The sequence below is a fragment of the Dipteris shenzhenensis genome, chromosome 31, assembly GCF_047967505.1.
Source record: "Dipteris shenzhenensis isolate YYH24624 ecotype China chromosome 31, Dip_SZ_1.0, whole genome shotgun sequence".
NCBI classification, from domain to species: Eukaryota; Viridiplantae; Streptophyta; class Polypodiopsida; order Gleicheniales; family Dipteridaceae; genus Dipteris; species Dipteris shenzhenensis.
The window spans coordinates 27,171,692-27,243,780 of NC_141626.1; the positions used below are offsets into that span (position 1 = coordinate 27,171,692).

Genomic DNA, 72,089 nt, shown 5'->3' on the forward strand with positions numbered 1-72,089 from the left:
TTCTCTTGAGTGAAAGGTTGGAACTGTGTATGAGAGGCTCTCTCTTAAGCTTCGAATCTATGGAACTACTAATAAAGAAGGAAGGAAGCCGCTCGCGAAGTTTAAGTAATGAAAAGAAAAGCAAAGCGAGCGGCGCGCCGAAAAGCATGTTTAAAAAGTCGCGTCTATTAGCGCGTCTATAGTCGCGTCTATTAGTGTGTCTATAGTCGCGTCTGAATACACAGACTAGACGCGTGTTTAGATGCGCTGTTAGACGCGATGATAGACGCGACTATAGACGCGGCGATAGATGCAACACAGAGTTTAAATTAAGCATTCGAAGAAGAGCAAATTTGGTGGGTTGTTTGTTTGTAGGATGTCTCCATCTTCAACAAGTAGCTCCAGTGAGGATGAATCCCTCCGTATCCACCATCGCGAAATGTGGTTGGAGCAAAAAATCAAATGTCTGTGTGATCGATGTCGAGGAAACATGTATCGTGCACGCAGGATTATGCTCAATCATATCTCAAAGTATGGAGAATGGGATGTGACCGTAAACAGGGTAAGGGTTTGTAAGTTAAGGTTGATTGAGATACCTATGGGTGTTCATATGTTTGAGTTATGATCCCGTTTTAATTTTGATACAGGATGCAGTGCCACACCCGCACATGTTACCCTATGCCCGTCGTGAGAAGGCGAAGCGTCGGCGATATGAGGTGGGATCTTCAAGAGGGACCGTTACGGATGCATGGAGTGATGGTGATAGTAGCCCTCCGCCATTACCTCATGAAGCCGTGGAGGAGGAGGTGTTTGATGATATGGTGCGGGATTTATATGTCCATCAAGGGAGGGATAATAGCATGGAGCAGGATGATCTTTTTACCGCAGCATCGACTCCACTGTTTGAGGGGTGCACATTCTCTGTTCTATGTGCCTCCCTTGAGTTACTAAACTTGCAAACCATCTATGGATGGAGCAATGCAACTTTGAAAGCATTACTCAAGTAAGCTTTAAAGTCGATTTTGCAAACATGGTGAATTATGTGCGTGGGTCAATTACTCGAATGCTTTTCCTCATTTATGGTCTTTACGTGCAGGCTATTGTGTAAAATGCTTCCAAGGGAGAATAAACTACCGACCTCAAGAGATATGGCAAGGCAACATGTGACCTCTCTTGGAGGATTAGATTACAAGCGCATCCATGCATGTGTCAACGATTGCGTTTTGTTTCGTGGACTACATAAGGATGCAAGAGAGTGTCCTACTTGTGGAGAGGCAAGATATAGAGCAGATCTCAAAACCTTGGACATGCCTCATAAGGTATTACGACATTTTCCCATAATCCCTCGCATCCAACATATGTTCAAGTGCAAATCTATTGCAGAGCTCATGTCATGGCATTCTTCCCATCGATCAACCGATGGCAAGTGGAGAACTCCCGCGGACTCTCCTGCGTGGAAGCATATTGAAGACACATGGCCAAGCTTCAAGGAAGAACCTAGGAGCTTGAGACTTGGATTGGGTATGGACGGTGTGAACCCATTTGGTCTCAAAAGCACGTCTTATAGTGTATGGCCAATGGTATTGGTGAATTACAATCTTCCACCCTCTATGGCTATTAAGAAAGGACATGTCATGCTGTCCCTTCTAATTCCAGGGAAACATAAAGTCAAAAACCCTGATGTTTATTTGGAGCCTTTGATTGATGAGCTAGAGATACTTTGGAGAGGTATCGAGGTGCATGATGTGAGCAGGCCTCCCTCGTCACGAGACTTCAACTGCAAAGCAGTCTTGATGTGGACGATGCATGACTTCCCAGGCTATGGCGAGTGTTCAGATAAGCATTGCATTTTTTTATTATGAATAGGCAAAGGACGTGGCACCCTAAACCCACCTTCCACTCTTAATTGCATCTATTGTTTCAGGTCTCACTACATCGGGTTACCATGCATGTCCTGTTTGTGGTCCTTCGCTAGTTGCCTCACGGGCAGACGCATTGAATAAGGTCATCTATGAGAATCACCATCGATTTCTCCCACCTGATCATCCTAGATGTGTTGCCCCTTGGAATGAAGTCCTCCCACAATCACTCACCGCGGGAGATTGGATGAGAATGGAAGAATGGGAGTATGCTAGGGGATGCATGAGCAAGGTCGGTATATAGAATGTTATGCATAAGTTAGGAGCTTTTTATAATTTAAATTGCTTATTTAATTGATTTTTTCTTGGTGTAGTGCACTATGTTCAATGCTATATGGTGTGAGGGCAAGCATTTTCGAACACAACGGATTGATGATAAGAGAAACACACAAGATTGCGGCGTCATTGCTAGCTTTGAGGGAGCCAATGGAGCCATGGATGATTATTGTGGCATAATCCAAGATATCATTATGCTTGACTTTCGACGCTTCTTTGTGTATGTTTTGGATGTAAAGTGGTTTAAGGACGTGGTGGAAAGAGGCCCTAATGCAACAATCAAACGTCATGCAAGTGGCTTTGTAACTATTGACTCCACAAAGTTTTGGCAAAGTAGGAAGGACACACTAGTACTACCGCAACAATGTGAACAGGTACTGTGCACACACATAAAAATACTCGCTTTTAAATATTAGAAAAGTAACATGATTGTATTTGTGTTTGAATTAGGTTGTCTATCAACCAATGGTGGATAATAATAGATGGTGGCATGTCATACCTATTATGCCACGTTCCAAAGTGATGTATAGTACATTTACTAATATGGAGCATATGGAGGATGATCATGGCCATGGACGTGATGATGACCGTGATACAAGAGAGGAGGATGATCATGAGATAGGAGATATAGATATTGAGGCCGACATTACCCGTGAGGACGAGCCTACCATTGGAGATGTTGATTTCGATGAGCACATGAGTGGCACAAGTAGTAGTGGGTTGAATGTATTTGTAGATCTAAACACTTGTTTGGATTTTGAAGTAGATAGTTTGGCAAGGGTTGATCTCATTGAGGATGAGATTGAACCGTAGCCCCACAATTGATATTGGCAAAACTATTTTACATATTGTTTCATTCTCCTCATTTCACTTAATTCTTGTATATGTGGGCTTGCAAAAAATTATGTGCTTTGGTAATCATGGGCAATGTTTGGAAAGCAATGATGTACACCAAAATCTCACTTTCTGTATTCTCTGGAGCGCGTCTATTTATGCGTCTAAATGCGCGTCTGGTTCTCAGTGTAAACGCGCAAATAAACGCGCAAATAGACGCGCTAATAAATGGGATGTTAGACGGGCCCGTATTTTCTCAAGTCAAACGCGCAAATAGACGCGGTGATTTACGTGCAAATAAATGAGCGTTTAGCCGCGCCTATAGACGCGCCCATAATTTCTCTACTAAAGCAACGCCTATAGACGCGCTCGCTATTTTGCGTGTCTACCAAGCGCGTCTATAGTTGCTTTGTGTTGTTGTGTGGATATGGAATTGGAGTTGTACTTATGCAAGATGGACATCCAGTAGCATATGAGAGCCAAAAATTAAAACTAGTAGAATGCAATTATAGTACATATGATAAAGAATTAACCGATGTTGTGCATGCTTTACGAATGTTGAAACATTATTTGATGGGAGCTGAGTTTCTTATCAAAACCAATCAGCAAAGCATCAAGCATTTGTTGACTCAGCCACTAATATCTGATAGGCACATCAAGTGGGCATCATTTATACAAAGTTTTCAGCCCATGATTCAGCATCAACCTGGAAAGCCAAGTATTAATCACATCACTGCTGTAGAGACCTAGCCTTTCGAAAGTATGAAGAATTCCTATCAAGGGGATCCATAATTTTTCGATACATGGAACAAATTAGAGAATAACAATTGGAATCCTATGTTGGACTATTCATACAATGATGGATACCTCTTTTATCAAAAGAAATTATGCATCACTCGACCCTTTAGACAAATTGTAATGGAGGAAATGCACCAACCACCATATATGGGACATAGGGGAGTGACTGCCACTTTACAAGTGATAGCAAGGGAATTTCATTAGCCTCCTATAAGAAAAGATGTGGCTAAATTTGTAGCCGAATGCATCACTTGTAAGAAGATCAAGAGTCACAAAGGCAAGACCCCAGGATTGCTAATGCCTTTGCCTATTCCTTTGCAGCCTTGGGAACAAATATCCATGGATTTCATAATAGGTTTTCCTACTACATCGAATCAAAATGATATGATTTGGACGATAGTAGATCACTTTAGTAAGCAAGCTTATTTCATCCCATGTAAGAAGACTTTAATAGCTCAGCAAGCTGCACATTTATTCATCAAGCATATCTTTGTTCATTATGGCTTGCCAAAGATTATAGTGTCTGATCGAGATTCGAAGTTTTGTAGTAATTTCTGGACTGCATTATTTCATAATCTAGGCACTAAGTTAGATTTCTCATCAGCTTTTCATCCATAATCGAATGGACAAACTGAAGTTACCAACAATACTATTCTAGATATGATAAGAGCTTATGTGGGAAGTTAACCAAAGACTTGGGACAAATACATTCATCTCTTACAGTTTGCTTATAATAATACTCCTCATTCTGCAACTAGAAGAGCACCCTTTGAGATTATATATGGGAAGGTTTTACCTATTCCTATCACACGATTGACCCATAGAGTGGAAGTAGCAGATGCATTTACCCATGACTACCAAAAAATTCTCAAAGAGGTTCAAGAAGCCATTGTAATCGCTCAAGAGAAGTACACAAAACAAGCTAATAAGAAATGGAAACACATGCTTTTTAAAGAAGGTGATTATGTACTTCTTTGGATTGAGAAAAGAAGATTGAAGAGTGTTGAGAAATGGCCAGTAATCAAGATGTCACCACATTTTTATGGACCATTCAAGGTGATTCATAAAATCAATGATCTAGCTTATAGGCTTGAATTACCTGATAACTGGAAAATACATAATGCTTTCCATATCAGCCTCTTGAAGCCCTTCAAGGGACCTTTACCTATTCATCATGTCTATGAAGAGGCTCCATTGATTGTTGATGAAGAAGAAATTTTAAAACCTGAATGCATTATTGATCATCAACAAACCTCGACGTGAAAACGAAATGTCTATAATACTTGCTCAAATTTAAGAATCATCCGAGAGATGATACTCAGTGGATGCCTGAGTGGTTCTTTCAAACTTTTCTAGACCTCCTTAGTTCCTATAATCAAACACGCAATTGAGGTCAGTTGCAATCCAAGCAAGAGGGATGTTACGAAAATTATATTTCTGATATATCTTGCTTTGGACATTATTATTTTTAGTCGAGTGTGACTATGGCAAAGTACTCCATAGGAACGCCCTAGACGTGGCGGGGGTCCTAGTGGATACTTTGTGTGGTTAGTTGGAGACACCTGACTAGCTTGTGTTTTGCCATGCTATATGGTCGGTATTGTGGATGATTCCATGTTAATACTGATGTCGCTAGTGTTATTAGTGTTGTGCTTGATTATTGTGCTTTGAGCGCGGTTATGTTGGGATCGGTTGATTATGATTAATTCGATCGATTGTTAATAACTAATGCAATTGGCGGCTTGAGTACAGGTGATGGAACTCGTAGCGAGGATTGGAGTTAGTGCAAGGGTACCGATCGAGGTGTCGCACAACGCATTATAAATGGCCATGGGCCAATTTTGTATTTGTTTTATTATTGCAAGTGTGAGCAGTATATTTTGTGGAGGGCATAATTCATTTTGGGCCTAAGATGGCTATGTAAAGCAAATCCATCATTTTTGGATGAGAGGGATAATTTTGGCTCCCTGGTGCTTTTATGAAATATCATAAATACTCTAGATGAGGAAGCGTGAGCCACTCATCTAGGGGGGGAGATTGTACCCATTCTGCTGTTGCTTTCATGGTGTGATTGTGTTCTTCTTCTCCAATTGATTAAGTGGTGAATTTGTGTGAAAAGAATTATCTCCTGGTTTCAATGCTATCTTCTTATGTCTAGATAAAGGAATTGATAACGTTTTGATGTCTTTAAAATATATATATTTGAAAAATGAATATATCAATTGCCTAAATGCTTCAATCAACTTACAAAATTCAAAGAAAACATATACACCGACGTCAATAGGGTTATCTATCTGAATCTAGTTTTATTTAATAAAATGCCCCTAAGAGAGGGGATGCCTCTTTTGTGAGCTCGCCTTTTTTTTTTGGGCCTTTGTTAGCACATTGTTGGAACACCCAACTAGATTGCTTGGCCAGCTGGGCTCTTGATGAATACTTCTCTCTTTTGCTATCTTGTTGAGGTTCAGATGAGTCACGTTGTCAGAAATGATGCAGAAGATTGATGTTCAATTGCATGCAACCTTTTGTAGAGATTTCATTATCATCCAGTCCTGCTTGCACTTGATGTTGTTCATATCGACAGTAAAACGTAGTTTTTCTTTTTTTCGTAGGAAGAAAAATTCCTATTCTTTGCACTGTAAGCAAATCTATTGTCATTCCACTTCGAGCGAACGACGAGGAGATGTATTTCAAAATTGTATAAATAATAAATCAAAACCAAATTGAGATAGAAGCATGCAACCGTGACAGGAATAATCCAAACCCAAAGCTGCATTGCATGTACGACAAAAGTTCTAGCACCATTTGCAACTTCATTGGATCCCTTTTTTCGAAGGCACAAATGTTTATTTTTTGGGTCAAATTATGTTCCTGCGGTTTAGGAAATAGTACTTCCACGCTCTAGCCGGATGGCCCTCGAGCGTGTTGTAACCTAATGGACCTACTGTGTTGTGGCTCCTTATGTAGTACTGCTCTAAAGTTCGTGCTTTGTCTACAGTGTCTGTTGTTTCCAAAACTTTGATTTCGAAATTTTCTTTGAAGGGCTTGTAACGCTGCAAGTCCTCTTTCATTTTCACCGGTGGTTTTCTATTGTGCTGTTTGATCCTCCACGGCAGGTCCGTCGTGCTCCCTATGTATTTTTTGTTGTTGGGCTTGCACGTGATGCAGTAGACGACGAGGCTCGCACGATTCCCTTGCGCGGGCGCTTCAGTGGAGGCTCCTCCTTCATCTGAAGGCTCGCGTCTTTCAATGTCGTACCTGCGTAAACATTGACAATTACGTTAGTCATCGGGGTTTTCGGTCTTTTTTTTTTCGTTTGACGTCCATAATAGAATGCATTTATTTACTTGCCCTGGTTTTTCTCTGTTGGCATTAGAGGATCGTTTCCAATACCGAAGCGCTCCTCGTATAAGTCCCTGTCGAAAATATACGTAAGCTTCTCCATTGTCGTCACCGGGTGCATCGCATCGTGCGTCCCTCCAAATTGTTCCATGAATTGTTCGAGTATAGCCGTTCCTTGATCGCGCGTCGTGTCCCTCAGCAACTCCAAGGATACGTTGTACCCGTAATGCAGCAGCTCGCATGCATATGCTGTGATCTCTTTCGTCTTAGTGTCTAGTAGCTTCTGCCCCTCCAAACTTTCCATCATCCTATCGGTCTCATCGAACTCAATGTCAAGCTCGACAAGGATCTCTTTGAGGAGTCCTGCAGGAGAAGTGCAATCCATGATGAGTTTGTTGTTCTTGCAACTCGTTAATTCTTTTTCTCAATTGTTGCGGTTTTTTTTAATTTTCGGAAGCATTACGTACCATTTGCGAATCTCAAGCCTCCTGGCTCTCTTTTAGCTGGCAAACGCCTATTGCAGTTGTCAATGAAGTCGCGTAGTTCCGCATACGTGTTGAAGCCGTTGATGTAAGCTCCCGGACGTTCTCCTGCATTGTTTGCTAGCCGGAATTGCTTTGTGGTTAGGAAGAACCTCCTCTTTGCTGGTGGAGGTTTTGTTGCCTTCGCGTTGCTTTTGTATAGCTCAAATAGCTGCTTGCAGGCACGACTTATTACACCGTCTTTTCAAATGAGCTGTCTTTTTAAATCTTCAAGAAAAAAAGATTCTTTCATGCTAATGGAATTTACCTTGTCTGTGTCCATGTCTTATGCTGCAATGTCCCGAGCTTTCTGATTCTCTGCACCTGTTCTCGACAACAGACAAGATATTAAAACCATTTTCCTTGCACGCATGTTTGACGTAACATATTCATGACTTGTCTCTGCCTTTTTCAATCTCTGGTAGTGAATACCTTTATGCGCGTGGTTGTGTTGTCGGCTGTGAGAACTCTCGTGGAATTGGTCTGAATATGTCTGGATGTGGGCAATGTAGTATGCACAGCCTCGTTCTCTCAGTCACTCTGGACAACATCACGTATGCTAGGCCAGGGGAAAACACTCCTCGAAATATGAGCAGCGCTTTGTTGGATATGGTTGCGCCTTGGGATTTGTGTCCCGTGATAGCGTATGCTAGGGTTAGTGGAAATGTGGACTTGTGGAACCATTTTCCACTTATTGCCTTTCGCTGATGCTTCGAGCGTCGTAATGTGAGCACGGCCGCTGTTGTGTCCACGACGACAGTGATACCGTTGATTTCTCCCCTGCTAGTTGCATTGATGCTCTTGATTTTGCACATTGCTCCATTTGCGGCACCTATTGCGAGGTCGATGTTTTCCGTTATCATTGCCTTCGCCCCCACGCAAATTTTTCCTATCTCGTTGAAGCTTTTGTCCTCCAACCATTCTTTGAGAGCTGGTTCGCTCGCGGCGTTACTGTGTATTTGAACATGCACAATCATGTCGGGAGTGTTGAATTTCTCCACAAGCTCATCGTTGAAGGTAGCGACATCGACTCTGTGCGTGCAAATGATGGTTGTTTCGGCATCGATGAAGTGGCATGCACCTTCCTTGTCGACAATGCACTGCCCCAAACAATCGGAAATCTCATCAGTTGTGGGCGTCCTGAGTCTTATGGTATGCAAGAATTCCAGGAACGGCATGTCTCGTGCATGTCGCACCGAGAATTGCATGTGGTACATTTTCGCTTGAGCCCAGTGCGCGGAGGACGTGATGTGGCACGGCTCGTAGAGATCCTCGCGGTGTTTGCAGACTGGCGGTAATTGTGCCAGGTCACCAAAAATTATGAGCATTTTGTGTCTGAATGGCTCATGCAATCTGCCATTAGTCACATTGACGATTTGTCTTACCACGAGATCGAAAGTCATCCTTGTTAGCATGGACATCTCGTCAATGATGATCGCGTTGGCTTCCTTGATCGCGAGGTGTCGCTCATCTGTCTCATGGATGTTCAGTGGGTACTGACTGCTACGCACAGGGATCTTGAATTGGTAGTGTACAGTGGTTGCAATCCCGCTCAGCCGCGTTGCAGCCACCCCTGTTGATGCACAGAGTATTGCCGTTTTGTTTTGCGCTACCAGATGCAAAACATAGTACCGTATCAAGAAGCTTTTGCCACTACCTGGTGTTCCACAAACAACGTGCAGCCCCGAGCTTGTTGAAGCTAGGCTTTCGAAGACTCTTTGTTGTTCTACTATCAATGCGGCATTGGCGACGGTGTGAAACTCGGCCATTTTTTCCAACATCCTCGCGCGTGTTGGCCCTTCGACGGTTTGCTGGTCGATGTTAGGCGCTTCCATCAGGCAGTCTCGGATGATCGCAACCTTCTGTAATATCATATTGATCAACTGGTCCGTGTGGTGAGGACTCAAGATGCACATACCCATCTTGATGTCCGCACGCTCTGCTAAAGAATTTTACTTGTGGAATATTGGATTGTTCTCGATGTTGTATGCGAGCACACCTGACCACTCGTTTGTCATGATTTCTTGAGCCGAGCTTAGTGGGACGTTTCGTCAAGATATCAGAGGATTGTCTAGAAGTGACCTTCGATGTGCCACGAGCAATCGCATTTGCAGTCGTGGTAACTGAAATGGATATATCTATGATGCTTAGCAGTTGCGTGTGGAGGTGGTTTGTTTTAAGCAACTGCCGAGAGTACTGTGGCATCAACCGCACAATGTATCTGCTCCGCTGGGCATCTCGTGTGCAGCTTTGGCATTTCCAGTAAGTCACTTGCATGCCCATATTCTCGCAGGCATCCAAAAGTATCATGTTTCCGAGTGCGGCGCTGTGGCTCGAGATGCCTATGCCTTGCGAAGAAACGATCCTTTGGTTTGCAGACAGTAGCGTGGTTATGCCACAAGCACCGCAGATTTGAAGGCTAGAGAAAATAGCCGCGCAATTACTAACCCATTGCTTGTATCTATCTGCGATGGTCAACCACGATGATGTAGCTGGCCTCAAGGACATCTTTCTTGATGTTATATCAAGTTGAATAGCTCGACCTCTGGCTGCTCTGAGCGTTGACGAATGGTCATGTTCGAAGGAGTTTCCGGTGGTCATTTCTACATCGTGACATGAATCGATGTCTTATGTTCGGGTTTAAACACCTACAGGGATTAATAATAAAAACCATCCGAAACTTTTCTACAATTTCACTCACGTGGTCTTGTCTAAACGCAACAGGAAAAACAAAATGGACTGAACCTCTATCTTTAGAAGGTGAAAGAATTGATAAAATAACTTGAATCAAGCAAATACATTTTGTTGTGTGTACCTTTAGGAGAAGACACTCGCTTGGAGGCTGCAAACATCTCGAAAACAGAAGTGTTGCAGACATGATTAGTATGTTGGTCGAACCAAGCAAATGTAATGTTCCCTTGCGGAAACAGAATGTGCGAAGAAGTGTGCGTGCTCAAGATGAGGTGTAAAAAAAAAAAACCATACGTAATGTATGGTGGAGAGCCGGCACATGTCTCTCCAAAAATTATATATCATAGGGGAACGTGCCATCCCCCCGTTTCGAATAGTCACCTCCAATGTTGGAGGTGTAGCGCATTAATGCGGACCAGAGCAACAGACGGTGCAGAAACATTTCAGAATTGAAATGACTGTACATTCTACTTACGTGGAGTATCCTTTGTGACATCCACAGCTCGACGAGAAGTTGCCTATTTCTTTGCTGGAATGTTGGAATCTGAAAAACAATCATGATTAGTCAATATGCATTCCTCATGTTCTGCATGTTTGGATATGTTGGTTAGCATATGTGCAATTTCCTAAAGATGATAAATTAAAGCACAAAAGCTACACACAATCCAACGATGACACAGAAAGCATAACGAAGGAGATTCATGGGCAAACCTGATGGTGACGGCACGTGAATATTCGAAAGCCAATACGTGAGGGTCTCTTCACAAACCAATAGCCTTCATAAAGCAATCTACGTTGTTTTTGGCTTACGTTCGTCCGTTTCGCATTTCAATCATCAGATCAGTCCACAAGTCATGAGGAAGCGCATGTGTGTGTCAAGTTGGAGATCTCGTTTCAGTCATCAGATCATTCCACAAGTCGTGAGGAAGCACATGTGTGTGTAAATATATGTGTGTGTGTGTGAATATCTCAAACACCACGACTAAAGATTTGTGGTTGCCAAACTCAGGTCCGAGCAAGCACATGACAAGCTGGAGATCTCGTTTCAGTCATCAGATCAGTCCACAAGTCATGAGGAATAGTTGCAAATGCTTATAGGGCAGAAATCAACGAAAAAGGCACAGGACAATGTTGGCTTCAAATGAAAAATGTGTACACCAGCATTACTTACTTTGTGCTCTCCATATTTCAAAAGGAAAAAGCTCTCACGCTTTAACTTCTCTACCGCTTTGTTGCTGCTAAATTTTGAATTCTATGTGATTCCTTACAAAACCAATTTGTCAAACCTCATCCATCAAGGGCCACACTAACCAGTAAATATTTTGATCTATAGATATCGAAAACTCTACAACAGTAGTCACACAAATTGTTTATTGTTAGATGGAAAGTCAATTAGGTCTTGTTTAATTACCTAAGCCAAAAAAGAGGGGACATAAAAAGATGACTTCTTCATGTTGAAATCCCGCACAGAGTAGAATTGGTATCATGCATGCTGTGAACACGATCTCCTCAGTCAATGGTGCCTGTATAAGCAACATAGAAAGAGAATCATAAGCACTTTGCAACTATCCCCACTAGATAGACAGAGACAAAACAAAAGTTTGTAATAGGCCAAGAAAGAATAATAGAGTTTCCGTATAAAGGTGGTTACATTCGTATCTAAGTGTTACAATCCATTGCAAGTATTTCTTAAGTACAGGTCATGGCGGCACAATCATACAATTCAACTCTGACCATGAGCATACTTCTGCATAATTCAATGCGGGCTAGGATTCAAAGTTTTGGAAAAATGGGTACATGTGTATGTCGACAAATTAGTATCAGAAGAGATTGCTGTTTCCTACGATGCAAAAAGCAAGGGTGCAGTACTAAGGCTTCGCACAAGTTACCTGCTTCCGACATAATTGAGTTGAATTCCGTTGAAAAGAAGACGCGAGAAAAATCATACAAGAGATGCACTGACCACAACAAAGTTCCTCCAAGCAAGAATATCGGAAGCAAACGACTTTATAGTCTTCAATAGATTCCAACACGCATGTTTGGAGCACCCCACGCCATTCGGATTCTCGCCTGGAGCAAGTCTTTTGTGCCATTCGTTTAACTGCTCGAGAGCTGCCGCCATCAAAGTTCCCAAATAGAGCAGGGCAGTCGAGAGAAATGGGAAAACAACCGCTTGCCACTGTTTCCTAGACACCACATTGCATTTCACGCCTCGCATCAGGCAAGAATCCTGGCCTTCCCTTCCGCTACCCCTACAAAAAGACATGATGAGATCATTGACACAGCTCTACACCCGAGCAAGGAAAGAAACTCGACGATCGGGTGGTTCTCGTTCATAATGCCAAGGTGATGGGCACACTCTAAAAGACTTAGAAATTACTGCCATAAAAGACCGAAGAAGGAGATGGACCGAGCAACAAGTACCCAATCGAGATTCAATGCATATGAGCGAAAAGGCATGACTTAACAAAGCAAGAACGTACCCAATGATGCGAGGACGTCTTTTCAATTTGGCAACGACAACTCCTTCCCTGCGACAACGTTGTGGTAGTGCCTGATTGTTGAGACGTTTGAGTTCTTTCAATTATAGCACTACCTGTTCTCTACACCATTAACTGGTAATTTCTCTCGCAACGCTATGACTCCACCCGCTTGATATTCTTGGAAGCTCCATTTGGGCCAGTTGTAAATCATGTTCTGGAACGCAATGCTAGTAAGCTAAAATTTGCGAGGCTATTATTTTGTGATTTTGTGAGCTTACTTCCAGTCGCATAGAATCAGAACGGACGCAGCGCTGAGCTGCATTTTGGCGAGATTGCAAGTAGAGTTTCAGCTAGAATTTGAGACGTTGTGAAATGCTTCTGCAGCAATGTAATCATTTTCCGGATCTGTCGGCTGTTCACATCATCATTTTTGGCGATTTTTGCAACAGCAGCTCGTCATGCAATCTTCGCTTTTGTTGCGGCACTTCGGCTTTGATTACGGCTTGCTGTAGCAACCCGGATAAGAAACTTAATCGTCGTCGACATGGAAGGCTGTGTGGACTGTCCATTGCTCCAGCATAACCTTCCCACAACAATCAAGGCTGCTTCCACTGGCGATTGCACCGTTCTCCACACAGTCGCAAATTGCGTTGCCTTGCTCATCAGTACCTTTCAGCCACCTTGATTGTGCATTGCTTTTACCAACCACTGCAATCATTTACCCTTTTTGCTCCGTCGCAGGTCTCGGAGTGCTGTCCTCCCCATTTGCCATCGCCACTGGTGGCTGGGCAAGCTTGTTCCTCAATTTCTTCTTCGCCCTCGCCTACTACTACACCACCATCCTGCTCGTTCGCTGTTTGGAAGCTCATCCGGATCTCTCCGACTACCAGGATATCAGCACCAAGGCGTTTGGAAAAAAGGGCCGTCTCATTGTCACTGTTCTCTTCTTAGGTGACCTTCTCAGTGCCCTTGCGGGCTATGGCATCTCTCTTAGCGACAATCTCGTTTCTTTCTTCACAGAAACCCAACTTGGTTTTCTGGGGCTTCATGGACGCGATTTTCTGACCTTTGATGCGATTTTCCTCCTAGCGCTGACGATGCGTTCGCTGCTGGTCATAGCACTGATTCTTGTGGCTCTAATCTGGCCATTCTTTGGCTACGTCGTCTCACTGGTGGGCTCGTCGATCACAGTGATGATTTGCCTGATTCTACCGTGCTGGTTTTATTGGAAAATCTTTCAGGGTAATATGAAGAGGAGAGAGATAGCAATCTGCGTGTGCCTGACGGTGGTGGGAATAGAAGCAGGTGCCGTTGGAACAGTGTATTCGATTCTGGGAATAGGTGAGAGCACATCAATCACCATCGTTAAACTTGCCGGTAGTCGTAATATGGAAGCCTGAAGCCGAGAAGAAGGCTGGAAAAACAGCCTTCTAGTCAGCTCAAGCTTAACACTGAAGGTTCTTATAATCCTTAACCAATAGCATTCATAAAGCAATCTACCTTGTTTTTGGCTTAAGTTCGTCCGTTTCACCTATATTTAAAGGTTTTGCCTTGGCTTTTTACGCAGCTTTTCAAAAGCTTTCAAAGCTTTTGGGCTTTCAGAATTTAAAAAATCTAAGGGTGTATATTGTGCCATGTGGAAGCACAGGATTTCCGAATTTGGAAAAACGTCCTAGTGCTGGCCAAGTAAAGAGAAGATGCACACAAGAAAGTACAAAAGCTATATTTTTTAGCCTTGCTATGTATCCTATTGCACTTGTAAGTGTTTTTATTTGGTGAAGCTGCTTGAAGAAACTTGCACTACATTCAAGCATTGTTTCCACCTCAAACTCTTTTTTTTTTTCGTTGTACAAGGGGTGAAGAAGATAGAATCCCGAGGTGGCGGTCTTGAGTTGAAGCCCGAGGGGAACTTTTATTTATTATTTATATCTTGTTTATTATTTATGACACTAAATAGAACTCCATGCCTTGAGGAGTTCTATGGATATTTGGTTCCAGGATTGGAGCAATTGTCAAGAAGCCAATTCATGAGACATTGCATGTTAGCGTAGGAGGAACCTCCTGTGGCTATGGCCCTGAGAGCTGCATCCCGCAGCTTGCATGCATTCTCCCTCACTCGACGTCCTTTCTCGCCTTTCATCAGCTCCTTCACTTTCTTCTCCACCTCCTCCCTCGCTACCCATCCCTTCTCATCCGCCTCCAAATCCATCCCTATCTCCCATTCGTCCGTAATGCACCTTGCATTCAGCCCTTGATCCACGAACTTCGGCCACCCCAGCATCGGTACCCCTCTGCTCACCCCCTCCAGCGTCGAATTCCACCCGCAGTGCGTCAGGAAGCCCCCTGTCGCCGGGTGCGACAAAACTTCCAGCTGTGGCGCCCAAGGTACCACCATCGCTCTTTGATCCTTCGTCAGGCGCAGCAGGAGGCTCTCCAGCTGAGAGTTTGCCGGACTCTCAGAAGATATCATATCCGGGCGAATCACCCAAAGGAACGGCTCTCCGCTTGCTTCCAAGCCGAGGGCTAACTCGCCAATTTGTTCAGCGGAGCGATCAACCAATGTTCCGAAAGAGACATACAGGACCGAGCAGGGAGCCTGTTTGTCTAGCCACCGCAAGCAAGAGGCATCATTCAGCTCTGGCCCGCAGGAAGGCTCGCGACTTGCTATCTGATCAGTGTTTAATGAGAACTGGAAGAAAGGAGACGGCAACAAAGGACCCATGGTGAGGGTCCCGCGGAGCTTCCGAATTAGAGATGCCATTGCAGATTCCTCCAGTTCGTCGAAGGTGTTGAGGAGAACCAAAGCAGTTTCTCCCATTCGTTGGAAGGGGCGGGTTCCGTAACCGAAGAGGATATGATCAGAAGGATCAACTGTAAAGAGGAAGGACATCTCCGAGCGTTTATGGGGGGGAGCGCCAGGAATGGAGGTGATGAGGGTGGAGTCGTCTACAGGAAGCAGGAACATTCAGATTTCATTAGCTGCAGGGATCTGCGGCTGATTGAAACAGCAAAACTGTTTGAGCTCATTGGAAAATGCGAATCAAACAACATAATTTCTACCTGGGGGAGGCGTGTAACCGTTGGCGACCATGAGATTGGATGCAAAGCTCGCTGCGGACTGAGGCCAGAAGGCGATTCTGGGGACGCCATAGTCGTTGGCCAAGTCCTGCGTATAGTCGAGTCGCATATCCGAGATGAGGCAAGTCACAGGAGGGTCGCCCTCCTGCAAAAGTCTGGCAAACACTCGTCGCAGAGACGCTTGCTTATTCGGAGAAATCCAGTTTGGGATGACGTTGCGAGGTAGATCGCTCCTTCCATTCTCCTCCTCTCGGAGGCCATCGCCAAGGCTGACTAGCCGGATGTCGAGGCCCTCGTGCTGGAAGATGGGCACGAAGGCCTGCTGCTGCGCATGAAGGTCTCTTGCAGGAGGAGGCGGGCGGATGTTTTGGGACGTCAGTATGCGCAGGTGATTGAGGTGGGTGTTGATGAAGGTGACTGCGCATCCGCGAGCTGCAAGCTGCTTGGAGAGCTCCATGAGGGGGTTGATGTGGCCTTGAACGGGAAGAGGAACGGCGACGACGTGAGGATGGGAAAAAAGTAGACGATCTGATGGTTTGGGTTGCTGCTCATGAGCAAGCGCCATAGCCATCCTACAAGGCTCAATGCTTCTGCACACGGACAATGAATAATGAAGAAGCAGCATGAGAGGAACGGACTACTTATAACCTGATGAGGACGTGGGAAGTTGCGGTCTCTGCACGCGATATATGCAATATGCAGTGAAAGCGTTTCAGCCCTATGGCCACACGATATATTCAGTCAAAGCTTCTCTTAACATGATATATGCTTTTCTACACAACTGCAAGGTTCGCGTTTTTTGTTTTATTTTCAATATAAGGAGTGCCACGTGGAGACTTGCTCTTCCTTTTTTGAATTTCCAATTTGAATTCATGTGATAACAATTGATTTTCAGGCGGGGAGGTGATAGTTTGAACTAGTGAGAGTTCTTCATTTCGAGCTTTGAGAAGGTGCTTTGTTTGAAGAAGAAGGCCATCCAAGGAAGCTTGAAAGATAAATAATTTGAAAGAAGACCTCACTACAGCACTGATAGCAACTCGAACAGTAGCTTCCATCTAAAAAAAGATCTTGAAGGCAATGAATAAACAATCCTACATACATGGAAATGACCTGCGAGCAAACATAGCCTGAAGAGCTGCCCAAACATCTCGCACACTATGTGAAAAGCTGCTTAGCTACACCCCTTCATGAAAGTCGAGTGGGAGCTAGAAGCATTTGAGGAATAGCTGCAAGTGAAGCAACTTGGGCTACCAAAATGCCTAATGTGGGAGCAGCTCCACAACTATGAAGCAAGATGATTCAATAGGAGCCTCAGCTGCATGTGAAGAAAAGCATGCAATAGCTACTATTCTTGAAGAAGACCCACGAGAAGTCTACAGAAGCCGCCATCAACGACTATGAGTATGAAGCCTCCCTCAAGCTCCAAGAGTAGTTGCAAGAATGAAGATGGCAATGGAGTATGCCAGACGAGCAGCTCGAACGGTGTAATGACACCAGCAACTTGTGAAGAAGCCACAATAGCCAGAAGCTTCAGCCAAGCAAGGAAGAAAGGCTGCATAAGAGCTCAATAGCTCGACAAAGATAGACCAACAGCTTGGATGGCCAACCATTCTAAGAAGGAGCTACCTGCATTCAAGAAGGTGGCTGAGTAGGCTTGAAGGAGAGAACTAGCAAAAAGCTTTGAACCTCGTCTTGGAACACAAGAAGGAAAGAAAAATGCAACAACAAGAGCTTGGAGAGGTGACTAGAGGAGAAGAAGCTTGTAGTGGCAAAAAGAAGGACGAGCTCGAGCGGCGATGCAAGGAATAGACAGAGAGGCAGAAACATTTCCTTGTTTTTTAGATAATGGTTCTCCAACAAGGATTAGAATATACACAAGTGTGTGGCTTGTAACCTATAGCCTCTATTAAAAGGACCTAAGAGAGTCTTATCACATGGATTGAAATACAAGGACTGAATCTTTGTATAGATTAAGTCTCATGAGGTGTTCTCTCTCTCTCTCTCTCTCTCTCTCTCTCTCTCTCTCTCCATTATCTCTCTTATGCAAGCAGCCTTATTCAAGGTAGCTTCTCCTAGAATTTTGTCTCATGCAAATTTTAACTTCCACTTTCTACATTCCCTCATTCTCTCTCTTGTGATCATAGATTCTAGTATGTTGATAGAATGCATGTAACTATAAAATTTCTTAGTATTGCACCCCCCGAGGACTTTGCTAATGACCAAGGTGATAGAGAAAGGAATTCACCAAAATGAGGACCAAGGATAAGGGTGAAGTTCCAAAACTTCAACGGGGCCAAGGGAGAGAATCCCCAATCTAGAAAACAATTGCAATCTTGTGAATTTTATGTTAGTAAGAGCACGTAGTATACTTCTCTTAGGACACCACATCTGCTAAGAAGGCCATCAAATGGTATGACTAGTATCCTGATGAGTACGCACCCATTTGAGAAGAAAAGAGTAAGGAAGATAAAAAAGGAGAATAAGAAAAGGCATGAAACAAGGATGCCACAAAGGAGGAGATCGAGAAGCTCTTAAAAGAAATTGGCATCTGAGACAACCTAGAGGAGGGAGAAGTCTGGGGTTAAAAATGCAAGACAAATAGCCACACAACAAACTAGCTTTGAGCTTATATCAGTTCTACACAATGTGCAATAGTTTAGGACACAACATTAGTAAGTTTTGAAAGAACAAGAGCAAGAGGGCCCCTGAAGTCAATCAAGAAATCATGGATAGAAATCACTCTATGGATAGAAATCATAGCACATATGTAAAGCACTCAATGGACATACTGAGAACTTGTGAAGCAGTCACAAAGCACATAGAGAGAACTTGTAAATTTCATGCAAAGCACATTACAAGTAGAGAGTAGTGGAAAAGTACTCATAAAGCAATCAAGAAAAGCCCAAGCAACTGCCAAAGCAGTAACAAGCACATGCAAAGCACTACCAAAGCAAATGTAAAGGAATTGGGCTAAAATATTTTTATATGATGATTGTTTTCAAGTACTTCAAAAGCAAATCCCTAGTAGTTGAAAAGAACCACTAAAGCATTGTTATAGCACTGAAAAGCACATGTAAAGCACTCCTCAAATAGAAAGCTGTCAACAAGAAACCACAAATCAATGTTAAAGCACTTATAAAGCAGTCAAGAAAAGGAAAAGCAATCATGAAGCACAACCAAAGCACTAACAAGCACATGCAAAGCACATGTAAAGTACATGTGAAGCACTGCCAAAGCACATGTAAAGCTATAGAATAGAAGATAAGACTACATTTAATTAAGATTTAGGAGAATATTTAAAAGATGACCATTGCAATAGGACAAAATACATGAATATTCAACTATATTTTCAAAGTATAGTGCATCAAAGGATACGTGAAGTGCACTGCAAAAGTGTAGGAGTGATGAGCGATTTTGTAGAAGCATATGGTTTAAATTGTTTTGACATGACATATGTGATTATTTTTTCTCATTATAACACCCATTCACAATTAAAATCATATATCGAATGTGTTCCCTTGCATTTAGACATCAACTATATTAGGGAGTGTTGAAGCATGTTTTGTCTCCATTAAACAAGAATTTGTCACGCTAGAGGTAAGTTCATTTTAATTGATTATATTATCTGATTCATGTACATGGAAGAATATAGAAGTAAAGGCCTTCAATTAATCAAATTCACACTAGAAATGACAACAAGATATTCAATGCATTCTTATCTTAATATATATGCCAAATGCTCAAGTGATTATGTACTGAGTAGCTAAACAATTGGTTTACATCTTATTAAACATTGAATCGGCATTGATTGAATCATTATGTCTTATGTAGATGCTTTTATTACAAGAAAGTGGTGTAGTCATGATTCTTATTATATTTTATTAAGAGAGTCAACATGATCACATTGAAGAAAAATAGTACAAGTTCTAAATTTGAATCAGTTCATCCAGAAACACATGAAATATTGTAAACTACATGTTTAATTCATGCTATAATCCTTGTTTTAAAATATTTTCCATTCTAGGTCTTATAATTATATATTATGATGATTATAATGTTCTTGTCTTAAGAGAGTCATTATTCTCATCTCGAGAAAGCGTGAGGTGTAGTACAACTTTGAGGTCTTGATTATGCCATACAATGATGTGATGCAATTCATAACATGTTTGATTTATTCTAAGTTATTAAAGTAATATCTTTTATTTCTTAAATAAGTTAGATTTAAAATTAATGTGCTACATGAAAGTTATCTAAGTTGGAGAGAACATATACGTATTAAATCTAGATAAATTGATCATAGCATGAGGCATGTAGCATTGTAATCTAATATATGAATCCTTGTTATGTAGCTAGACTATGGCTAGAACTTTGAACTCTTCTAAGGCATGTGCATGGCCTAAATCTAAAATTCCCAACAATTTTCCTTGTAAAAGGAACAAATCCGATGTACTTTTTCTGTTTGGTACTATATACAAATTTTATGTGAAAGCCTTGATGTCTATGAATAAATCAAGATGTTGGCTTTAGAAGAAAAGACTGCAAAATATATTTGATTTTCATATTTTCATGTAGTTACCAATAAATTTGAAAACGTGACCATATTCAGTGCATGATGGTGATTATTATATCTTTCTTCATTGGGGTTATAATTTAGTATTGTCATTTAGACTTTTGGAAATATAATTATTCATTCAATGCGTGATGATTGGAAATATAATTATATTCAATGTATGATGATGATGATCCTTGAGAATATAATAATTATATTCACCCTCTATCCAAGCACTCTAAATATTTCAATTGACAAAGCTCAAGTGCTAGTACGTATCCCTCTAATATCCAAGCACTTTAAATAGATTTCAATTGGCAAAGCTCAAGTACCTTATGTATCCCTAAAGTAAAATGGGGTTGATAACATTCACATCTCCTCAGATAATTTGAAATTACTTTAGTTCCTTGCTTCATTTTCTTATTTCGTTTCTTTGGACTCAGAGTCTAATCATCCTTTTCAAAGCATTCTCATCTCTTTACAGTTGATGCTGCTTTCATATCTTCTTATAGCTATGCGTTTCTTTAATTGATGGAAAATTCCTTTTTATTCTCATATTTTTATAGTTTCTTTCTTTTAATATTACCTTGTAATCATCCATTTCCAATGCATCCATACGCTTGTTCAATTATGATTGTCAGCTTCTTCTCTACACGGATCTAAAATGGATGTTTTGGTCATGATATCTCATATGGAGCAAGGATGTATCACTAGCATATTGGAGTGGAGTTTTGACTAAAAAGACCTAAATAGCACAAGAAAAGACTTGATGCATTGACACAATAGGATAAAGATGGGATTTCTACCCCCAAAAGTGGAGAAGGGGGGGATCTAGAGAATGAAAGGTTTCATGAAATAACTAAACATCTTGGCTACAAATATTAAGTGTAATTTCAGCTTACTAACACTCATTTCGTGCCTTGTATGCAAGAGGAAGTAGAATCCTTGTAGAATCCAGTATATGATGATAAAGATATTTACAAAGAAGGATCTATAGACCATCGTTCCTTGGAAATCTTTACTAATTTGGGCTTATTGATGACGATGATAATTAAAGTAAATAGTAAAATAAGTGTCTTTTGATCTAAAGCATATGAATTAAAAACCTATCTGAAACTCTTACAGAGGATACAAATCAGAGTGCCTTTTGAAACTTTGTATGGTGTATGTTGAAATAATTTATCTTAGAGATTTTACCATTGTTGCTTGTAAAACTATTGTAAAATGTCATTTGACACCATTATTAAGTCTGAGAGATTTTACTAGTTTTGTATCTTTACATCTATTAAAGGACCACTTAATTGCATTTATTACAAGAGAACTCTCATGGTACATTTGTCTCCTTCAATCTCTTCTTGAGGGGTGCACTACTAAGAAACCATATGTATCACATGCGTTCAAAGGGTATTAAAAAAAACCCTTTATTAAAATTTCCTCCCCAATAAAAATACCTCTCTTTACTTATGGACTAAGTGATTTTTTTCTAAAATTGATTAAAAAAAACCCTCCAGTTATTGTAATTCTGTTAAATTTTTTTGAAAGTCAAATTAAAATACCCCTTCTTTTGAATGCACGTGGTACACTAAAGTTGTATGAGCTGAACCCCCCGATAATCTCTTGTAATATCATCAATTTGTTTTATAATTTCACATGTATTTGCTACAATTGTAATATCATCAATTTGTTTTATAATTTCACATGTATTTGCTACAAAAATTTTGTGGAAATTCTCTTAGTTTTTGTAGAGAAAATTTCCAATTTTATATTTGGAGGTTTCTATTAGTTTTTATTCACATGAGTTTAAAATGAGTCATCAAATTTGTTTTAGACTTCCCATTGTTGGTTTAAGAGAGAATATCAATCCAAAATTAATGAAACACATGTTTATTGTTATAAAAATTACTAATACATTTATAAAATCTTGAAATTGTGATTACTTATGTGTTTGTAGGTCATTTGATATCCATTTGAGTCTCAATAGGTCAATATTCCTCTTACAATCTTCCCCTGTTCTGTGAATCTTGTCCAAGTAAATCCATTTAAATTTTAGTCTCATAGGACCAGATTGCCTAACCAGGTTGCAATATCTGATTGCTAACAATGCAATTTATATGAAATACCTCATTCAAATATCAGTGTAGCAAGCTAGTTTATTATCCAATAATAACATGTGGAGGGATCCTTAAATATTGCAATTGTCTTCAATATTGCAATTGTCTTCTACATTAACTAGATAATTAAAATCTTATTGAATAAAGTATGTAGTAGACTATAGAATGCATTATTTATGAGCCACTAAGTAGTAATGTACAACTTTAGCAATTTACAAATAAAAAAGTATAAGGTTTAACCATCAAGTTCATGCTATTAATAGACAATAAGTAATGATGGAGGATACCTAACCTTGGCCGTTAGATTTTTATTGATTGGGACTCGACCATTCACCATAATTATAATATAAGCACCTTTCAAAGGCTTGCCAAGTTCATCTATGAGTTAAAGCAATGTTGATAGGTTTTGCACTTACCCCTAAAAGGCACTGAAAGGCTAGAATGACATTGATATTAACCACCTCATTTTGCATCATTGATGTTTGCACCACAATAACTTTTCAAGGTTTAGGATGACAACAAGTTTAATGTTACCTATCCTTCTTAGAGTTGATCTTGCATTGTATGTATAACTATGGGTTGAGGGAACACGACCTTATGGTATCAAACAATGCTAGCATGAGCTCCAACCATTATCAGTTAGGTTAAATTGCATCAAATCCCATGAGTGAAGGCTACATCCATAAGGCTTAAGCTTAAGGGTCCTTGAGCTTGTAGTAGTTGAAGTGGCTAGAAGTCGTACCTCTCTTCAGGGACCTTAGGTTAAATTGGATCGAATTCCTTGAGTGACAGGTACATTCATAAGGCCTTAAAGGGTCTCTGATCTTGTAGTGCTAGCAACAACTAATACTCTTTCCTCTCTTTAGGGGGCCTTGGGAAGCTTACCGACAATGTAGGTTGCCATGCTTGTTATGTGAGTTTATATCCATGATTGTGCAATGCTTCATCTATTCCACCTCGATTTTCACCTCAGGGGGTGCACTACTAAAAACCCTACATATCACGTGCGTTTAAAGGGTATTAAAAAAACCCCTCAACTAAAATTTATCCCACAATAAAAACACCCCTCTTTACTTATGAATTAAGTGATTTTTTTCAAAAATTGAATTAAAAAACCCCTCTTGTTATTGTAATTTTGTTTAATTTTTTCAAAAAGTTGGATTAAAATACCCTCCTTTTGAATGCACGTGGTACACTAAAATTTTTTAGGTGAGCCCCCCGAGATTTTCACAATCGAATGATGATGTCCAAGCTCCATATGCCTTTCAAGCATAACCAATGAGGTCCTAAAGGACATTAGATCGCAACATCAAACCTAGACTATGGCCATCATGACCGACTCGCAAGTATAACACACTTATTGTGCAACGTGCCTTATCACACATTGTCAAGGAGTCGCTATAATAGGTAGTTGCATTAAGTGCAAGCAATAAATCTCTTCTAGGAATAACACCCTAAATGTGTCATGAGTGACGTGAGAGTGAGCATGTAAGGAGTGTCTAGGAGGTGAGAGGGTGGTAACCTCTCTATACAACTACCAAGCGAAGAGTAATGAAGGGCACGCAAAAGAGACGTGTAAGGTAAGGCTGCTGAAAATGATCACAAAGGGGAGTTTGCCAGCTCTATTTATTTTGCACATTCTTAGAGTCACCCTCTCAAGATGCATGCCCCTACCCACGCCTCCTCTCTCCCTTCATAATCACACGCCCTCCCCGGCTCCAAGTGCCCTTCATCTTCGCATTCTCATCCTCAAGACCCCAAGCACCTCCCCGCGGCTCTCTTCTCAGTTCTAAGGTCTTCCCTCATATACCCATTTGCCTGTATACCATTTGTCGCGTTTATCTTCGTATCCTTCATTTAAGAGAAAGCTAGTTTGCCATCTTACAAAATCGCCTCCTCGTTTGCAGCCTCTCACGAAGTCCTCCAACATGTCCACGACTGGCAACAATGGCTTTAAGCCTAGCCTTCTTTGCTCCGTTGCGCCTGTAGACAAAAGAATATGCAGATCCAATGCTACAAGCGTGACAGTGCGCTCTACCGGGACAGGATTTCTTCTAGAGATTTGTACTTCGAAAAGGTCCAGACTTCTGTCCAAATTTGTAAAGCTATTAGAGCAGCAAGGGCTCGAATCTTTCAGCTTCACACTTTCAACGATTCAAGACACGGACGTCCATTCGCTACGAGCTGAGGTGACAGGCCATACAAAGCCGACGCTGATAAAATCCAATGTGTAGTAATGGCAATAACGGATCGCATATATTTTTCATTCGTATATACATCCGTCGTAAACAGCGGTTACACGAAAATTCTTCGGAAACGAGTTCACGAAATCTATTTTTCTGAACTTTTTTGGCATTAATTCCATTCATCGCGCTCCAAAACACCCCGCTTATATCTTTCAGTCCGTTGGATTTGTTGTGTAGGTGCAGGTTGATAACTATGTGATAAATCCATCCAAACTGGAGTGGATGATTTATAAGAATATCACAAGCGAGGAGCTTTGAACACTATTATTGGATTAATGGATTTACGCCCTTCAAATTACATTAGCAGATTGTGCATTGATGGTAGCGATGCTTGATGTACCCATGAAGAGCCGCACCTATGAAGGAGCTTATTATCATGTAAGGAAGGCATGACAGAGTGTTCCGATGTTTCAAACTTAGTACAATACATGGAATGAAGTATACCTAGTACCCGGAAAGCCATGGGCAACTTTGTGCATCTCTCTCTCTCTCTCTCTCTCTCTCTCTCTCTCTCTCATCACAACCAACAGTTCTGCTGCTTACTCCTTCCCTCAACTCCTATTCTCTGCGGTCTGCTCTTTTTGCTCAGCTTCTATTCTCTGGCTGTGCTTCTCACTACTCGATCCGCTTAACTCCTATTCTCTATGCCTCTCCCTCCTCCTCCACACTCTCTCTGCACTTCCTCCTCTCAGCTCTCTCGCACAGCCCCCCCTTCTCCCTTCCCCGGTAATTACTGAGCTTTGTGTACAAGGATGTGGTCAGTCCAATAGGCTTTGATTATACCTATGTGCCATGTTGATATTATGAATGAGAAATATGTTTTGTACAGAAAATATTATTTAAGTATTTTTAAGTATATAAGACAAGAAGACTATGCTAGTATGGCAGTGACCAAAGAAGAACAAAAACTCAGATCATATGATTGTGAGTATTTATAACATTATCTATGTTTCAATAATTGATCATGGCTAGACTGAGGATCTACATTTCAATACTTTATCATTTGTAAAACTTCTAATCAAAATATGTTTGTCTATTTTCAAGCGTATAATATGATATCGTGCCCATAGGCAAAGCCAAAAGAGAAAATTATTATCTAAGCAATATTGAGTCACTTGGCTGATTATTGTAGTAGGAAACTTCTAATGATTACTAACCAACTCAGCATGACTGAGGTCATGCATCTACAGAGTGATCATAACTTTTCAAGTCTCCTTACTTACCCGAATGTATAAGAGCTATGATACTCCTTTTAGGTGATACAAGCCAAACAAGGAGCTTGGGGGGTCCACCTCACACAATTTTAGTATATCACGTGCACTCAAAAGGAGGGGTATTTTAATTCAACTTTTTGAAAAAAATCAACAGGATTATAATAATAGGAGAGGTTTTTAAATTCAAGTTTAGAAAAAAATCACTTAGTTCATAAGTAAAGAGGGGATATTTTAATTGGGGGGGGTATTTTAGCTGAGGGGTTTTTCAAATACCCCTTGAATGCATGAGATACATAGGGTTTCTTAGTAGTGCACCCCTTGAGACAAGAAGAAGCTACTTCTTGGCAAGATAAGCAGATAAAGGTGAGATCAACTGCAAAAAAATCTCACGATAAGTACAAAAAATTTAGAATCAAGGTCTAAAGCAAAAAGATGGTGCAAGGTTTAGATCTTTTGCATTGATAGTGTGAACTTTGAGGAAATATGGGATTAAGAAAAGAGAGCCAGATATATAAACTTATTCTTTCTTGGGAGCAGCCAGATCGAGAACCTTCTTCCAGGAAGGGACAGAAGAGATCTTTTCCCACTAGGCATTCACAAGAAAAGAAAAGTGGCAGGCTCAATATGTTCTTCATTTCAAGAAAAGAAGCATCTTGAAGCACTTGAAGTGATTTAAAGAGGATGATATGAGCTAAAAAGGTTAATTCCCTAGTGTTTCAATGAATTTCTTAATTTGGATTATCCATCGTGGTGCATTGCTTACGCTAAGGTTCCCTTTGCTCTTCTTTAAGCAACTTCATGGAGGATAAGATGAGAATAATGGGCATGGATAATATTGACTCTTCATACCCAAAGACACAAAGTCATGCATGAACAAGTTGTTGGAGAGGGGATGTAGTACTTGAATGGAATGGTGCTACAAATTGAGCTCGTGATGTTGCTGATGTAAGTCTTAAAGCTCAACACCTTTCTCTCTGTAAAAGCAACTTAGAAGTTGAATTTGATGGGCGAGAGGTGTGAAAATTTGAAATTCACGAGAGTAGCATAATTTTTAGCCGTTGGTTTTCTCCCCTCTGGTGATACACATCAGTAGAATTGGACATCCCAAACAAGTGCAATGTGGTCTAAAATGCTTCAAAACAAATATGCCAAAGGGCATGCTATCGAGTTTGATGTTGTGTATTATGAAATGCAATGACCTTTGGCATGCTTATGAGCCATATAGCAAACAAGTGCATGGAAAAGGAAACAATTCAAAATTGCAAATAGTGTTGGATTTATTAAAAGATATTTACACATGCACAAATTGCACTTTTTCAACTTCCATTTTAGGGTGAATCTAGATGCCAATACCAGCAACAACTATCAATGTTTTAATACCACCATGCAATAGTCCCACTAGTTTGGATTCCAAATTTTCAATCCGTTTTGGTTTTCAACAAATTAAAGAAAAGCTATAGAGCATGCCCTCAAATGGGTATGCATCACTTTAGCACAACATTGGAGGCCCGTTAAGGCATTCCTAATGTTGTGTCCTTGGGTTTAGAGAATCTCATGTAATGTACTTTTGAATGATTACTTGGTTGCGTGTATGTATGAACAAAAATTTGATGGTTTTTAATAAATTACTATATCCTATAGTCTTCAGGATGCATGCTTCACATGCAACATACCAATTGTAATGCGTTAATGGTCTTGTTTCAAATCCCTATTCCATAAATTTTTGCTCTCATGTTCAAGTTTAAAATGTGTACTACAACTCAAAGACAAAGTTTTTCCAATTCTGTTGAGCAATGCATAAGTTATGGGTCATGCAAGATACCTATATACAGAGAATTCCCTGAACCTCACAAAAAATGGCTACACCTAAGCAAACCATGACCCAAATGGGGTAGCGGGCTTTCTTGGACAATGGGAGGAAAGGGGAGACCTTTTAGTTGGGTATGTATAGTAGATAGGTTTTATGCCTCTCAAAGGATGGGTAGTGGATGCCCCAATGAGTGGGAAGTATCTAACTCATTGCGGGCTATCTGATCATTATCAATGGAGGTTGGGAGGTGCCTGGATGTACAATTCAAATATAATTTAAGCTTTTTATTGCATGAATGTTTTTGTGAGTTGGTATGTAGGAAGTGGAGGGAGTGTGGAGTAGTCACTATAGATCCTTGTGTTAGGTGTGATGTAGCTATTAGACAATGGGACCACCAAACTTGTACTAGGAGAGATAAGCTCTAGAGGGGTAGCTTCGTGGTATTTGATAAGATTTGTAGAATGTTGTATTGATTTCTCTTATAGATTCTCATGTTGTAACTTTGTTGGTTAAAGTGAAAGAGGAGACTTAATTTGTTGAGCTAGAATGGGCTAAGCTAGCTAGGATCAAGTGTAGGCATCTTTGGTTGTTTGTTAGGGATTGACCTTCCAAAGTTTTATTTTAGGTAGACCTAAGAGAAAATAGGCTAGAGAACCTATGGGCCAAGTGGAGAAAAGTCATGGTAATGTGATCACAAAAATTTGGCATATAGCTAAGATATTCATAACCAAAATATTCTAGAAAAACTAGTAAATTTCATATACAAGGTGTGGAAGGCCAAGTTATAGGGGTCCGTGCTATTGTTAACCCATGGTTATTTGTAGATTAGAAGAAAGGGACGCTTGGGGCCTTTATAGCAAAAGAGTTGTGAGGTGCAATAAATGCAATGGAAGTCACCAGCAGGGATTTGCAGTGGTATTAATTTGTTCAATGACATTTTGAAATGAGGTATTAAAATGTTAAAACGTTTTTTAATCAGCCTAGGAGCATTTTAAAATGCAGCTGTAGTGAATTTTGACCGAGATTACCTATAGATGGTTATCGGGTGGTGTATCCAACACCATGTGGTAATGTGCAAACACACCACATGGAGTAGAAGCACACCCTGTTATGATATTTACACTATACGATGTCTTTATTTATGGCATTGTGCTATTGGAAACACCATGCAATGTTGTGTTTTACTGCACGGTAAATTTTAATTACATAGCTTACCTAGCATGAATTTCAACTACATAGCTTTCTCATTACCAAGATTCCTAGTGTTTCGTGGAATCTTGGGAAAGAAAAGAAATACTAAAAGAAGGGATAAACAAAGCTATAAACCAAATTTGTAAGTTTTGTTTATCCTTCTAAAAAGGTATTTGGTATCGATGGTGGGCTCATTTTTGCCAGCCAAAATCCACTCGCACTCAAATACTAGTTGGACAAACCTAGTATTTTATTTTGTTAGTCGCATGAAATATTTTAGTTTCTTAAGTAGTTCCTTTAGATAACTTTAGTATTTGTAGTTCTTTCGTTGCATGAAATGTTATAGGTCTTAAAGTAGTTATTTTTAAAAATTATTTGCTTGTTGAAAATATCAAAATAGTTTTTAAAAACTACTTGCCTTTGTTATATTTTCTTTTAGTATAGTATAAATATTTCTATATATGAGTCGATGTGTTGGGTGGGGGTTTGCTACCTAGGGTGCCAACTCCCTTTAGTAAGAAAACCTATCAAAAGCTTGAGTATAAGATGAATTTAAAAATATGCCACCATGAGTAGAAATTATTCAAATTAACATGGTTGTGTTCTACACTAAAAGAGCTTCTAATATGTCTTTACACCTTGAAATTTGGGTAGCACATGAAAAAGTTACATTAATTTGAAAGGAGATGGGTTTTCATATTTTAGTGTATTTTTTGTTTCACCCCTCCTCATCCAAAAGACCCCTACCCTTGGGCCTCACATATTATGAAAAATATGTACAAGTCTTAAAATCTTGCATATTTTTCAAGGTATATACCTTATATTTTGTGGGAGGGGGGACATGAGATTTTCATATTTTTCCCTTGCATATTTGAAATGTTAAAAGAAAATCCATGCATATTATATATGGACCTTGTCCCCCCATACCTTAGATTTTGGACGAGGGTAGTAACATATTACATATTGAGTTGGTACCCCAGGGTTTGCTAATGCCGGCCCATAAAAATAACTAGAACACGGATATATAATTTATGCTATACTAGTATTGAAATGGCAAAGGAGGACTCAAGAGTGTAGAGCGAATATTTGACTTTGAATCGTTTGTGGGCTTGCTTATGCTAGCCCATTGATACTAGCTTGTTCAAAGTCTAGCTAGTTGTGGAGCTTGCAATACCAGCTGGTAGCAACTCACAAAATTAAGTGACAAGATTATAGATAGTGACCAATTACAATTAATAGATTGTAGTATACATAGGCTTATAATCCATGGTTATGTTCCATATGGTGCAACTTCTAGCTCATTACTCCACACTTGTTTAGAATAGATACAGGCAGGTTTTTAGCTTAGAACATATGGTAACCAGAAGTTAGAGAAAAAAATTTGCATATGTAATCCATGGTTAAAGGTTTCCATATACTATTAAGTGCAATAAAATAGAAATATTGATGCTGCATGGGTGGAGCATGGGGGTTGCACATGGTGCAATTTAGTACTATCCCATGACTCCATACTTCTTCAAAATTTTCTATAGATACTGGCGGCTTCACCGTTTAGAACATATGCTAGCTTAGAGTTTAGAGAAGAAAATTGTGTGAACACTATATTAAAATTTTTTGGACTTGTCTAAAGTTCAAATTCAAAACCAAACTAAAAAAAAGTCCAAAATTCCTAAATACACTCCTAATGCAAGTTTTAAAGCTAACTTTAAAAACCAAAGTTTAATGAAAGTACCAACTACTTGATGAGATTACCAAAATACTTACTATTATGAGTATTGTGCTAGTGATGAGTAGTTCTCTAATGCAATTTTTAAGCTTGATTAACTATATATTTCTATGGTTTTTAAAGATTAATCATATTATGCTACAGGGTCAAAAACTTTCCATGAACATTCTACTTTCTATAATTCCTTAAGAACATTTATAAATTGACCAATTCTCTTGCAAAGGTGGTGTATAGACACACCATCTTGGTGTAGAAATACACCCTTAAGTATAAAGTCAAATTAATAAACAATGGATGCAACATTATAGAGCCATAAGAGCCACATAGGATGAGAATTTTCCACTCAAAAATTAAGAATTCGCCACTCAAATACAAACTATGTTAGAAATTCTAATATGATCTACTCAGCCCCACTAGGCTTGTTTCAGAGAATACAAAATAAGATATCAACTTTACTATTATAGGCCACACATGCCGAGACCACAAAGGTTGAGATATAATGACACACATGTAATACTTGGAAGTGAAAGGTTACTTGCTCATCACACATGTAATATTTCCGAATAATCACATCATCACACATTCATATCTTAAAATAATACACAATGTGAAATAATGAAATGAAAATCATGAGTAAATTACACTCATGTAATAAGTAACATTGAGCATAATCAATAAAAACAACATCATGATTCAATACTTCATTGTAGAAACAAAAATTACCATCATAAAATTAACAACGCCATGTACAATGGAGTGGTCTCTTGTGATGCTTCCTCTGGTTTTTAACATATAACTGCATCATAAGACTCATAATGGAGTGGTCTCTTGACTAGCATGTTCTTGAGTACCAAGCTCTTCAATGTGAGGACCTTGACTACCAGGGTCCTGACTAATTATAGGCTTCTCTGGAGTTTGCTCTTCATTATTAGGTTCCTCTTGCACCTCCATACTAGTATTTGCTGTAGCTATAGGATCTTCCACTTCCTTATTAGTATCTGTAATTGGAGCTGTAGGCTCTTCCACCTCCTTCCTAGGATCCGTTGGAGCTTCTGTCTCTTCCTTATCAGGATCCTTGACATGCACCTCCTTACTAGGTTTCTTTTCCACCTCCTTTATATTATTCCTCGGGGGGGTCACTATGTATAAACCCTCTATATCATGTGCATTCAAGGCCTATATTTAAAATCCCTTATTTGTAAATTTTTTCATTAATAAAATGTACCCCTTTTCTATACAAATCTGTAAATTTTTTCCAAAACTATTTTAAATAGTCCCTTATGTATATTTATTTTTGTAAATTTTAGGAATAAAAAATATCCTTCTTTTAAACTCACGTGATAGGGTTACATATGATGAGTGACCCCCCTGAGTATTATCCACTAGGGCTGTAGGCTCTTCCACCTCCTTCCTAGGATTTGTTGGACCTATCGACTCTTCCTTATGAGGATCCTCATGCACTCCTTTCTAGGATCCTCTGGAGCTGCCAGTTGTTGAGGTCCTAGCTCATCATTAACTTCAATAGGTAAGACTTGTTTGCTTAACCCACCTTCTAATAAGACTTTGGGTGGCTTAATGGGTTTTAATTTGTCTCTAGTTTCCACTTCTATAGCCTTCCATTTTCCTTGCACTTCATGGAAATTACGACTTTCCTTTGGACTTCCTGTATGGTAAGGGGAACCAAGCCTTGGCTCTTCTTTTTTATTTCCCATCCTTCCAAAACTTTGAGCATCTTTCATTCGATGTAGAGCCTTGGGGGGTGCACTCTAAGAAATCTTAGGTATCACATGCGTTCAATAGGTATTAAAAAAACCCCTCAATTACAAAAAAATCCCAATAAAACAACCCCTCTTTATTTATGAACTAACGGATTTTTTTCTAAAGTTGAATTAGAAACCCCCTCCTGTTATTGTAAACTTGCTAAAATTTTCACAAAAGTGGAATTAAAATACCCTTCCTTCTGAATTCATGTGGTACACTAAAATTTTGGAAGGTGAACCCCCCAAGTGTAGAGCTGTCAACCTCCTCTAAATCATCATTTGATTCTGAATCATTAGTCTTTGAGTCACTATCTTCTCTATTTTCTTTGACATTTTGCTTCATGTGAATCCTCACATGTATCTTGCGAGAAGTAAGCCACAATGGCATTGTTTAGAGAAGAGGTTGAGTACCTTTCTATTGCTAATGTGCATGTTGAGAAATATAGCAAAGGCTCTTGGAGGACCTAATACAATCCAAGATGGTGCTCTTGGAGGACCTTGATGCAAAGATACCAAAAGATCATGTTCTACAAGGACCAAACAATAGATTTTTTGCACAAGTGTTGCCTGATAAGAAGTTTGAAGAATTCAAAAACTATTAATCTTTGTGTGATATAGAGACCATCCAATGATGGGGGAGTGTTGGCATATGGTCATTGGCACAATCATCGTCCATATGGAGCATATGCATATATATTTTCTACATAGGGTAGATGGTTAGGAATATGGAGAACTCTAGAAGCGACCTAAGTCACACAATGTCCTTATGGTCTTAGGGAAACTTATATTAGGGTTGAATATATATTGTATCATTTCTCTTTTAAGCAAAGAAGACTGTATGTTTGTATAGCTCTTCCTCTCCCTTCATTATGTGTATAGAGTGTGTGAGCTGTGTATTCACTTTCACATGTCATAGACCATGTTTTAATAGGAAACTCTAATCAAAGAACTCAAACTACATCAACCTAGGTGCCCTCTCTCCTCATCTCCACTCTTCTCCCCTCCCCTCTTCATATTTTGTCATGGTATCAGAGCTCCCTTGCCTTCTGCTAAGGCAATGCGATTCTTGAGAGAGTGAGAGTGATCTAGAGTTTGAGAGTTCTCTTGAGTGTTCATTTTCGTTGAGAGAATTACGTCCATGTGAGAAAGATTGTGAGATTGTTGAGTGCATTCTTCTCTTCCGGTGAGAGGAAACTTCGTTCATTCATTTGAGAAATTCTCATCACATGAGAGAAAGAGACTTGTGATATAGTCATTAAGAGTTTTCCAATTGTTCTTGTGAGAAAGAGATAGGGAGAGAAAGAAAGATAGATTTCTGTTTGAGAGAGAATGAGAGAGTCTTGTATTCTCCTTAAGCATTCTCAACCAGCCTCCTTAAACATGCAACGAGTAGCAAAAATGACTTCAAGATCCTTCTCTTGAGGTGCAGCCCAAGGTGCCTACACGATGCCTTCACCCAACTCCAATTGAAGCAAACGCGGCCTCCACAGTGACATCGGCTTTTAATTTCATCACCCAAGCAAGAAACTCCAACACAACTTCATCAACCAACAATGAGCTCCCAAGTCCATCTTCTAGCCGTATGCTCCTTCGACAGCTTGTTCCCTCACACTTAGCAGCACAACAAAGCTGACCAGCGATGAGCAACACATTCATTATGCAAATGAACATGGGAATATGTTTCTTGCATGAGGAAATGTAGAAGTCTGATACAGTGTATCTAGACACTGATTGCAATTCAAAAGAGGGTTTCAGCTATCAAGTCAACCAAGCAGATCAAGATCGTTGGTACATCAACAGCAGTGCATCATCTCATATAACAAAGCATCAGGAATGGTTCACAGAGATGAAACCATTAGAAGGTTAGATAATACACTGAAGGACCAGCATCGTCCCTATGAACAATTTCACTAATATAAAAGGATTAGTGAAAGATGTACTCTATGTTCCGAAGCTCAACAAGAACCTCTTGCTAGTAGGTTAGATGAGAGAAGACAACTATTAAGTCATCTTTGATGGAGATGAATGCACTATCAGAGACAAATCTAGAGAAATTCAACTAGTAAGAAAAGAAGTCAAGGAAGGATGCTTGTTCAGAATTCTAGCCACAGTACCAAATTTGCATGCCATGTCTGCTCAACTGCAACAGATGCCACTATCCACAAAATGACACAAGAGATATGGACATGTCAATTTCAAGAGCTTGATAGATCTTAGGAATCTGAATATGGCAATTGGAATTCCTAAACCATAGTTTCTTGGAAAAGTTTGCAAAGCATGCTGCTTCAGCAAACAGAAGCAAACCAACTTTGGCAGAAACACCTCTCGAGCTAGAGGCATTCTTGATTTGATATGGGGTTATGCCCTGACCAGATATGCCTTGACCGGCAGCATCAATGGTTCACTTTACTACTTGACTTTCATCAACAACTACAACAGATATTGTTGGGTCTACTTTTTGAAAGAGAAATCTGGGGTCTTTTCCAGATTTCAAAGCCATGGTAGAAAACCAGACAGGCAGAAAGATCAAAGTCATGAGATCAGACAGAGGAGGTGAATACATGTCTTCAACATTCATGAAATTTTGCAAAAGTCACGGCATTCGAAGACAATTCACTTGTGTAGATATTCCTCAGCAGAATGCAAGAGCTAAAAGGAAGAATGGTACTTTAGCAGACAGTGCTATCTAGAGCAATGCTTAGTGAGAAGCATCTTTCGAATCAGTATTGGGTAGAAGCAATAGCCACTACAAACTACTTGCTTAATCAGCTTCCTACCAAATTGATTCAAGGTATGACACCTTATGAAGCATTCACTGGACACAAGCCACACATTGAGCATCTCTGCATATTTGGTTGCATAGCATATGTCCACATACATGACGATCCTCGTACGAAATTGGATGCAAAGTCACACAAATGTATCATGGTTGGCTACAATGAAGACTTAGGTGATTTTCGATCAATTAGGTCACAAGGATTGATTGCTATGGTGGAGTAGTAGTTGATGGCTTGGGTCAGGATTTTGACAATGTGGTTACTATTTTGAAGAATCTTCCTTAACCCTCATTAGAAGGCATCATTAGTGCCTTACAAGAAGCAGAAAGGAAGAACACTTTAAGAGTGGGCAAAATGCATACAAAGGCACTTGCAGTGAGGTTTTAAAAGAGCAAGTACAAGGCTTGTAAACAGTTCGATGAGGAATCAGAATGGAAAACCTCAAATACACAGGAGATAGATGCACTGATTACTCATTCATCTATAGAAAAGGTTGATGAAGAAAAGCAAGAATTGCCAGAAGCACCCGGAGATGAACGACAGCAACTTAGATGGCCTACTAGAGAAAGCAGACTACCAGCCATATTGACATATGCTCAAAAAGGCAAAGCGATTCAGGTTGAAACCACCAACTATGCTCTTATGACTACCATCATGGCTACATAAGAGCTAGTGTACTTTGAAGATGCGGTAGACAAACCAGAATGACAAACTACTATGAATGAAGAAATGGATGCATTGTATAAGAACAATACTTGGAAAGTATGTGACCTTCCACCAGGAAAGAAGGCCATAGCAAACAAATGGGTATACAAAGTGAAGTACAATCTAGATGGAAGCATTGAAAGATATAAAGCCAGACTAGTTGCAAAAGGATTTGCACAACAATATGGTTAGGACTATGGTTAGGCTTATGCTCTAATAGCAAAGATGGATTCCATACGGTTCTTGACTTACTTTCCCTTTAGGCTTCATATCTCACGTTATGAATATATTGTTACATATAAAAGCACTCCCCATACTTGTCCCACTTCCTCTTCTTTTAAAATTTCATTTCTTCTCCCTCTCTAATCCATTTAAGTGCAACTTAAGAGGCATATATATTATGTGAATAGGATACGATCTCATTTTCATTCCAAGGGCATAACCATCAATCTTTTACAAAGGATGAGGTAACATATATACAATTAGGTGATGGGGCAACATAAACACACATTTGATAATTTGTGAGGTAATATTATCGTAAAGTTACCACATCGAGCCCAGTTAACAAAGAGGTGGTAAAATATTTAGTCATTATATATGTGCAACAAGAGGACTCAAGATGTTGAGCTAAAGGAGAGGCACACTAGTGAGACCACAAGATGGTGAGGCAATAGACAGGTATGGAAAGGAGGTTGTGGGAAAGAACAAGAGATCACGAGGTTATAAAACAACTAGACATTATATATATGTACAGAGAGGACATCTGACTATGAGGCAATAGAAGCACAAACAAGAGAGACCATATTATGACAATGTAGTAGACAGACAAACAAAGGGAGGCTACGGCATATTGAGGGAACAAAGAGACCCACTCATGAGTCTACTATCAAGGGCAAAAAGAGGAGGGGCTCCTTTTGTTGTCATGAAAGTTAGCAGTATTGCTCATCCATTCCTCCCACACGATAACACAATAGCCAACTTAATTGAGACGGACAAGTGACATAAACACTTCAAACATCCTATGCTTGTATTCACAATGAAAAATAGGTGCACAATTAAAGATATAAGCTCAGCAACATGCTTGCGTACTTAAAATAAACCAAAGTGATGCGTTAACAAAACCAATCACAATGCTCAATACAAGGAGAAGAGGAAAATGAGACTCTAAGTTAAGAGGGTGGATGGAGGAGTGGGGGATGGGAGAAAAAACTATTAGGGTTCCTTAAGGGTGAAAAGCTTGAAGCTCATGAGGACAAGAGGTTGATGTTGGGAGAAAAGGATTGCTTAAGTGACAAATGGTTTAATGGGAAACTTCTAGAGTGGCATTTCTTTTATAGTATTATGAGGAGGATCCTAGGTGGCTCTAGCCATGAGAGCTAGCCATCTCATTTAATCTTTGAGATTGATGTCTCTTATAGCACCATATTGAAAAATATATAACAACATAAAGAATTGGCACATCTACAAGGCTAACACCTATATATACCTACCTTTTCAAGTGTGATATTGTGTACCTAGCACTATATTTGACTTTTTAAATTGTAAACCACACTTGCTTTCAAGTATGGGCACCTTTAAGACTAATGTAATAAAGATTAATTGCATCCTCCTTCATCCTAAGGCTAACACACTCACACATAGTATAATCATTTTGTGTGATTAAACGACATGGAATTTTGAACAACTACCATCAAATGCAATTAATTTCAGAAATATAGTTGATCATTGATATTTGACAATCTATGTCATGGCAATTCTTAAGAGATGCACAAGAAGACATAATCCTTCATGTGACCATATATATACAATCACATTTGATGACAATACTTTACTCATGTACAACATGAACATAAGTGCAATCCAACGTAACAAAAGATGGACACATAACAACTCAAATCTCATGTTAAATTTTTTTATTTGCTTTGTGATGATTCAATTGAAAATGAAATAGAGCTAGACAACTCATTTTTAATAAATACATGATTTGCAATTATATGTAACCTCGTAAACAAACTATTGTAGCAAGACTAAGTGCTATGACATCCCCTTCCACGAAGCAATACTGAATTGCCTCCACTAGACGCATGCACATCCCCATACATGAATACAAAGATTTTCACACTTTTATCAAGCCTTGGAAGTTGGAGCACACAATCGCTTTTGGAAAAGCAAAAGGCTCATCAATATTCTCTACTCCAAGCTATGTTGAATTGTGAAGACAATATTAATATTTCTCTACTCCAAGCAAGAAACTAGAGACGTTACATGATAAAAGTTATTCATCAAAAAGCGACAGCTTGAATTGAAACTCGCAAGGTGGAATTCACTTTTTTTGCTAATAGGACAAAATCATACAGTAGACATACGCACAAGTATAGCTTTATAATTAAGATCAAAACGCCACAATTCCTTATGTTAAAAGCATCACTTCTTCCTCTAATTTCCTCTAAAACCAAAGCAAGAAACCCTTTTCTTTGTTCCTCCTCCTCGCATTTGAAGTATATCTATTCTTATATTAAACATCCAAGGTTTAGCTCAGGACCTTTTGTTTACACAAGAATTGCATGGGTAGTCTTGTTAATGTAAGACCATAGGACACCCATGCTTTTTTTATTTCTCAATATAAGCTGGACTCCCTTTAACCCCACATCTAATCATAACAAAATATTCTTGTTGCTCTCTTTCTGAATGGAAACCATGCTAGATTCTCTCTCTCTCTCTCACACACACACCAAAAAAAAAAAAAAAAGAACATGCATGTGAATCATAAATCATATGTTTCCTTGGCATCAATAAAATATTAAGTAACCTGAAAATTTGGACCCTTCTGCACCAAAACTATAATACATAGAAAGTTGTCCAAACTCCGTAGTAATTTGCAATGCTCAAAATTTCAAGTCGTAAAAAGACCTATATCAACCACACACACACACACACATATACAAATACAAACATACACGTGGATCAAAATCAGATGTTTCCTTGGCATCAATAAAATATTAAGAAACCTGAAAATTTGGACCCTTCCACATCAAAAAATATAATACATAGAAAGTTATCCAAACTCCATAGTAATTTGCAATGCTCAAAATTTGCTCAAAATTTATAGTAAAAAGATCTATATGTCGATATAAGCACCTATCCTACTGTTTTTTGCTTATGGTTTTTACACACTACACACACAAAAGTACGAAGAAATCCTTCAGAATAAAAGCCCATGTTCATATTACACTTGATAGGCACTGAAAACTTTATGCTTTGCATTTCTACGTGATCACCCCTTCATGCACGAAGGAATCCCTTCTCTTGCAAACTCAGAACGGCATCTCGAATAATATCCTCAGCAGGAATGAAGGTAAATCCAAGGTCTGCTAATTTCTTTGATGGGTTAGGACACCGCACGATATCTGGATGAGTCTCTTTATTGAACCTATAAATATCAACAGCTCTGAACATCATTAATTGTGAATAGATGATAAGTTATAAAAACGTAACGTTCTTCATAAGGCCTTCTCTAACTCATTAGACCACATTGCCATTATTACAATCATTTCAGGTCACAAGCCGTCCAATTTGAAATCTTTAAAGAGCTTTGAAAGTCATCTGCAGAGTGGGGTGTCAAAGTCACTAACAAACAAGGGGGAGGACCGCACTAATACATCTGAAGGCAACAACCTTGCATAACCCCATTGAAAACGAAACAAATGCACCAAGATAATCAAGCGTAAAAAACAAATATACATGTGAGTATATTTAATGTAAATAAATGGGAATATTTTTCACATTATGGATTGCACATACCAGTGTCCGACGAAAGTCAATAGTATTTACCCTTGCTAGGGAAGGAGAATCGTTCGAAGAATGATGAAAATTTCTATTCTTGGTTCATAAGCCATGCTCTCACATGCATCCTCTTGAGTAACACATGACAGGACTCTCCTATGATGTTGCTGCAGGGAAGCAACCATGTAGAGGAGCTTAATTAAAGTGGAACAGGCAGGGCACAGGACCAGCAGCAAGCAAAGTGAGCCATGCAGCAGTCAGCTACGTCTGCAGTCTCCAAGTCACCCCTACTGCCCCTAGTCATCCAGCTGACTTGGGGGGGGGGGGAGATGCACAAAGGCTCACCACCGTATTCAGCCCTTAATGGGCCAGCCACAACCTCCCTGTTGAATTTTTTGGTCATCTGCACTTGGTTCATGCCCAAGCACTAAAGCATAAAAGCATTTTCATGTTGTCTCTTAGGTTATTAAGCAAGCACAGATGCCAGTCTTCTGGCTACCACTAGTATTAACACCAGGGACACAGCCACAGGGATCCCATCCCAGGCTGTATTTGATATTCTGCACTTGTTTAATGGGACAGCCACAGGGATCCCAACCAGTTGAATTTGGTCATCTGCACTTCATTCATGTCCAAGCAATAATGCATAAAGGAAACACACTCGTCAGCTGCCATCTTTCCATGCTGATGTTGTCTCTTACGATAAGCAAGCACAGATACAAGTCTTCCGCTAAGTAGTAGCAGTTAATGCCAAACACGTGCTTACAAACCTAGGATCTTTTATAGGGGGTTATTCTTCTAGACTCTTCAAGGAAGGAAAAATATTGAAGCTATGAGACTCGACCCATACAATATTCAAGAAACTTTGTGAAGGGCTACCATGGAAAGGAGGATGGCGAGCTGCTGCCACTGAAGGTCTGACGGAAATAAACAGTTCACTAAATGTTTATATACACACCTGTAGACGTTGTACTGTGGATACATCTGAGCAACTTGCTCTGCTAGGTCACTAAAATGAGTGGTTGCCTCCATGCACAGATGTCTGCCCTTGGCAGAGGGAGTCTCATAAAGCAAAATGTGAGCTCTGGCAATATCTTGCACATGCACAATTCCAAGCCAGGTGAGCTCTTGTGCATCAGACACTCCTGCATAACAGAAAGAAAGAAAAACACAGTGGGGGTTAGACAATGCATCTGGGCAGGACATTTTCAAAAAAGACCCTACCTAGAGGGGGCCAAAAAGGGATGAAACCAGGGCAATGATGAATACGGGTTGCAAATGAAGAGCAGAGAGCACTGGTGGCCTTTATCGCATTAAGCCTCAGGCAACCAGAGAAGAAACAAGACCGCTTGCATGCAACCTTGGTTGAGTAACCAGAGGACAAGAATGGGATGAGTTGTGCAACCAGAAGCAAGGAATGGCAGAAATCAGGGAAAACTGATGACCAGAGAGGCAAAGAATGGCATGAAAGAGGGCAAATCAATGATGGGGACAAGGTAGAGAAGAATGAAGCGTACTGTCAGCCAACTAGCGTTAAACAGACGAATGACAGCAGTAGAGAGGTGGTCATGAAAGCCAAATATAAAAAATAGCGGAAAAAAGATTTACTTGAATGATAACTGCTGAAGCAAAAGAGCTCCTAGATTTACAAGTTGGAGCTGCTACAGAGCAGAAACCTTCCAACACCTCATAAAGTTTCATAGAGTCTCCAAAATTCGTCCCTCTCGAAAAAAATAGGGCAAGAAACAAGAGGTGGAGGGGGTAAACTGGCTATAAAATTGCATGAGGTCGAGAAGGAAAACAATCAGGGAAAGCAGAGTAGACTGATAGAGCGCCGAAGTAGGATGTAGCGGGATAGCATCGTCAAATCATTGCAGTTTTCAAAAATAGAAACCGGATGTGTGTCTAGGCATGCGAATTGGCCCAAATTTGCAGGTAAACGGGAATGAATAACCTTGGATGAGATTGAGAAGAACAGCAGAGCTTGCATTCAGCCTCGGTTGCAGCATCTTCCCCATTACACACCCAGGGTTGATCACCACCACATCCAGACCGGTCTGCTTAGCGAATTCCCATGCAGCTTTCTCCGCCATTACCTTGGACACCGGGTACCATGCCTGCATCACAAGCTCTTCGCTCAGGAAACACACAGAGAAAGAGTTCCACTGGCAACTCGCGACATCCCATGGGGCTTATGGAAAGCTGTACCCCTCTTCCCTTGCAGAATTCGATGTCCGTCCAGCTGTTCTCGTCCACCACGGTGCCCGGCGGAAGCTTGGGGTTGGGATACATGGCAGACACCGATGAAGTCACCACGACGCGTTTCACCCCCGCTGCGTGCGAAGCTCGCAAAACGTTCAGAGTTCCCTCCACAGCGGGATCGATGAGCTCCCTCTGCGGAACGACCAGGCGAATTTAGCGCCATTACCATGCAAAAGCCATGGGAAGAGAACTACAGTCTGTTCCTACACTGCCGATTTACATGAAAGCCTTTGTTTCTGTAACGCCGTTCCTCCTCCTCCTCCTCCCATGTCCCCCTTTCATTCTCTCATCCAGGAATTGCAGGTGTCGCGACCTGTGGATCCTTTGCCTCCCCCAAGAAGCACGGAGAGGCAACGTGGAAAACTCCGTCACTCTTGTCAATAGCAGTCGCCAAGGCCGCATAATCCAACAGATCAGCTTCAAACAGCTCGAGTCTATCGGCTGCTCCTTCGAGACCCAGCAAGTGTTGCGTCTCCTGATCGTCTCCTGAAAATCAACCGCGAAGGATTACATGTTGCATTTTACGAAGGACGAGCAGCGGACAATCAGACAAGCCAAGCAGCAACGGAGCAGCTGGAATGTTTCCTTTTTTCTCTTTGCTACCCTTCTTTACTCTCACATTATCTCGTGTTTGATCGCTTCGTTTTTCTAATTCTTTCTTTCTCCTCCTTCGGGAAAATCAAGTTCTCGCACACTTCCCCCCTTAAGGAGCATGACTTTCTTCTTCGCTCGGAAATCGCTCCCCTCGAATAAAACAAATATCGCCGTCTTCTCAATTCTTCTTTTCCTTCCTCCCTCTCTGCAGCAATTTCATCCTCCTGCTGCTGCTCGGCTTGGCTTCTTCTTCGTCTTCTTGAAAATCTAATCCTGCCGTGGAAAAATCAATGCGCACCTATGTTCTGCACAGTGGCGCGAACTCGGTAGTGTCGTTGGAGAAGGAAGGAGACGATCCACGATCCGATGAATCCAGAGGCGCCAGTGACGCAGGCAGTAGGGGAAGACATGGTTGGAAAATGGCGATGGAGGATTGTGCATCAAACACTTCAACTTCTTTTCCCGATTTTGCTTCAAACAGTTCGATTTCTTTCCTTGTTCCCTTGAGTGTGGCTCCTTTTATCATCCAGTGGCCTAATCAAATCACTCTAATCCACATTGTGTTTTTAATTAATCACTCTAATCCCATTGTGTTTTTTCCCCTGCCTTAAAGATAGCCCCATTGTGTTTTTTTAAATTTGTATTAAACCAAAAGGTAGCCGATGAAAAAGAGAAATTAATCATTACTATTTTTCCGCAAAAAAGAAGAAGAGAAATTACTCATTTTGATTTCCAAAAATCCTCTCTACACTACTTAGCCCACATTTGGACATATTTCAATGTAGTTAATACAATTTTAAAAAAAAACTCTTCAACATAATCCTCTCTCTCTCTCTCTCTCTCTCTCTCTCCATCTTGTTTTTTTTTGGGTAAAAATATCAAAACTGTATTTGGGTGGTGGAAAATGGGTTTTCATGGGGAAAACAAATTTCCCACGTTGAATGTCATAATGATTAGTAAAATTATCGGTTCTATGTCATTTTCAGCCCTTAAATGCTTCACAAACTTTTTTTCCCACAAAACCATTTGAGCTCAACTGCTCCTGTTTTTGTGGGGAAAAAATGGGAAGAAACGGTAGGGGACCACTTGCCACCTTTGCATAGAATTTCCCATTTCCCACAAAAGTACCACAATGTCATAAGGCCTTAAGCTACTCTTGGCTTGCCTAGAAGAAAACGCAGAGGGAGGGATGTAGAGATAGAGTTGCCAAAAAAGAAAGCGAGGGCTGAAGATAGCGAAGAGGGAGGGCTCTAAAGAAGGGGATGCCCAAGAAGGAAAGATCCTCCCAAAACAATAGTTGAATAAGCCTCTGAAAAAGAAGACACACAGACTGCCAATTTTCTGTTTTGTGAAATGGGAATTGTTACCAAGTCGTACCCATGGAAAGGCAAGCCAAAAACCAAGGTCTAGTTTGTCCCCTCTGTTATTGAAAATAAAAAATTCATGTAATTCCCTTCCCCTCTAGAAATTAATCTTATTAACATAAGATTAAAAGAGCCTTGAAAAAAAGTAAAAATTAATATAAGCTTCTTTAAACAATTAAGGCCCCCCCCCCCCCCAAAAAAAACAAACCGTCTCCCCTCTACGATTCATAAGGCTTCCTCACCCTGACACCCAAATCTCTCCAGGTAACTCCCTCTCCTTGGTAGCTCCTCTCTCCATAGCCTCTCCCCTCACTCCTCCGTTCCTTCCTTCTAGATGCTCTCCTTCTTCCCTTCCCTACTATTGGCGCCTCCCTCTCATTTCTGAAACCTCTTCTTCCTGCTCCTCTACCAAGCTCGTCGCCTTACCTTTCTATGCTTGGCCCCTTGCCTTTCGTCACCCTCCCTCGCCCTCTCTCATCTTCTTTGGCCCTCTGGTCTTCCCCTTCTCTTAGCCGCCTCTACTCCTCACCACCTACCAGAAGGCCCACACCATTCTAGTTTGCACAGCTTCGTGTACCCTCATTCTCGTCTCACCTCTTCCCTTACCTTCTCCTCCCACCCTCCTTGATGCATGGAGATGGCATTGGTTGTGGATGCATGGCCTCATCTGAACTTGATATGTAGCATCTCCATCTCATCGGCATCTCCTGGTAAGTACTCTCTCCAACATTGCATCCCCCTACATTGCGATTTTGTTTTTACTATATGGCCTCATTTTGAATGTATCCTATTGTGATTTACGAGCCCTCCAGTCATGATTTTGGATGTCTCTAGTTGGAATTGTAGATGGAGATAAGAAGCATGAACTAGTGGAATTTCAACACATGTGATGTAGGGTCGATTTTGATGATAATTAGGTGGAGCAGCTACAATGGCGGCAGATTGGGAGAGCAAGTCCATGGCATAGAGCTACTCCAGATGCAACCATGAGAGAGAGATAGCCTAGGGTTTGGATGCACACGCGCACACACAAACGTGCATGTGCACACACACACATAGAGAGAGAGAGAGAGAGAGAGAGAGAGAGAGAGAGAGAGAGACCCAAGGAAGTGAGGTCAGGTTAGGTGATGAGAGGGGTTAGGTTAGATTAGGTTAATGTTAGATTAGATTAATCTATTTTATGTTTGTTTATGTTAAGGAGGGAAACATTTAATGTGAATTAATGTCAAATTTGAAGTTGTTGATTGATTCATATGTTTAGCATTGGATTTTTATAGGCATTTTCAAAAACATATTGGCCTTGCAATCATCCTGATCTAAATTTTAATTTTTGGACAAATTTTCAAAATTAACTTTCAATTTGCAGATTTCAAGGCATTTTAGTTTTTTAACACCTGCCAAATTTCAATAACAACCTTTAAAATTTCCAACTTGAAGGTTTTTCATATCTGTTAATAGAAATTTTTTTTGTGTCCAGGGACCATGGCCGATTGGTGGGCCTCGAGCACAGGGCTGTGCCTAGCTGACTTATCCCATCTTGCCTCTAATCTGTTTACAAAAGATTCAAAACATGGGCAGCCCATAGGATTTGAATGCAGGCACCTAGCTTCAGTAGGCAGATCCCTACTGCTTGAGTTGTAGCTCGTTGAGTGGATTAAGCTAGAACTTCCTCTACCCTGGCTTCCCCAACCCAAAAAAAGAAGACAATATGTCTCATCTTTTGCAAACATGCTCTACCCATTATTAGGCCTATGGTTAAAGGATAGGTATGATGGCTTATGCTCGGCTTATGGGAGTAGTTGTGAGGTTATGTCTCAAGTTTGGTAAAGAGTGTGACATTGTGAGATTGATAAATAACAAGTGTGTGTGTTTTGTAACCAAGGTTTGTGGGAGTAGTTGTGAGGTTGTATCTAGGTTTGGTAAAGAGTGACACACAAGAGATAATTTGCATGTAACAAGGGTTGTTAACAATCTTGCAAAGCCAACAACTAAGAATGTGACATCTAACAATAATTAAAAAGCGAGCGGTCGCAAATGCACAAGATTGTTTTTTAGTCCCATTATGCGATTTGGATACCGATGTTCAGAAGTGGCTAGCATGGAGAAAATCACTCTCTCATTCATCTCTCTTCTGGTGGCATGAGAGTCAATTATGTGTTGATCTCTTCATGCCTTGCTGTACTACATATAAGCCATGTGCACCCTATGACATGGATACGTATTAAAAAAAGTTAGACTTTTATTGCTAATCGTTAAACAATTATTTTTCAACATTAAAAGAGTAAACACATCAATGAGACATTGACCCTTCCTAGATGGGGCTTTCATATACAACACATGCCTATCCCCCCATCCAAACCATGTATCACTATTATACTCCTAAAAATATTGTATCATTGTTGTATAGTCCTACAAATATTCTTACTTGACGTGACCCCACAGATGGTTGAAAAGTGAAATTGAAATAAATTAAAATTCTCTTTATTATGTGGCCATTACTTGGGTATGAGATTACAAGGTACATAGTGCATACTTTGATTCTTGAAGATCTCATTTTGACATGCAAGTTCCTCTTTTCCACATGGACTATATCGTCTAACCTAGATGTACATGTATACAAGAAGATGGATCTCTAAAAATATATCTATCATTATCTCCCAAAATTTGTGGCAATTGCTTTACAATAATCACATTTAACAAATGAAAAAATGTTGTTTTAACAAAATGATGCACGAAGCTATTTATCAATTGACTAATTTGCTCCTAAAACTTGTCTAATTTGCTCCTAAATGACCACTTCAAACACATTAAAGTGATTACCAATGGGTTTGCATGTTAGGAATAGTGTAAACTACACTACTCGAGAGAGGACTATAAAGGGCATAGGGACAAACTACACTGCTCCAGAGAGGACTATAAAGGGCATAGGGACAAACCCTAACTGTAAGCCTAAGGAGTACAGTTGTATATATTCATCTGTTGCTCCATTATATAATAACTTATAGTCAGTTAGTATGTGTGCACTCCTCTTCTTTCACTCTCTCACCTTTAACAACATGGTATCAAAGCCCATGTCTCCTTGTGCACTTACCTTAGTTATTATAACATTGCCCATCTTGTAGCTTGAGATGAGAGCTGTTGAGAGACCATCTCAACATCATGCATTAGATATGTGCATAGCACTAACCCAATAGAGTGCTATAAAGTAAAGTGCCAGATTCCCTAAAAGGGTTTGTATATATTCTACATTTTCAACTAAATCTAGTGTACAGTTAGTCATTTGTAGTGTGCTCTCTAGCTGTGCCAGCATACCTCTTCTCATCTCTACTCTTCTCCTCCCCCCCCTTCATATTTTGTCATGGTATCAGAGCATCCCTGCCTTTCGCTGAGGCATTATGATCCTTGAGAGAGTGAGAGTGATTGAGAGATCAAGAGTTCTTGAGTGTTATTTGTGAGGATTCTCTCCCACTGAGAGAATTTCCATTTGCTCAATAGAATCTCGTCTATTATTTTCATTCATCACCTTCGAGAGTTCTCTGAGAGAGTATGTGAGAGAGAGAGAGTTTCTATTCTTTGATTAAGAGCTTATAGTTCATTGAGAGGTTGTGAGTGATCTTTGAGATAGAGATAGTTTGTTAGTTGATTGGGGTCGTTGGCTTTACCTTAACATTCAACAACTTAGGACCCTAGGATCACTCTTCATCAACACCACGATTGTCCTTATGATGTGCATCTTTGTGTTGGAATTCCTCTATATGGACATGCTTGTGATGATGTCTTTTGACTGGTGGTGGTTTGAGCACTCATCTTTTAGCCACTTAGACATTTGGAACTACTAGGCTCAGCTGTTGGTGTGTTACCTGGCTAGAACCTGGTGCTAATGCAAGACTTGGAGTCTTAGTCCTTGGTAATGGTAGAGGATTAGGTGTTTTTTTTTGGGACAAGGGGGTAGGACTAGACATTCTCTTCCCTAATATTGCTCTATGACACGAGATTTGCCTAGCTTAGATGCATCCATGACTTGATTCTTGGTTAGAAGCTCCGTCAAGATTATGTCTTCTCTCTTGTTCTAATTTTGGCATGTGCATGTATTGTTTCTTTTGATCTCGGCTTGATGCATGTCCCACCTTTTAGATTCACACCTTTAACTTGGAGAACCCTGCTCCTGCCTTGGTTTGTGTGTAGACTCATTGGACTCTTTGGAATGGATCCTCTTTATGACTGCTCAAAATTTTCTTACCAAAACCCGAAGGTTTCTTCTTTGTTAAAGGGTTTAGGCTATTTTGGATACAAATTCAGAACTAGTCACTCTTAATGTCAATGTGGTAATCAAAAACCATCCATGTCCACATGTGGTGAGTTCATCATTTACCTTTGAGCTCTTTGTTGTAGGTGGCTCTCAGATTCCTCCTCATTGTTAGAAATGGACCTTGGTATGTGATCCTAACCCCTCTCATGGTGGCACCTTGGTAAAATATGTAAATATTAGAAGGGCTAAGAGGCCCTTGGAAAAGCGCACATGACATGTGCAAATGGGATAGAAATCCCATATATAATGGTGACTCTTGAGGGGCCTTGGATATAAAAGAAGACTTGAGACTCTCCCCATTATCCTAGCCGACTCTTTTTGGGAAGTGGGGAGATGTGCGGGGCTAGGAGGCAGAGATAGGAGGTGGGGGGCACTTCCCTTGGACACATGGAAACCATGCAGAGTATGCCTACAGTGGTATCAGAGTAGGCAATTGGCCTACGGGTTGTGGTGATTACATGTGGCGACGATGATGATGACTGCTCGCGAAAAGCCACGCGTGGTGATTCGATGGTGGTTGCACACACGAGGTGATGACCTATGTGTGCTATCTGTGATTTGGAGACTGGTGCGGGAATCGATGGCTCGCACCAGTGGACTGTGCAGTATTGATTGACGGCCTGGGCTCTTAGTGGGCGACCGCATGTGATTGGTTGTTTGGGCCGTGAGTGGGTGTGTAGCATCTGTGGATTGGAAGTTCGACATTGTGGGGTTAGGCACATGGGGGGGTGTTAGAAATGGGCCTTCGTATGTGGTCCTAACCCCTCTCATGGTGCCACCTTGGTAAAATATGTAAATATTAGAAGGGCTAAGAGGCCCTTGGCAAAGCGCATGTGACACATGGAAATGAGGTAGAAATCCCATGTATAATGGTGACTCTTGAGGGGCCATGGATATAAAAGAACACTTGAGACTCTCCCCATTATCCCAACCGGCTCTTTTTGGGAAGTGGGGAGATGTGCGTGGCTAGGAGGCGAGGGTGTGGGATCCCCCCGTACTCGACACTTCCCTTGGACACGTGGCAACCATGCAGAGGATGCCTACACTTGTGGTCCTTGTGCTCATTTTTTACTGGCCCAAAATTCATGGTATCTTCTTGGTCTTTCATATTCTACCAAACTCTTCTGCCTCGATGCAAGTGTTCTTCTCTCCTTGGTGGTATTTATCTTTCTCTGCTCACTGAGCATGTAATAGACATGGCTTATTTCCTAGATGATATAAAGGGATGCTTGAGAACAATTATCAATCCAAACACCAGATGTCAAATACGTCTACAAGATAGTAAAATCCTTGGCCTATCTTGAGAGAAATATTTTATAAGAAGATGCTCACTCTTACAATCCTAAGGTTTCTTGTTGGCCTTTCTACTCCGTCAAGATGCGACAATAGATGTTAATAATAAAGTACTAACAAATGAGGGGTTTGTGATTCATGGGGAAATTGTATGAAGACAGGTGATATCTTACTGAAGAGGAAGTGCAAGTGGAACAAGTATACAACACAATTCAATATAAAAGAAATTGTATTACTTCTCAATAAACTATGTATAAATAGCCCGTGGATGTAAACCAACACTAGACTCTCTCTCCACTCACTCTTGCTCACTCATCTTACACCCAACACTCTATGAGCCAATAGCTTAGACTCTGTCTCTTTTGGTTACTACTCACACACACGACTAGTGATTAAAATCCTTTTAGAACTCACACTCTACTTCCTATATACCTTGACTCTTTGCCTAGGCCAAGGTAATTTTTAAGGGCAAATATTCTCCCAAATGGTGAAGCTAGAAGCTTCTCCAAGTTGGGGGGCCTAAAATTCAAAATTTAAATTCTAATAAATTTCCTTCCTCATATGATGTACAAATTTAACCCTCCAAATACTCAAATAGATTGGCATAAGTCATCTAAGAAATTTTTAAATTTAGAATTCTCAAAATCTAGCTTATGAACTCTAAGCATACTTAAACTCATTGAAGGCTTGAAATGGTAGCATGGGCTAATATTTGTAACTCTACCCTGGGAAAGATTCGCCCAATGACCTACACTTTCATATCTCTATAGGGGAAAGATTCACCCAATGACCCGCACTTCCATAACTATGCCCCCCTCTTAAACTTTACCTTGGCCTAGAACGAGGTAGTCAAGGTAGCTACCTTTCTAGCTCATTCTTTCTATTTGCTGGACAGCTCTTAATAGATGGCTCTTGGTAGAAAATTTTCACTGATTTTAAGTAATACAAAGTGCACCATATGTCGAGTGTAGCACACTGTGACAAGATCTTTGAGCCAAAGGCATGTCATTAATCACAAGGCTACTTCATTAGCAAGGCCACTAATCTAGACATGCATCCCTTTACTTATTCTTTCAAAATATACCAGATTAAAGAAGAGCATGGAATGAATTCATAGAGCATATGTGACGAAGTCTAGGGTGGCATATGAAGATAAGGTTTAGATCGAATGGCTCGAGATCTTCAAGAAAAATTTCAACTTTCAAATTGAGCATGTCCATTCAAAGAGCCACTCTTATTGCAAACTAGGTCCACACCTATGCATGATCAAGCACAAATTGACATTTGGCAATGCGATCGCATGGTGAGAGATAGATTGACACTAGAAGGCCTGACACCATAGCTATTGTTGAGAGGAATAGGCATGATTTTTCAGTGATTTTTTTTTTTCCTATGAAAAATTTTCAATGAGTTTTTGTCACGAGTTTTTTAGGAAAATCAACAAAATTTGTGATCTTTTTTGACATCCCCCTCCAATACATACAAATCCGAAAGACATTTCATTGGTACCAATATTTAATGAAATTTTGATAAATGTTGATGTATTTTTTTTCAAAAAATAAATCTCAATGTACCATGACCATTAATAACACTCCTAAGTAGTGTAAAATGCTTTAAGAAACAAGGACTAAGATACAGATTAGCAACAAAATTCTCATTAAATTAAATTTTTACCTTTAATAAGTATTGGTACACCCTTAATCCAATACAAGCATGATCAGATCATCAACGTATATGGTAATTTAGGCTATGGATGAGATCTCTTAATTCAATAATGTATTATGTGATCTTGATGCCTCTAATGAATGATGCACAGAATTCAGATCAACAATCACAAAATATTAGTGGACTTGTAGTGTCCTCTAATAAACAATGGTCACCCCGAGTAGGGTGCAGGCGATGATCATGAGAATATCAAGGAGGATCGCCATGATGATGATCGATTACTAAAACAAAATATTACACTTTATGAGAATAAGATCCATTTCCATTATCATCGTAAACCAATTCCTCCATAATTGAAAATAACAGGAATATTAATTCAATACACCATTGTAACAAACCTTCAAAATAATTATTGCAAATAGATAATACATGTCCAAAAAATAATTTTATATTAGAGATATGTTTGTATACAAAATTATTCCTCTCCTTATCATTTAAATTGTGCATAGCCTCAGATCAGGAGAGTATGTTGTGTGGATGCTGAGCATGTCATACAACTCACGTGCCATGGGAGCATTGCATGGCAGACATGCACCTCTCACCTTCAAAGTATTTACAAGACAGACAAGGCAAAAGAAATGATCACAAGGGAGGGCATAGTATCCTGTGGCCCTGTCAAGATGATCTTGGCAGATTGGACAACATGACCGATCCATGATGAATTGTAATGTTGTAGGTATCGTGGACGGTTTGTGCATAGCGAGGCCAAAAAAATCGCAACTAATTGCCAAGACTATGTCCCATTCTTTGATATGTTGCAAGGCGACTTGTGCATCATGTGCTTGTTGGTAAAAATTGACTGCTATTAGGCACATCTCCACATATGCATTGTCGATATCAAGCCACTGGCCAGTTTGAGATAATAGTGCATGCAATCTTTCATTGTCACTTTTCACCCACTCAAGTTCTTACAACACTCATCGATTCTCCAGGGTTTCATCTCAAACAGTTGTGGCCCTAACATGACACACATGCTCCCTGTCTAACTTCCTCTTCGATATTCATATAGAGGTCTTCAGTTGTCACAGAGGCTACACGTCCAAGAAGGTCACATACAAACTTATCAATTGATGTTGGGTTGGAATTCTTCAAAAAACCTCGAAAGTAAATACTCGACATATTTAAATATTATATTCACCTCACATTGGACTATGGACGCTTTGTGGACATTTGGCTACCATGGGTCTGGCGCTTCGTGTACATGGTTCCTCGCGTACTCAAGTCACTAAGGCTTAGCAAAAATCATCTCCCAGATGCAAGCTGCATTCTCTTTCATGGCTTCGTTATAACTCTGCAAAATGGGCCATCACCCGTGTCCTGGGGCAACTGTGCTACCATCCCATATAGCTTCTAAATCATCATCTGAGATGAGGGCCTTTATAGCCAAGTACTTCAGGCCATTAGGGTGTGGAAAATATTGGTAGTGGCAGTTGCATTTGTTTGCTCTTTTAGTGGCAGTTGCATGGTGGTATCAGCCACGTCCCATCATAAACTTCATCGCTTGACTACAACGTGTGCATTCATCTTGGGCTTAGTACTCAACCTGTGTGGATGGTCAAGAAGGTGTTCTTGATATGATGATGCCATTGTTTTGGTGAAGTTCTAAAGCCTAAACATAATAGCAAAGATACGAGTTTAGGACATGATACATACATACATTCAAACACATTTGCTTCTCATCCTACTGCAGAAGACTGTTTTCTCGAACTATCAAAACATAAACCCTAAACAACCAATAATATTATCCAACATCTATTTCAAAACAATGAAAAATATAATTTAGGAATATTTTAAAAAGTACAGGACTTGTAAATGGAAATATGATGACATGTCAAAATTGCAATTTTATAGATAAGTTTTCATATTGTCCATCATTGCTTCATTTTCATCAACATGGTGTGCGTGAAGTTTAGTTAGTAGCAACTCCATTGTCATCCGTTCTCGAGGCTCATTCTAGCACAAGTGGAGTTTACAATCCCACAACAGCTTTATTACATGCCCTGAGTATAGTTCATCACTTGACAGTGTGGACCTGTACCCCACAAGGAAGTTGGCTATTTCACCAAGTAACCAAACAACATCATAGCAATCTAACATGTCTATACATGCACCATTTGATTGAGGTACATCATCATTTCTTGCGTAAAGCTCTGGCGCAAACCAAGGAAATCTTGACTTTGGAGCTAGCGCCTAAACATGCTTAGGCTTGCTCTCAGTTATGTGGAGACACCTTCCCCAATCAATAATGCTCACCCGCACAGATTTCCCATCTGGTGTGAAATCCAGCACATAGTATCTAGCATTCAAATCAGTGTGTCTTGACCCCCTCTTGTGCACTACTTTCATCGCACTAGCAATAGCATTGCAAATGGCAAGAGCATTCTTATAGAACATGTGTTTTCGCATCTGACTCCGTGTATCATGCCACACATTGCGAGGTTGGTCACAGGGGTTGCCTCACCTTGCCCAATTTGGATAATCATAATACATGGAAGGTAGGCTCATGAGCATGTCATGAATACTACTACCTCCATTGAAGTATGGACTGATTAACCAAAGATAGCTAACGTGTGTGTAACCAATTGCTCAACACACGGCCCTATGCATTAGAGTCATTGCCATCTCTGTCTTTAACAATTTATGTGCACATGAAGTATCATGCCTCAACTTCTTACCAGCATAAGATAGGGTTGGTTTAAAACCTCGCACACCCTCTATCTTAACCCGATATACATTTCCTTCCACTCCCCTGCCTAATTCCTCCAGAATTGTCAATGCAACTAGTGGGAAGTGTACCGTTGTAGAGCACATGTCAGCAAACTTTGTGCACAGGTCTATTTGTGCCTTGCCATCTTTACTTCTCGTGTCTATTATTTCTAAGGAGCCACTAGCAATTTGGGTATAATATTGCATGGAGACATCTGACTGCACCTTTTTCCTTTTGGTTTTTCCTATGAATGGCAGCATGGGATTCTTTCCATTCTATGAGCCACCTATCCAGGTTCAACCTTGTTGCATCTGTCAAAGGCTCTGACTGCTTTACCATTTCTGATTGTACAACTATATCACCTAGCAATCTAGGTAGGAAATTTAGTACAACCTCTTTTTCCTCTGTCCGCTCCACCTCTCCACGCCTCGTCTAGCTACAGTCAAATTGAGAAAGTATGTGCTGATGCATTTCATCCAGCTTAGACTTGGTATGCAGAATCTCTCTTATTTGCTCCTCACTCAATGTAATAATATGTCAAATGCACACCCTCTGGACAAGGTGTTGCAACTCAATTCTCTAAGTGTCTCTCTCTCTCTCTTTGAAGGGGTGGTTGCCATGAGAAAGGCAGAGGTATAGATCTAATTCACACAACAATCATTACATAAGCACTCATGGGGTTCCGCTACCATGTCGATGTGTACATACAAAAACCTGCATAATACTAATTAAGTATTTCACACATCTAGGCCCAATCGTAATGCATTACGTTAACACTCAAAAGTCATTACAAAAACAAAAGCAAAAAAATCAAGAAATAAAATTGAGATCTATGCACACATGCTAATATGATTTTGATACCAATCTTATCTCCTCATAGCTAGACTATTGTGGGACCATACATGACTATGAGATGATTTAGTATTTTCATTCTTGATGTCAAATGGTTTATAGCTATCTACAGTGGTCCCAAGGCTACAGTCAGGAGAGACAGCTGTGGTTTCTTTGCCATTGACTCTACCAGAACCTGGACCGATGAAAGTAATACTTTTTTCTTCTAGAGCAGTGTGAACAGGTACATACTAATGAATTGATTAAAAGCTACTATCTTCATTTTCAAATAAATGTATATATATTTTTTGATACTTGAGTATAGATGAATATAATTACTAGCACCTAATTTGTATCTTGAACATAGGTGGTCTTTCATTTGGATTGTTTGGATCCAAGATGGTGGTACATGGTCCAAGTTGCCCCTCAAAGCAAACATATTTTTGAATATAGGAATGTGGATATGGAGATGCTGACAAAAGATCCAAATAATGATGCCTATGGATCTAGGGAAGAGGATGAAGATGATGATATGGGCCACGAAGAAGGTGACAATAATGACACTGTAATGGAGGAAGGTGGAGATCACGAATTTGGGGAAGAAGAGGGAGAACTAGAGGCCGGGGAACTAGAGGATGTAGACATACAATAGGGGGCGATGATGTAGGTGAAATTCAGACCTATAGCTTACAGTATTTTTCTTCAATGTGAGTATGTCGAGTCTCCTAAGACAATAATACTAAGTTAATAAGACTCATGACTACAACATTTTATTGTGATAAAAGCAAGGCCTATTACTTCTATATTCTTTCATATATATGAAGGAAATAATGTTCATATTAATGAATCAAAATAAATGTACCTCTTAGCTTGATACATTTTTCTTTAATGGAGACAAAATATGCTTCACTAATTTTACCACACTCCCTAATATAGTTGAGCTCTAAATGCAATGGAATACACTCAATATATGATTTTAATTGTGAATGTTTCTCATAATGTGAAGAAATCATCACATATTTCATGTTAAAACAATTTAAGACCTACCAAATTGCTCATCACTCCTACACTTTTATAGTGCACTTCATGTATGCTTTGATGCACTACACTTCAAAAACATATTTCATATATTTTGCCTTGTAGCAAGAGTCAAATTTTAAAAATTCACACTAAATTTGAAGTCAATGTAGTCATCTTCTATTTTAATTTAGTACCTTTTACAACTTGTAATGGAGTAGTTTGTGATCAAATCCAAGGATTGAAAAATTATGTTTTTTTAAATATATTATGTACTTTTCAATTACAAAATGCATCTGCACATTCTAAATGCAAAAAAATGTGACCTGTTGATCGGACAAATACTGCGTGGTATACACAAATATTGTGTTTATATAATTGACTTACCACACCATATACATAATTATTGTCTAGTATATTTCTTAACTTACCATGCGCTGTACACAAATATGGGTGTTATTAGGCAGACCGCATGGTATGCTAATATACCACGCGGTAAATTTTAGGGTACCATGCATCACAATGAGAGTCGTTGAGATTTTAGGGCAACAAGACTAGGGCTGCTGAGATACCACATGGTAGCTTGAGATATTGCACACTATGTCTGCAATAGCTTAGAAAAAGGTTGTCTCCCTGCATTCTTTGCAAAAATACCGCTCCTGCTATCATTTTCAAAGTTGCAGGTTTTCCACTTTCTTGCAGCTCTTTTGGCGAGTTTTCAGCTTTTTTTACTCCTTTGGTCTATGTTAGTTGGGCCAAACGATGGCCTACTAAAGCTGGTCAGAATCACTTCACCGTGGATGACTGTAAGATGAGAGAGAGAGAGAGAGAGAGAGAGAGAGAGAGAGAGAGAGAGAGAGATATGCATGTTTGTGTGTCAATCAAATGCCAAGAGATGGCCCACTTCGGTCAGTCAGAATCCCCTTGCCTTAGCTGACGTGCGCTCTTGTGATAATAAAGATCAAAGCCAAGTGATGGCTTGCATTTCCCAATTTGTTTACCTTGCTTTGATGTGGTTATATACCATATTTACTTATCTATTACATCTATACATAAGTGTAAATAGAGCTGGGTTTTATTTGGATGATGGCCCGCTTTTGCTAGTCGATTCATCCCAATAATAACCCTTTCCAAACATATGCATGATTGGCAAAGCTAATCTCGATCATCTTGGTTATTTACTGATGATGTTACATGTTTGTTGTTCTATCCTGTACCACTTGATAGGTTGATACTAGATAGTGGTCCTTCACAAAGGTTTATAATACATTTAAACAAGCACTTCACATTATGATAGTGGATTGTGTAGTGGGCTAAGTATTACTTGACATAATGCACCTTTGTTTTAGAAAGCAAAACGTATCTAGTATTTTGTTATTATACAAAAGTTCTATGAAAGTTATTTTGCATCATGACAGTTAATTGTGTTGCATATCATTTGTGAATGGCTTGATCTACATTATCATTGCATGTGTAGTTCTTGTGTTTCTTTATTTTAAAGTAGTTTTAGCACTTTACAAATGATTTTTGCATGCATTACATCGCTACACACCCATCTTTCATGGCAACACAAGAGAAAGCGGCAGCATAGTTGAAGGCAAAGATTTATATGCTTGTCCTGTAGTTAACAATTCACTCGGGGGGTACACTATGAAGAAACTCTACATATCATGTGCGTTCAAGAGGTATTTTCAAACCCACCAACTAGAAAATTTCACCTTATAAAAACACCCCTCTTTACTTATGAACTAAATGGATTTTTTCTAAAATTGAATTAAAAAACATCTTCTGTTATTGTAATCCTCTTAAAATTTTCCAAAAAGTTGAATTAAAATAAATACCCCTCCTTTTGAATGCATGTGGTACACTAAATTTTTGTGAGGTGAACCCCTCGAGACAATTCAACACTTGGCGGGATGGAGCAATGAAGATATTCGGGCCATTGAGACATCAAAATATTTATGAAATCAAATGCAAACCCGAGTATTTGACCATCTCTACATGAACTAGCAAGGATGTTAAGTTCAAATGTAAATTGATATTTGAGTGTTAACATCCATAGAGTACAGTCATCGAATGTAGGGTAATCAGTGATTAGAGGTGATTAGGCTTCATGATTTACTTCAATGGAAACAGCCATGAAAGGAGTACAGCACAAGCTTAATGAGTTTGGGCCCCAAATACCCCACGGCCAAAGATTGTGGGCAACATGCACATTATGATTTACTTCAATGGTTACAGCCATGGAAGGAGTACAGCACAAGCTCAGGGAGTTTGGGCCTCCAATACCCCAAGGTCAAAGCATGCATGCAATGTGCATAGATGGTATGTAGTTGCCACATTGTATGTTCCAACTACAAGCTACGGTTAAGTGTCTCACGGAAGTTAAGCCTCGCCACTCCAAGTTTTGAGCCTCATGCATGGGGTTTGAGCCACAAATGGCTTAAGGCTTGAGGGCACTCAGGGAGCTTGAGCCCCAAATAGGCTAAGCCTTGCAGGTGCGAGGCTAACACAAGCACTATTTGGGAACCGGTTAGGAACACCTCCTCATTCTAGGTTTGTCACAAGCGCTCTAATATGGTTAACACAAGCGCTATTTCTGCTAGTAGGGAGAGATGGAAAGAATAGCAATATGCCTTGGCACCCTATGTGCCCAAGAGTCTTTTATTGTAAAGAGAAGGAGAGTGCTAAAAGGAAAGGGTTGGCCCTCCCTTCAAAAGGTGACATGTATAAAAGGACAAAGTGTTGATTTTGGTCTTCATTGTTGTTTGCACAAGTTTGAATACAAGCTCGCTCTTCTCTTCCAAGAGTGTTTTGGGTGTTCTCTTGTTTCCATTGTAGTGCCCTTGTGTTTGCCACTCCACCCCCCTTCACTCTCCTCTTCCCTTCTCCTTTTATCTCTCCCTTCTCCCCTCTCTTCTCCACTCTCCCCCTTCCCTCTTTCTCTCGTGGAAACACATTGCAACAATCTGGATGCCACTTGAGTGACACTTGCAGACGGCTCATGCATTGCATTACTCTCACAAGGAGTAGCTTGGAGCAAAGGCCCCATCGGCATCTCTTCAACATCCCCATGACACATAAGTCACCATCGAGACCTACACATTGAGCAAATTCCCTCGAGGATTGGCAGATCTAATAGGTCAATGGGAAATATTTGTGAAGGCAAACAATGCCACCTTGCTTGTGAATGGAGAGGAGAAGCTTGTACTCTAGATGACTGAATGGAAGGCATCGCAAGTTTCTACTCAAAGAAAAAACATAAAGGAGAAAGGGCTATAGGAAAGGCAACAACTAGTGCCTTAGTCCATTTCACCAAGATGGATAGTGGGCTAGATGCAAATGTTGATCTAGCCCAAGCTAAAGGGAGAGCATAGATACATCCATGTACAACATTTGCCAGCATGCTCACACACTGCACTTTCCATTGGAAGTGCTAACCATGCATGAACCAATGGGAAAGGGAGGAGAAGGAAAGGTTTTTTGGATACAAGTTGTGGGTGTCCTAGGTCCTAGAACAACACCCTAGTTCTTTGCAAGAGCAATAATAGAGATGATTCCCATGATCATGTAGCACTAAAGAATGAGCTAGTGATGACATTGGTCCCCATAGGGCTATCTCTTGGGTATTAGGGTACTCACACACCCAAGAGATTCAGTTTTCCACTCCATTTTTCAATGGAGGAACTGTGCATGATATGCTGGTGTGTTTCCCATAGTGCTATCAAACATATGTGAGATGGGTTAAGTCCATACATCCAAGAGAAGAACCTCACTTTGACCAAATCTGCTCGCTCATCGAGTTGCAAGCAAGGTTATTCAATTGGCATGATTTTTCCATTTCTATTGTTATTGCCACTAGTTTGATATTGTCCATGAATATAGATATGCTCACACTGATCTACAGGCAACCAACTACATGTTGGGTTTCACAGGGATGGCGAGTCCATCCAAGTAGGAATGATTGATTCAGGAAGATTCTGAAACCAAAAAGGTAATTCCTTCCACACAAATTCACCACTTAATCAATTGAAGAAGAAGAACACAATCACACCACAAAAATGGCAGTAGACGGGGTACAATCTCCCCCCCTAGATGAGTGGCTCATGCTCCCTCATCTAGAGTATTTATGATATTTCATAAAAGCACCAAGGAGCCAAAATTATCCCTCTCATCCAAAAATGAGGGATTTGCTTTACGTAGCCATCTTAGGGCCCAAAATGAATTATGTCTACAACAAACTATATTGCTCAAACTTGCAATAATAAAACAAATACAAAATTGGCCCATGGCCATATATAATGCGTTGTGCAACACCTCAATCTGTACCCTCGCACTAACTCCAATCCACGCTATGAGTTCCATCACTTGTACTCAAGCCGCCAATTACGTTATTTATTAACAATGGATTGAACGAATCACCGAATCAACTGATCCCAACATAACCATGCTCAAAGCATAATAATCAAGCACAACACCAATAACACTGGCGACATCAGTATTAACATGGAATCACCCACAATGCCGACCATCTAGCATGGCAAAACACAAGCTAGTCAGGCATCCCCAACTAACCACACAAAGTATCCACTAGGACCACGACCGCGTCTGGTGCGCTCCTATGGAGTACTTTGCCCTAGTCACACAACTAAAAATAATAATGTCCAAAGCAAGATATATTAGAAATATAATTTCCGTAATAGATTCCTCCACTAGATTGAAAGCAAGTATCTGCAAGACCCGACTCTCATGCTCCTCCAAAGGCATTTCCATGATTTGCACTAGAGTTGTCTGCCATTCCAAACGCGTCCAAATCCCAAGGGCGCATGGGCACAAGAGTGAGATTGCTTTGTTGTGGGTTGGCTATTTAGAGGAATTTCTAGCTTTCTCATAGATGTTGTAGGAGCTCTTGGTGATACCTCATGCAGTGAAGGAAGACATTGCAATCAAACTCTTGGTTGATTGTGAGAGTTGGCTATGCATGATTGGTCCAAAGGAGAGAGCTACCATGGGAGCAATTTTGACAAAACTGCATAGTTACAATGTAAGTGATGATGTGGCAATGCAACCATTGAGGAAATGAAGATCTCAGGGGGGGTTACTCATCGTATGTGAACCTATCACGTGAGTTCAACAGAAGGATATTTTTTATTTTTAAAATTTACATAAATAAATATACATAAGGGACTATTTAAAATGGTTTTGGAAAAAGGTACAGATTTGTATAGAAAAGGGGTACATGTTCTTAATTAAAAATTTATAGATAAGAGATTTTATAAAATAGGCCTTGAATGCACATGATATAGAGGGTTTATACATAGTGACCCCCCTGAGATGAAGATGTGCTTGTGAAGATAATCTACATCTTTTTTGAGCTTGAACCATAAACCACAATTTTGTTTGCTAAATTTGTAATGTCTTTGAATTGTAAATATGAAATTTGGAAGTTGCTAAAACCTTATCAGAACCTTATCAGACACTCTTCGTAGTATTGTGGGATTGAGATTGATTCATGCTCAATTGTAAGAGTTTGAATCTTTTTTTTGTGTCCTTCAAATTGCACAAGAATCTCACTTTGCAATTGAAATTTAGCATGCACACTCCACAAAAGAGCTGGAAATTCAAGCTTTCCATCTTGCTCAATTTGCTCAAACATGCTCACTCCACAATTTAAACTTCAACCTGCCCTTTCTCTATGAAATAGTTAGATAAATTTTCACATCCTACAATTTGAATGTGTACCTTACAATTTAATGTTTTAGCACCATCTCCTTCATTTGTTATTGGCATCGTTATTAGATCTTCACTCTCTCTTTCATCTTGTCATCTTCCTTGCAACGTTACTTAAAATACACTTTCAAAATACACTTTGTTAATAGTTTATGTGTGTTACATTTACAAATTCTTTGAGTAGTTGCATGATTGCCATGCACATCTAACATATGAAATTAGCCTTTCATGAAGTTATAAAATATTTCCCTCATACTTTCATGAGGTAGTAATATTCTATGTGATTCTTATCTCCTCCTTGTCTTATGCCATAAACTCTCAAGGGCTGAACTACTAAGGAACATTTTTGTATCACGTGCATTCAAGGGTTATTTAAAAGGGCCCTCAACTAAGTGATGTTTTTCTAAGATTGAATAAAAAAACCCCTCTTGTTATTGTAATCTTGTTAAATTCTTCCAAAAACTTGAAATTAAAATACCCCGCCTTCAAGAATGCACGTGGTACACTAAAATTTTATGAGGTGAACTCCATGAGTATTGACCACTGACGAAAGTATGCTGGGAAAGATTTATAATTTCATTAATGGCTAGCACACAAAAAAATGAATAGTGCAATGGTCCACCACATGTTAGTTGCAAAGTCATGAGGGGCATTGTAAGGACATACATGTATGAAGCTTTGCGTTTTAAAAGAATTGCATCATTAAACGATGATAAAAAAGAATGATGAATTGCAACATCTCATTTGCATTTAAAATCATTTGCTCAGTTAAACAATGATGTAAAAGAATGATGAGTTGCAACATCTCATTTTCAATTTAAAGTAATTGCATCATTAAAGGATGATAAAAAGGAACAATGAATTGCAACATATCATTTGCATTTTAAATGAATTGCATTATAACATGATGATAAAAAATAACAATGAAAGATTTCCCTAAGATTGCAAGAATCCATTTGATAAAAAACTTGGTCATTCATTTGATAAAAAACGTGGTCATCCATTTGCAGTGTTGGTAGGTGCAACCAAGGACATGTATTATTTGATTATCCTTACATAGTCAGCATGCATATTTGCAGAGTGCATTCATTATAACAGAGTGCTTCACATTGCAGATTAGCACATACCAATGTACATCTTGCCACCACCTCTTCTATCAAATGGCTAGAATTTGGTTCAGGACATGTAAGCATAGGAGCATCATTGAAAGGACCTGAAAGATCTATGTATATCCACTTCGGCATGTCAACATCAATGCACAACCCTTTTACAATATCCAGCACTCTACCATTTGCATAGAGGTATACAAGTTTCTTTGATCTCTCACTACAAGACATGGACCTCTTTTCGATGCTATCTTCTGATGCTTTGCAAGCGTAGGCACGAAGATCGTTGGTATAATTGGTGAGTGGGGAAGGTGTCAGTGTAGACATCAAAATAGCAGTCAATATGGTAGTCGGTACCCTTGCCCCTAAAAGGGACCCCTCATGGGCCATATCGTCAATTGCATTTTTTGAAATTTTAATTGTTTTTTTCTAGATGTATCTCCATGCAACCACAACGGTCGGTTTGTTGGAGTTATTTTAGTGCTATTTTGGTCATAAACCAAGGAAATTGTAGTCCTTCTTTCCTGGTATTTTAGTCTTTATTGCAGTAAATATAAATGATGGCAAAAGTATAATTTATCGAGTGAAAATTGAGTAAACGAGATTACAATGTACATTTACGTCCAATAAAAGGTTATATAAAAATTATCAACTTAACTGAGCAAAATTGAATAGAGGATCTTATATTTATAAAAACTTGACAATTGTTGAGAGCCTTAAACAAAAGATTACAGGTAGCAGCCATAATCATTCAAATACAAATATAAAAGTCAACAACAGTGCATATTGAGAGCCTTAAATTGAACAAAAAGAGATTACATAAATGCCTTAGAGACCAAAACATTACATCCGGTGAGCCGAAATATTGTTCAACTCGCCCAAAAGATTACATCTAGCCATTGCTGAGAGCCTCATTCGAGCAAGAGGGAATTTGTACAACTCAATTTTCTGCTAGTCTAGCTTGTTGCATTAAAAATATTTAGGGAGCCAAAGGAGGATACGATGGAGAGGCCAAAGACCATGCACATTTCCAAGACTTAGATTATGCTCCCCCCAGCAAGTCAAGAGTACTCTGCTTTGAAAATATTGAGGGCTTCATCGAAATCTAGGGGGAACCCATACAACACATCCATAAAGAGGCCCTCTATGAGCATGTTATCCAAGATGATGACATTCAGATGGGTGGGGAGTCGCCCATGGGAATGAAGGTTTTCCACTAATGCAAGCATTTCTACTCCACGTGAGCGCAATGCAATCACCTTATACAAGAAGGTAGATATTATTGGGAGCATAGAGCATCAAGGGGGGGAGCAACTAGGCATGATGAAGATGAGTGGGTGAGCAGAAGATGAGCAGGGCATGAGCAGAAGATGAGTGAGTGAGCAGAAGATGAGCAGGGGAGCAAATGCAATGACAAGAGTTGGAGGAGGGAGTGTGGAGCAAAGTAGAGCAGGGGTGGTGGAAAAGAGATATAGGATAGAGGAGGGGTGTGGAGCAAAGTAGTAGAGCATGGGCGGATCAAAGCGATGTAGTAAAATGCCAAATGCCACAGATCTTATATATATTATAAAGTTCGAGCCACCACGGTGGCTAGAGCCCGGGGCTCCATCCATATTAATTGTCAACCACCACGGTGGAATCCCCTGGATTGGCTGGTAATCATGAAGAAGATGCCATGTGGTGCCACTCTGATGGCTGGTAATTATCTTAGCCACCCACGGCAGATGTGGCTGATGAGAGCCACCACCACCAAGCAGTAATTCTCATTACCATGTCTAATCACTCATTACCATGCACTCTATTTCTCTACTAAGCATGTAAGCTGAGTGATTTTAATTTTCACTGCACTCGTAGTGATCATGCATGCTAAAGTGCAGTGGTGGGTGAGCGGTGGCACTGTGGAATCATCGCCATGATAGACATGGCTGATGATAGCCATCACCATCTGGTAATAATTCCCAAAAAAGTAAATCATGAAGCCTTATCACCTCTAATCCTTCACATTAGGGAAAAAGGGAACTCATTTTGGGGCCCTGTAAGAAATTCACTATTTTTTGATTTATTTCTCTCCTAAAAGACCTCAAAAATAGTAAAATATGGAAACGTGGCTCAGAACTATCAGTAAGGACTACAGAACTGTCAATTCAAAAAGGAATAAGATAATCTTTTGTCTGACTAACACGATTTTGCATTAAATATCTCCTTAGATTTTTTTTTGTTTACCAAAGATTCCGCATCTCTTTTGTCAACGTGTGCAGGCCTTTCATAAAGAATCCATCACTGAACTTGGTGATTGCAAGTTTTCAAAATATTCACATGGATACTGCCACACTTCCACGATTCATGTTACAAAATGACTATGAGATTGAAAAACAAACTTCGCAACCTCAGAAGCACAAAAAATGGCCGATACTAGTGAGTCACTATCTCAGAAGAAGCGATTACACCATCTTCACATCGACTTAGAAGAACAATATGCTCCAGCACAAAAAAGACGAAAGGATACGGTGCTGAATGCTCAACAGCGGGAAAATATGAGAAGAGAAGGGCTTCAACATATTGACTTATGGTGCGATGGAAGCATATATCCAAAATGTCAAGTAAAAAACTCTACACCTCCATTTGTCAATCCCACCACATTACTGAGGTTTGCCAGCGATGGACAAAATGGACTTCTTGGTTATATTTGAGCGCAGTCTGCATTTGCGGAAACGTATAAAATGATGTACCTATAAGAAAAGGGGACCAAGATGCAGGAGATAGCCATTCGTGCAAAATTGGAGCAGCAGTTGCAGAATGAAATTGAGGAGCATTCAAAGAGTAAAAAAGAGTTGACAAGAGCAAGAAAAAAGAGAACCGTGCTTGGAGATAGACTACGTAGCAAGAAGATTAAAAACATTGCAAATTTGAAGGCTGGGACTGGTGGATGCAAGCGACGAATTTAGGAAGCAAGGTTAGATTGAAATTTATCATTTTGTATATTCAAAAAGGCTCTCAAATGACTATATCTATTTCGTCGATTATCGCAAAACGAGAATGGAGGTGCTGAATGATATAGGCATATTGTGTTGTTACTACAGGAAATTATTGGAGCCTGCAAAAGAAAATATGGACCCAAACCTTCTTCCTGTTAAACAAATGAAAGGATTGCTTTCTTGCGGTGTAGCAAAAGGTTTGATTGAGGAAAAAAAATACAAAACAGTCAAACGCAATGTTTTAGAGGACTTTGTATCCAATAATCAAGTTGATGTCACTATAATCCAAGAGGCTCTTGATGTTAGTGGAGTTAGCAGGAAGGGATATAGTTCGATTTTCCATGCGATATTCTCAACTTTGAAAGATCAAAGGATTAAACGAGTTTTACTGCCAAATCCAGCAACCGTGTGGAGGATAAGAGGTCATTTGAATGAAAGTATAGATGAATTTATTGGGCAATATATCCATATTGAAGAAATATTTCATGGTGGTAAAGGAACCACTGTGTATGATCCTTGGAACAATATATTTGTAGATCTACAACAACTTTAAAGAAGAATGGTCGAGTTTTATGGAATAACATTTGAGGAGTGCAAAGGCATTTTGAAATTTGTTATCAAACTGGATGAGTGTGAGGTTGTAAAGTAAAAGAAAATGGAAAGAGTTACTATTACATTGCTGAATGGAGCAATTTATACATCATTGACTGAAGCGAGTTCGAAGTATTTTAGTGTGCAGTCAGAGAAACACATATGGTGGTCAGGCTCATTCCAGGTATGATCATTTTTTGTTTTATACTTGATTTTGGTCATTGTTTTCAAATCTGTTATAGTAAGACTTTTGTTTTCTATAATCTGGCAGGTGAAGACCGAAGACCATGAAACACTAGATTGGGTGTTTCACCACACGGAAATACCAAGAATAATCAAAAGACAAGTGCAAGGCTAGAATCTCCATGTTGCAGGAAAAGGTGATTTTCAAGTAGAGTGGCACATGGCCGGGGATCTTAAAACACTTAAGTGCATGTATAACATTAGTAAAGGAGGCAACTCAAAGTCTCCTTGTCTTTACTGCAAAGAATCAGCTCAAGTAATGGATTCAAAATGGTGGAAGAGAGCACCTAATAGAGATAAAGTTGACCCTGACTTCAAGGCCATTCTGGACATTCCACTATGTAATGTTCACATCTGCACATTGCATGGTCTATGTCGAATTATTGAGAAATTGGTATTTTTATATATTGGATTTGCTTGGAAACTCCGTCCCGAAAAAAATAGAAAGGATGCTCTTCAAGCATTGGAAAAAGTGTTATCCGATATAGGTCTGCATGGAGGAGATGTTCAAATCACAAAGGATTTTAAAAAGTCTACCAATGGCAAGGAGGTACCAATCAAGCCCTCTATTGGTGGTGTTAAGGCAAGAAGATTCTTGTCTCGACCCAAACATAGTAAGCAAGTAAGGCAAGGTAGAACAGTTTCAAAGATTAATCATGGATTGTGGAAGCAAGTCCATAATGCTGTGAAAGATCAGGAGGCAGATGGGGAAGCACAAAATAGGAAGGCAGAGGTGTGGAGGTCTCTTGATCAAATCTTCATGTTCTGTGATAAAGTAACATGGACAAAGAGTGATTACAAGAACTTTGAGGAGGCAATTAAACATTTTGGGAAGTCAATGAAAGACGCGTGGACAGCCTGCAATATAACTCACTACATGGTAAGGTTCTGTCTTTTTCTTTTACTTAAGTGTGATCCTCTTTTTTTTATTACTTATGCATTCTTATGTCTTACAGCATATCATATACAACCACCTTCCCTATTTTGTCAAAAAGTATGGATGCCCAGCAATTTGGTCTACCCAAGGCATGGAGAAGTCTCACTACATGGCACGTAATGCATTTTTCAGACACACACAACACTATGGAGGGAGTCAGAAGGCAAATAGTTTGAAGGAAGTCTTCCAATGGTTTTACCGAGGCATACTACAGAGGCTACATGCTAAAAGAAAAGTTGCTAGCTCCAAAATCAAGGTTGCTTTTCTTCTAGCCCAAAAGCAAAGACGAAGACAAGCTCTAGACAATTCAATTGCAGCAGAGAGACATAGACAATGGAGGGAATCGAAGATATTTAGAAACCATAAATGGACAAGTAAACATGAATAGGACTCATTTGTAACTTATTGGTGTTATGTCCACATGTTTTCAAACTCATTCAATAGAATTTTTTTTTGTGGAACAAGTGACTCTTGGTGTTATGCATCAAAAGTATTTCTTTTGTGAAACATATGATCTAAACTTAATACAATTTGTTCACGATTTCAATATATTGTTTGTTTAATATTTAACGACACCACTCTATCTAAATGTACAAATCATTTCATCTTCAACTTATTGTTCATTTATACAAGATCATACCAGATATCAAAGACTTTGTACAAATCAGTTCAACTTTAATATAATGTTTGTGCTATATTTGATGACTAAATCCTATTTCTCCCAGGGCCTGTCGATCGGAACTCTCTTTTTGATCTTGATAGGAGTCTTTTTCTTCTTTATTGGCTTGATGTCGACTGTCTATTTATCAATGCTTGCCTCTGTTGCTTGTCTGGGAGGGGTATCCTTTTCTTCAGCTATCTCCACCTGTTCCTCTTCTTGGACTGTGTGGCCTGATGCAATCATGGGTGGCTCTCGAAACCTTATGAGCTAGTGTTTTCCATAGCCCTCCAGACATTTGGGCTCCTTAACACCACATGCTAATGCATAAGAAGTGTAAGACAAAAAGTAATGGCCCTAGAGGCCTGCTTATTCACATAATCTCCAAATATATCTATGGCAGACAACCTCTCTATCAAAATGATCTTTTCCTTTTGCCATGAAAGAACATGTCCACCTAAAGCCCTGGACAAACATTTTAAGAAGTAAACAATGGCTTCTCCATTGTTGCTCAACTGCCTATGGTAAATCAAGATCTTGGCACTGCCTAGATCATGAATATAATGAGCTAGGCCTGACATCTTGTGAAACCCAACCCGCTTGATCTCTGGAGGAATGTGTCATCCTCAATTTGTAGCTGCCACATATCAAAAGATTGGAGTGAAACAATACACAACCTACAAAAACAAAGTTAAGCAGAAGTCAAAGTATTTGATTTGAAGTACCTTCTCATTTTCATCAGCAACAAGCAGTTCATCTTTCCAAAGATTTATCCCTCTCCCCTCTTATCCAACCTCTTCTTTAGGCTTTTCCGTGTATAGTGCTGAGAGATTCATAGCTTCCTGTGTGAGCTGGAAGGCAGCTTCATCTCGCTCTTGGAACTTTTTAGCCTCTTTGAAACAAAATGTAAGGCCCTCTACAGGACCAAAAATTGTTTCCAAAGCCAGTAGTGAATGGTCATCCTCTATGCCAACCTCCTTGTCAAGCCTTGAAGCCTGGGCAATAAGGGAAATGGCATAGTCCTCCCTCAAATTGAACATACACTCTATATCATGGAGGAAACCATAATCTTTTCCACCAATCAAGACACTTGGAAACATGGGCACTGCAAAGTTGCTGCTCTTAACATCAAAATATTCAACTGGCTCTACTCCCCTCAGAGTTTTTGTCCTCAGTTGAACAAGGTCAAGAGCAGCCACTTGCAGCCCCTCATCCTGAAGGTTGATATCTTCTTCTTGCTCTGCCATTTCTGTGACCAAAGAAACATCCTCCTTTTCCTCTGCTTCAGATGTATCTTCTTCTTCAATCTCCTGCCCTTGTTCATCCAAAGACTCCTGACTGAAGACAATGTACATAAGGAATGCCATGGTTTCCTCAAGCACTCTGCACTTTCTGGTGTGCAAGTTACAGTTGAATTTATATTGATCAGGCACGCTGTCAAATCTTCTGTTCACATGGTACCTCAGCCTGTCAATGGAGACAATATGATTTATATGCACAAAAACCTTTTCTCCTTCCACAATTCTTCCTGCCTCTGTCAGTTCTTTGAAGGTATCCCAATAGTCTGAATGAAAATCTTTGTGATGCTCTAGTATAGAGCTCATTGTGAAATCCATGTTGAAAATACTGTGGTATATATGGAAGTTACTCTGAGCCTTGCATTTGTGAAGAAACTCAAATAGGAGCAAATCTGGAGACTTGTCCTCTTCTGGTTCCATTTGTTTTGTGATGGAAGAATCAGCACTCTGCTCCAGTCTCTTCTTTTTGCCTGTTCAAAAACTTATATACTATGAATTCTATATGCTGACATATGCAATCAGTGAATGCATTGGATATCACTAGATAATTCCTTCATGACCTCTCATGACTCACTTGGTGATTGCTGTGGTCTAATAATAGCAGCAAAAAAGTCCAGCTTCCTCTTGAAACTTCCTCTTGAAAGGTGGGGCCTGGGAGCCAGCTGTTCCAAAGCAAAAACATTTCTCATCATCAAGGAAGAATTCCATAGGGCTAAAGATAGCAAAACAATGAGGTAGAAGTGAGAACCAAATCAGACACAGGAATGCAGCAAAACGCGATGGGAGACCATTTGGAAAATATAAAGCACTCTCCTCGCATTTTGTTGCAAATTCTCCAGTTCTGTTCATATGCATGTCAAATCAAACACTAGGTTCATCTCAGTGATTCCTGGACAGAATGATCTCATATGCAAGAGAAATGCTGGAGCTGAGTGAAACTTTTCATGAGGAATGTGTCAACAACAGGAATTTGCAACAAAATGCGATATGGGCTATTTAGAGATTTATAAACCACTCTCCCTGCATTTTGTTGCAAATTTCTAGTTTCTATTCATATCCATCTCCAATCAAATTCCTCGGTGATTTACCACATTCTTGGACAGTATAAATTGAAAATGTAATAAGAAGGGTGGAGTTGAGTGAAGACATTTGGACATTAAAAATCCAATGGATGGAAGAAATATATGTCAAAAAACATTGAAACCAATCTAGAATTCTGACCTTTTTTTTCCTTTTCCATGCTGTTGGAGTTGCACTGGTAAATCTCCTGCTCTTTCACTAGCTTGAACTCTGCACTCTAGGTAACACGGAGATCTGGCAGTGGTAGTAGTCTTCAGGTAGGTTGCAGTCTGGATGGAGTGTGCTAGGTAGGAAAGGATCAGAGAGAAGGAAATAGAAGATGCGAGGGTCATGGTAGGGATGAAAGATTGGGAGGCAGGGGAGGGAAGAGTGGTTGTGGAATTGATTATGAAATCATGAATGGCACAAGTTCCAAGGCATAAAGTGTACCTTTCACACGTGCCAAATTTCAAACTCCAAGAGATCTGGGTCCCATCCACATGTGTGAAAAACGACTACATTCCACATGTGTGGGATTTAGAAGATGCCTTATTTGTATTTGCACTTATTTGTGGTATCCTATTTCAGACCTCTTACCCTCCAGTCTCTACTCTCTTGCCTCCCTACCTCCATACTCTGCAACATCAGCATCCTGTCCAGCAGCACAAGTTCATCCTCAGCACAGGTTACTCATTAGCAGCACAGCACATCCACAGATAGATTTCGGGTCTGTAACAATGGGTTCTCCCCTTAGTCTCTGCAATCTTCTTGCCTACAATAGAAACAATCCATCCTACATGGAAATGCATAGACTCAGTCCATATTCTATTTAGTTGTCAAGACAGAGAAATCACTATAGGAATGCAGATCTTCAAGTGTGATATTTGGATGTGAGGGTAAAACTGTACTTATGGGTTCTTCTTTCAGTCTGTGCACATTTCTTGCCTTCCATAGACTCAATCCATCCTGGATGGTTATGCAAACACCTTCAAATGACTGAAGGCATATTCCAGCATGCTGCCTCATGAATTTGTAGGAAAACGCGAGGAGAAGGCCTTAGGAATTTCAAACAGCTGAAATCGCGTTTTATTGCAAATATTGAAATATTGCTTCATCCACCCCTGTCATTCTGGTTTTGTGACTTCCATAGCTATCCATGGCTGTACTCTTCTTGCATAAACTCCATTCATACTGTATTTAGTTGTAGAGATAGAGAAATCACTGTAGGAATGCACCAGCATGTCATTTCAGGAATTTGCAGGAAAACGCGATTTGGACCTGCTAGGAATTTCAAACTCCTCGTATCGCGTTTTATTGCAAATTTCTCTATGTTGCTTCATCCACCCCTGTGATTGCCTTTTTTTTGTCAAAACATGTTCTCCATGTCTATAATCTCTTTCCAATCCTTTGTATGCAATTTTTCAAAGTGATGGCAAGAACCAAGTCAACTGCAAGGAAAGTTCGCAAAGGGCCAAGGCTTGCAGCAACAACAGCTAGGGCAAGTACCAAGAAATTTAGTGTGCCTTCAAAGGGAAGAGCTGCACATGGCAGGAAGGGTAAGCCAATGAGCCTACTCAAGCAAAAGGCCAAGAGATTG

At 39.9% G+C, this 72,089-nt stretch overlaps 4 protein-coding genes across 4 annotated transcripts; 2 read left to right on the forward strand and 2 right to left on the reverse strand.

The window, feature by feature from the left end:
- Positions 1–13,387: 13,387 nt before the first annotated feature.
- Positions 13,388–14,243, forward strand: LOC147881276 (amino acid transporter AVT1H-like). The gene is made up of 3 exons (XM_087402363.1): positions 13,388–13,508; positions 13,585–14,015; positions 14,085–14,243. The coding sequence occupies exons 1-3, from the start codon at positions 13,388–13,390 to the stop codon at positions 14,241–14,243; spliced, it is 711 nt and encodes a 236-aa protein (XP_087258489.1).
- A 342-nt stretch (positions 14,244–14,585) lies between these two features.
- Positions 14,586–16,514, reverse strand: LOC147881277 (UDP-glycosyltransferase 85A5-like). Its single transcript, XM_087370237.1, has 2 exons — positions 15,904–16,514; positions 14,586–15,789 (listed from the first exon to the last, which is right to left on the reverse strand). The coding sequence occupies exons 1-2, from the start codon at positions 16,490–16,492 to the stop codon at positions 14,822–14,824; spliced, it is 1,557 nt and encodes a 518-aa protein (XP_087226363.1). The 5' UTR covers positions 16,493–16,514; the 3' UTR covers positions 14,586–14,821.
- A 7,850-nt stretch (positions 16,515–24,364) lies between these two features.
- On the forward strand, positions 24,365–25,085 carry LOC147881278 (uncharacterized). Its single transcript, XM_087402364.1, has 3 exons — positions 24,365–24,375; positions 24,489–24,770; positions 25,005–25,085. Exons 2-3 carry the CDS (start codon positions 24,510–24,512, stop codon positions 25,083–25,085), a joined length of 342 nt encoding a protein of 113 aa, XP_087258490.1. The 5' UTR covers positions 24,365–24,375; positions 24,489–24,509.
- Positions 25,086–39,066: 13,981 nt separating this feature from the next.
- On the reverse strand, positions 39,067–43,162 carry LOC147881279 (phenylacetaldehyde reductase-like). Its single transcript, XM_087370158.1, has 6 exons — positions 42,948–43,162; positions 42,369–42,541; positions 42,002–42,187; positions 41,748–41,910; positions 40,752–40,938; positions 39,067–39,440 (listed from the first exon to the last, which is right to left on the reverse strand). Exons 1-6 carry the CDS (start codon positions 43,057–43,059, stop codon positions 39,293–39,295), a joined length of 969 nt encoding a protein of 322 aa, XP_087226284.1. The 5' UTR covers positions 43,060–43,162; the 3' UTR covers positions 39,067–39,292.
- Between the last annotated feature and the right edge of the window lie 28,927 nt (positions 43,163–72,089).

Bases quoted from the DNA above. Each gene is read 5' to 3' on its own strand.
- LOC147881276 (XM_087402363.1), top strand. From the start codon at position 13,388: ATGGAAGGCTGTGTGGACTGTCCATTGCTCCAGCATAACCTTCCCACA. The intron at 13,509-13,584 runs GTACCTTTCAGC...GCTCCGTCGCAG, and splicing joins TTGCGTTGCCTTGCTCATCA to GTCTCGGAGTGCTGTCCTCC. The intron at 14,016-14,084 runs GTGGGCTCGTCG...AAAATCTTTCAG, and splicing joins TTGGCTACGTCGTCTCACTG to GGTAATATGAAGAGGAGAGA.
- LOC147881277 (XM_087370237.1), bottom strand. From the start codon at position 16,492: ATGGCTATGGCGCTTGCTCATGAGCAGCAACCCAAACCATCAGATCGT. The intron at 15,790-15,903 runs GTAGAAATTATG...TGCTTCCTGTAG, and splicing joins CGGTTACACGCCTCCCCCAG to ACGACTCCACCCTCATCACC.
- LOC147881278 (XM_087402364.1), top strand. From the start codon at position 24,510: ATGTCCACGACTGGCAACAATGGCTTTAAGCCTAGCCTTCTTTGCTCC. The intron at 24,771-25,004 runs GTGACAGGCCAT...TTTGTTGTGTAG, and splicing joins TCCATTCGCTACGAGCTGAG to GTGCAGGTTGATAACTATGT.
- LOC147881279 (XM_087370158.1), bottom strand. From the start codon at position 43,059: ATGTCTTCCCCTACTGCCTGCGTCACTGGCGCCTCTGGATTCATCGGA. The intron at 41,911-42,001 runs GTACAGCTTTCC...CTTGTGATGCAG, and splicing joins AATTCTGCAAGGGAAGAGGG to GCATGGTACCCGGTGTCCAA. The intron at 39,441-40,751 runs GTGTGTATATAA...TGATATTTATAG, and splicing joins CCACAGTACAACGTCTACAG to GTTCAATAAAGAGACTCATC.